Genomic DNA, 72089 nt, shown 5'->3' on the forward strand with positions numbered 1-72089 from the left:
CAAAAAAATAAAAATATAAATCACTGATGTAATTCCAACTAAAAGGTTCTTCAATAATGTAACTGGTTCCACTTGGAGCCTCGCCATCGTTATCTGATATCTCCAATAGCGCCTTTGAAGGGCATCTGCTTTGAAGGGCATTCTGCTTCGCTAGTGCCTCAAGGAGAACAGCATCCTTGCAGCAGCTTGTCTCTTCCTTCGCTCATGGCTGACAAGGCAGAACGTTCAGCCGTTAGTGTGATGCGGCACATAACATTAGCCGCAGCTTGGCACTCCCCAGCTGAGTGGGGGGTTAACGAAAACGCTGCGTAAATAATTTGCGAACAGCGTAGGTATTTCGGTGTGCGTTCGAGGGTATTGTGAGCATTTTGTAGGAACCACCAGTAATCAAGCTGCTCTTTCTCTCCGTCGCTAAAGATGTAGGCGACGGTAAGTCCTTTGAACCATGTAAGCGCATGATATTTTGCAGCCGGAAATTAAGTTTCATCGGGACAGAGTAGGGTCTGAGGGTCAATCATTTCAGGTGTGACCCGGAGGTAACAAGCCAATATCTTCTGTGTTAGTCGCCAAACTCCGGCCGATGATGCGCAAGTAAAACAGTGTTCATCGGTATCCAAATGGTGACAATCTGGGCAATAAGGGGAGTCTGCCAGTCCAATTGTGTGAAGTCGCTGTCGTGTGGCATATTTTTTGTTGGCGATCTGATACCACTTCGAACGCACCGTGGATGACAGAAAGTTGTGGTGTATCGTTTTCCACACTCTTGGCCAGTGAACCGTAGGGTACTTGTTTTCCACCACGTTATGGGGAACAGCCCGCATAAGGTTGGTATAAAAATCTTTCGCCTTTTGTGGACGTGTGGCGGAGAAGTTCGAGCTGACATAGCTGTAATCAAGAATGAAGGTCGACATATGGGAGAGCTGTGGTGCGACGTGCGCTACCGACACCGGCGGGACGTTAGAGACTGGCATCAGGACCTGTAGTAAACGACCCGTGAGAGAGGTATATTGACTTTTCCATCGTTTCCTCATGTTGCTCATGTAAAGGGCAGCTGCTCTCGCCCTGACGTTTACCAATCCCAGTCCTCCTTTGTGCACTGGGAGGGTAAGAGTGTCGTATCGTACTTTAAAGATATGACCTGCGGAAACGTAGTAACTGAAGGCCGCCTGAAGCCGACGACCTATCTGCAGCGGTAGTGGGAGGACCTGTGCCACGTGGTTGAGTTTTGATGCCACGTAGAGGTTCAGGTATTCAACACGTTGTAGCTGATTCAAGTCCCGGAGCAGGTTCTGTCGCACCATTGCGCGTATGATCTGTAATAACCGTCGGTAGTTTGCTGCAGCTGTTTTACGTACGTCTTTCTTGAACGTGATTCCCAAATATCTCAGATCAGAAACTGGTGGGAGGGGAGCGAGGGCTTCCGGTCCGAGACCACGCCCAATATCCAACGCCGCCGACTTGTTGATGTTCAGAAGACTGCCTGCGGCCTGTCCGTATCGCTCAATCCAGGTTAGTACGCTTCGAACTTCGTCATTGGAACGAACCAGCAGTAGCAGGTCGTCAGCGTATGTCCTATAGCGAAAGGTGACGTCCCGCAGCGTGATGCCAGATAGGCGGTGGTTAAGGCCCCCTAGGAGTGGCTCGAGTGCGATTGCATAAAGGTAGGTAGAAAGGGGACAACCCTGTCTTAGAGACCTCTTAATGGGTACTGGTCCTACCGTCCTTCCATTGACCTGGACGTGTGAGCTGGCTGCGGTCCAAAGACGCCGTAGGGTGTCGATGAGGCCCGGGGGGAATCCCATACAGCCCATCACTCGTAGGAGAAAGTTGTGGTGCACTCTATCAAAGGCGCGGTTGAAATCGACGGAGACGATCGCCGCTCTCAGACGGCACGCAGAAGCGATCGCTATTAAGTCCCTGCAGTCACCGGTGGCCATGTGTATGTTGGCTTCTCCCCCCTGCGACGTCTGTTCTGGAGCGAGGATCATCGGTAAAGTCGTCTTAATACGGCTCGCCATAATCCTGGTGAAAATCTTGTAATCGGCGTTCAGCATTGTAAGCGGCCGATAGTCGTTAATCGATAGCCCTCCACCTGGCTTGTGTACCGGTATGAGAAGACCTTCTACAAACGCTGGCGGCACAACACAGTCTGGAGACATAAGTTCGCGGAACATTATAACCCAGCGAGGCATCATGATGTCACGGAAAGTCCGGTAGAATTCGATGGGCAATCCATCAGGGCCAGGAGACTTATTGGCCGCACCTTTGTCCACAGCGTCTTCGACTTCTTCGAGTGAGATTTCCTCTGTTAGTGCATTCACGGTAGCCTCGTCGATAGTACGTGTTACCTGCTGTAACACTTCAGTAGTGGCCTCGTCATCGACGGTTCTTTCCTTGTAAAGATGACGAAAATGATCCCCCACCGCCTTTACTATGGTTGCCTGGGTCGTACATAAGCGACCGTCGTGTGTCCTGAGTTGTGTGATTAAATGTTGGCGTTGTCGGCGCTTATCCGCCACAACGTGATGCATAGTGGGTTCCTCTGCAACCGTTCGGTCGTGCCGTCGCGAGCGGACTACTGCACCTTCTAGTCGGCGCTTCGTCAATGATAGTATGTGAGCCTTGATTCTGCTTTGGTCATGTTGTCTCTCCGGGGAAGGGGGTAAGGCGTCGAGGTCCCTGAGTGCCGCGTAGTAAAAATCGAGGGTCTGTCGATGCCATGCAGTCACGTCCTTGCCATATTGCGTAAGTGTCCTACGGATTGCTGGTTTGGCACAGAGGAGCCACCACTCCAGGGTCGAGGTGTACCGTGGGTGGCGGCGTTCACAGTCAGTCCACGTTGCTGCAACTTGCCGACGGCAATCCAGGTCCTGGAGATGAGTTATGTTGAGCTTCCAAAAGCCATTGCTGCGCCAGACTTGTTGGGGGCGTAGGTGTATAGTGCAGATATAGGCACTGTGATCGGAATAGGCTTGAGGCCATAGTTCGGCGTCCACCACACCTTGTGTGAGATCTTGTGACACATATATGCGGTCAAGTCGGCTGGCCGAATGACTGGTAAGGTGAGTGTGGCCAGAGCGGTTACCGTGGACTTTTTCCCACGTGTCGCTCAAGTGAAGTTCTTGGATCATCGCACCCAGTTCCGGACAAGGCATGTAATGTGGGATTTGGTCCTTGGGGTGAAGTACGCAATTAAAATCGCCGGCGAAGACGCTGTGGTCGTATCGTCCAAGGAAAAGGGGAGCGACATCTGTGGAGTAGAATCTGGCGCGGTCGTGACGTCTTGTGGTACCCGACGGCGCGTAAACATTAATGAATCTGGTGTTGAGTGCCGTAAATGCTATTCCTCGCGCGGAGGGAAGAAAAGTGACGTCGGTAACTTCAATACCTTCACGCACTAATATTGCCACTCCGGTGTCTGCAGGGCTACCGGGCGTCACATGTGTGGCGTAACCGTAAAAGTGCGGGAGTGCAGTCGTTTTCACTTCTTGTAGGAAAGCAAAGTCTACTCCCATGGCTCGTATGGTTTCTTTCAAAAGTTGGATCTTGACAGGAGAACTGATCATATTGATATTCATAGTCGCCAGGCGGTAAGCCTGGCAACGCGTTGTTTGGGCGAGGTTATCCATGTTGAAGTTGGAGAGAAGCGAACATCGGAAGTGATGTCACCCCCCGTCAAACGCGGTCCTCCTTGTGCTGCTTATGCGGCATGATCCGGCGACGCTTCAGCTGGCCGCGGATCGGGATCTTGTGTCTCGACGTCCTCGGCCCACGAAGCGGGCGCGGATGTCTGTTCATGTTCCATAGCCTCGGAATGTTTGATAGTAAGGGACCGGGCGACTTCGCTGCCTGCACTGGTACCTTCCCGCTGCTCACTGTTTCTGTCAATGGGCTGATGGTCGAAAGCTACATGTTTTTCTGTCTGTTCTGCAAGGTTGGAGTCAGTGGAAACAGCCTCAGCTTCGCGGCTGGCTTCTTGAGTGGTCAGTTGTTCTTCCCCGGCCGAATGCGAACCACTGTGTTCCGACACGGTCCGACGACGGCGCTTTCGGCGTTTCGGTGATCGCTGTTTCCGTACATGGCCTTCATTGTCAGAAGATGGCACTGACTCACGCTCCGCCGGAACAAACGCTTCGGTCGGTACAATAAGGGAATCACTTGCCATCTTACTGCCGTCAATGTCTGTCGCGTTCGGTAGCTCCAGAGTCGTAGTACTATTTTCCACCACTGGCCAGGTCGGCGGATCATCTAGGTTTTTGTCCGTGGAAAGTGATTCCTGTACCGCTGAAACGGTCGGCTGTGTCTGTTGTGCGGAGAACGTCGTGAGCGCCGCCGCGTAAGTCACGGGTAGAATAGTCTTCGTCGCTGGTGGTGCAACGTCCTTCAGTGGGAGTTGTGTGATCCGACGCTGGAGGCACTCGGAACGAAGGTGACCTTCCTTGCCGCATCCGGAACACGTCTTCGGCTGGCCGTCATAAATAACTATGGCCCGGCATCCTCCTATCTGTAGATAGGATGGCACGTGTCGTTGGAGATCTATGCGCACTTGGCGTACTCCATTGAGTACTGGATACGTCTTAAACTGGGTCCATTTTTCAGCCACGTGTTCGTGTACCGTGTCGTATGTGCGGAGCGCCGCTACAACTTCTGCCGCCGGGAGTTCAAATGGAAGTTCGAATATGCGTACAGTCCGCAGTCCCATTGCGGCGTGGCCGACCTCGACGTTGCCAACATTGCCATCTGCGTGGCAGAAGCGTAGTTCTCGTTTCATCTCACGAAGCACCTTGTCGCATGTAGTTTCGTTTATGAGTTTTACATAGACCGTGCTACTGACGATCGAAAAGTGAATGCCGACAATGTCGGCAGCCGGGATCTTGGCTTCCTCTTTTAAAAAGCGTTCGACTTCGAGCGCCTTTGGTCGGGTAAAGTCGTTCCGAAATGTGAATTTCAAGGTTGATCTTCTGTATTGGTTTGCCATGGTCTTGTAGCGCTACGGCGTCACGTTAGTGTCGGCCGAAGAAAGTAAACAAGGCGCGCGGGCCCTCTCTGACAGCGGAGAGCACACACCGCACGTCTGCTTCGCTCGGCTGCGAGAGCCGCACTGTACGAAACTCCCCGGATTTAAGGTCAATCAATAGTCTGTGGGACCACTTCGATCGGGCTGTTCGAGCAGTGGAACCGCGGGACTGCTACGGTCGCAGGTTCGAATCCTGCCTCGGGCATAAATGTGTGTGATGTTCTTAGGTTAGTTAGGTTTAAGTAGTTCTAAGTTCTAGGGGACTTATGACCTAAGATGTTAACTCCCATAGTTCTCAGAGCCATTTAAACCATTTTTTGTTCGAGCAGTGGATCCTCAGCTGAGAAACTAAGTGCACCTGGCCAAGGCACTAGGGTCGACATGGTTCCACATCCGTGTCGGTACCTTTCTGAACCTCACTGACTCTCATCCTGAATGTATCGCAGCAGTCCACTCTGCAAAATGAGGTCACTCAGGCTTTTGGCAGGTAGTCAGGTAGTCACATTAAGTTGACTTCATAGTATAAATTACCGAGTTTATGAACAGTAATTGATATCAAACTTTGCGAAAGAATTCTGTAAAGGCTTACTCCTGATATGATAAACATAAATCATGAAACGAAGTAACGAAATTTTAATAAACTGTGCTTGGCAAAGTATAGGATATTCAGGTATGTGATTGTAAATTCAGCTTTATAGCATATTCAAACTGACTGATGAAGACCCGCGACTCGAAAGCACTGATTGCTTATCGCGCTCGAAATATAAGTGAAGTTACTGTGCACTTCTGGCCGGCCGGAGAGGCCGAGCGGTTCTAGGCGCTTCAGTCTGGAGCCGCGCGACCGCTACGGTCGCAGTTCGAATCCTGCCTCGGGCATGGATGTGTGTGATGTCCTTAGGTTAGTTATGTTTAAGTAGTTCTAAGTTCTAGAGGACTCATGACCTCAGATGTTAAGTCCCATAGTGCTCAGAGCCATTTGAACCATTTTTTGTGCACTTGTGCCTGCCCCCGCGGACAAATGTAATCTAATCGTGGAACTGTTGAGGGGTCACTAAGTTCATCAGGACCAATACTGCATCTGCTGCACGTCAATCTCATCATCACTGAAGTGTGAATGTGTTGGCAGCTGGTAGTCTTGCTACGTGTGCCTGTTTGGGGGCAGCTGCTGCATCCTCCTCGGGCGCGGTCTGAACCAGTAGTTCGCAAGGCGAAGCGTCCTGGCCTGGCCAGTTGTCTTGATGCAAAGCAGAATCCGAATGTTGAAAGAGTGCAGAATACCTCTGAACTGCTAAAGGTTTCCACTCCTCAAGTAGCAATTGCCACTCAGAAAGTTAGTGCCCCGCCAATGAAAAAATTAGGCTGACGCCATTGTACTTCCAACACTAAATGATAGAACCATTTTAAACCTCGTAGGCTGTCAGTTTTATTCCTTTAATGCACCATGCACATAAATTACATTACTTCCCAATTTTGGCATTAGGCCATTATCAGATGTCAGTAATATCAATAGATAAAACATATTAGATGATAGTTTCGCACATAATCAGCTTACAAGACTAACTTTCACAGCACATCCTGTAGCCAAAAACCTTGCTAACAGGTAGTTTACTAGCCCTTGCACATTCGTTTACCTGCATACCGTGTACTTTTCCGCACTCATACATACACATAACTGTAACAAATCGCGGGAAACATTCATCAAGCAATGAGCATGCAAAGACCTGTCATTCATCAGAGACGAAAGTGTCGCCAGAGGGAGCTGCTGTCATGTGATCACAGTCTTCCGTACATGTTCTTAATTCTTATTAATTTTCATACATGATGGACTTTGACATGTTTATAATCTTTACAGGCATTATCCGACTTCCGTTATTGCTGCAATAACGCTACGTTGTCTTATTACACAAAAAAGAAAAAAAATGGTTCAAATGGCTCTGAGCACTATGGGACTTAACTTCTCAGGTCATCAGTCACCTAGAACTTAGAACTACTTAAACCTAGCTAACCTAAGGACATCACACACATTCATGCCCGACGAAGGTTTCGAACCTGCGACCGTAACGGTCGCGCGGTTCCAGATTGAAGCGCCTAGAACCGCTCGGCCACTCCGGCCGGCTGTCTTATGACATTTTTCAAAAAAATGTGTCAGTTTTATATACCAGTGCGGAAAATAACCTATATGCTTGTTGTCATTAATGAGGTCATTTTTAAAAAGCTGTAATAAGACCACGTAGCATCATTGCATCAATAACGGAAGCTTAATTATGTCTATAATGATTATACATATGTCAAAGTCCATCACGTAAGAAGTTTAATAAGGATTAACAATCTGTACGCAAGGGTGCGGGAAAGTACTCGTTATGCTGCTAAATGACTGTGCAAGGGCTAGAAAGCTACCTGTTTGTAAGGTTTTTGTCTACATGACGTGTTGTGAGAGTAGTTCTTGTAAGCCGAGTGGTATGTGCAAGACCATATCTGCAACAATCGACGTCTGTATATGGGGTGGTCCATTGATCGTGACCGGGCCAAATATCTCACGAAATAAGCGTCAAACGAGAAAACTACAAAGAACGAAACTTGTCTAGCTTGAAGGGGAAAACCAGATGGCGCTGTGGTTGGCCCGCTAGATGGCGCTGCGATAGGTCAAATGGATATCAACTGCGTTTTTAAAATAGGAACGCCCATTTTTATTACATATCCGTATAGTGCGTAGAGAAATATGAATGTTTTAGTTGGACCACTTTTTTAGCTTTGTGACAGATGGCGCTGTAATAGTCACAAACATACGGCTCACAATTTTAGACGAACAGTTGGTAATAGGTAGCTTTTTTTAAATTAAAATACAGAACGTAGGTACGTTTGAACATTTTATTTCGGTTGTTCCAATGTGATACATGTACCTTTGTAAACTTATCATTTCTAAGAACGCGTGCTGTTACAGCGTGATTACTTGTAAATACCACATTAATGCAATAAATGCTCAAAATGATGTCCGTCAACCTCAAAGCATTTGGCAATACGTGCAACGACATTCCTATCAACAGCGAGTAGTTCGTCTTCCGTAATGTTCGCACATGCATTGACAATGCGCTGACGCATGTTAGGCGTTGTCGGTGGATCACGATAGCAAATATCCTTCAACATTCCCCACAGAAAGTAATCCGGTGACGTCAGATCTGGTGAACGTGCGGGCCATGATACGGTGCTTTGACGACCAATCGACCTGTCATGAAATATGCTATTCAATACCGCTTCAACCGCACGCGAGCTATGTGCCGGACATCCATCATGTTGGAAGTACATCGCCATTCTGTCATGCAGTGAAACATCTTGTAGTAACATCGGTAGAACATTACGTAGGAAATCAGCATACATTGCACCATTTAGAGTGCCATCGATAAAATGGGGGCCAATTATCCTTCCTCCCATAATGCCGCACCATACATTAACCCGCCAAGGTCGCAGATATTCCATTTGTCACAGCCATCGTGGATTTTCCGTTGCCAATAGTGCATATTATGCCGGTTTACGTTACCGCTGTTAGTGAATGACGCTTCGTCGCTAAATAGAGCGCGTGCAAAAAATCTGTCATCGTCTCGTAATTTCTCTTGTGCCCAGTGGCAGAACTGTGCACGACTTTGAAAGTCGTCGCCATGCAATTCCTGGTGCATAGAAATATGGTACGTGTGCTGTCGATGTTGATGTAGCATTCTCAACACCGACGTTTTTGAGATTCCCGATTCTCGCGCAATTTGTCTGCTACTGATGTGCGGATTAGCCCCGACAGCAGCTAAAACACCTACCTGGGCATCATCATTTGTTGCAGGTCGTGGTTGACGTTTCACATGTGGCTGAATACTTCCTGTTTCCTTAAATAACGTAACTGTCCGGCGAAGAGTCCGGACACTTGGATGGTGTCGACCAGGATACCAAGCAGCATACATAGCACACGCCCGTTGGGCATTTTGATCACAATAGCCATACATCTACACGATATCGACCTTTCCCGCAATTGGTAAACGGTCCATTTTAACACGGATACTGTATCACGAAGCAAATACCGTCCGCACTGGCGGAATGTTACGTGCTACCATGTACTTATACGTTTGTGACTATTACAGTGCCATCTATCACAGAGCGAAAAAAGTGGTCCAACTAAAGCATTCATATCTCTGTACATACTACACGAATATGTAATACAAAATGGGGGTTCCCATTTAAGAAAACGCAGTTGATATCTGTTTGACCAACGGCAGTGTCATCTAGCGGGCCAACCATAGCGCCATCTGGTCTCCCCCTTCAAGCTAGACAAGTTTCGTTCTTTGTAGTTTTTTCGTTTGACGCTTATTTCGTGAGATATTTGGCCCGGTCACTATCAATGAACCACCCTGTATAGGAACCTGTCTGTCTCCACAGAAAACGAAACGAACAATTTTAGCCGGCCGCGGTGGTCTCGCGGTTCTAGGCGCACAGTCCGGAACCGTGCGACTGCTACGGTCGCAGGTTCGAATCCTGCCTCGGGCATGGATGTGTGTGATGTCCTTAGGTTAGTTAGGTTTAAGTAGTTCTAAGTTCTAGGGGACGGATGACCACAGCAGTTGAGTCCCATAGTGCTCAGAGCCATTTGAACCATTTTCGAACAATTTTAAATGTGACAAATACGTAACCAATATCATGTTCAAAATGGCTCTGAGCACTATGGGACTTAACATCTGTGGTCATCAGTCCCCTAGAACTTAGAACTACTTAAACCTAACTAACCTAAGGACATCACACACATCCATGCCCGAGGCAGGATTCGAACCTGCGACCGTAGCAGTCCCGCGGTTCCGGACTGCAGCGCCTAGAACCGCACGGCCACCACGGCCGGCTACCAATATCATGTAGGTAATTTAAACAACTGTAATACCTAAGCGTAATGTTATCCACTAATATGTCTTACCTATATTCTGTACTTCTGGTATTATATTGCAGACGTCTGATAATGGCCTAAGGCCGAAACCTGTCAGTAATGTGATTTATAAACATGGTGCATTAAAGGAATAAAACTGACACCCTACGAGGGTTAATATAGTTCCATCATTTAGACGATACATTGAGGCTGTGGACCCATACATGAAGAAATCATTGTCCGCTAATTAGTTGCAAACGTAATTCTAAATTCCAGTTACTCTCACCTTGTGTTTTCATTCATAAGGCAAGGGTTGAGAGTTGTTTAATGTTTACTTTTGCGTAGGTTGCTGTGACCCCTAACGTTAGACGCTGTTTATGAAACATAATTACCTCCGTACTTACTTGCTGGTCGTGCGGTAGCGTTCTCGCTTCCCACGCCCGGGTTCCCGGGTTCGATTCCCTGCGGGGTCAGGGATTTTCTCTGCCTCGTCATGGCTGGGTGTTGTGTGATGTCCTTAGGTTAGTTAGGTTTAAGTAGTTCTAAGTTCTAGGGGACTGATGACGATAGATGTTGAGTCCGATAGTGCTCAGAGCCATTTGAACCATTTTGAACTTACTTGCTGCTTCAGTTTACATAACCTTTTGACTCTGCCCTAAGCCAGACATGGCACTAGTTTCACACGCTGCGACATATTTTCGAATAAAACGGTGATACAGAAAATGTAGAACAAATTTGTTTTATTTCCGTCTATGATAACGGAAGTCTTTAGACTACCGGTTTTGGTTAGCGATGACATCGTCATCTGCAGCAAAACATTGGATAACTAAATACAATTAGTGGATAGTCTATACCTTATAACAATAAAATATGCCATAAGAGAAGTTGTTATGTTTTGCTACATGTTGTGAAGACAAGCTGAGGGCACTCGGCCTGACAGTGAAAGATAGTGTTTATATGGCATCAAAAACACGCTTCATTTTCGATTTAGTCCTGTTTTAAGTCACTGCATCGCGTCCAACATTTTTCCTGTAAATAGGTTCATTCTGTTAAGTACAATACTGGAACGTATTCTATTGATTAATTAATAATTTTGAGATTAGTAATTAGGGATTGAAATTTGCTGGCACCGCACAAGAGGCGCAACAATACTGAGTTCGCTCGGAAGCGTGTGTCAGCTAGTTTACGCACAGTGACGCACACTCCAAACACTCAGGCTTACGGTTTTTCATATACACGTATGGATACGGATGTAAGAAAATATGTCAGATCAGATGAAATATGTGTTTCAGTTATTCGAGCTTAATATCCTTGTTCCCATTAATAAAGCACCTCCGTAGGTATGAGCTTTGTCTTCATGAAAGAGATGATATAACCTTTCTCATTGTACTCTTTATTTGTAGGTATTAAGTGTGCTTATTTTCTCCTGTATGCTTACTTCCACCATCTGCAGCTTTTGCCAAATGCAACTGCATGGGGAATTCTACTGATTATAACTTCCCTTAAGAGTCTATGAAGACCACACAAAGTATTCGAGGCATGCTGAAAGGAACATCAGATTATCAACTTCAAAATCATTTTCACATTCTAAATACCGTACACTGAACAAAAGATTTAGAATAGCTACGCAAAATTCAAATTATTATAAATTAAAAGTTTCAAAAAACTGTCAGGTTCTACAGTTGGATGGGGAGGGTCGATTCAGCAAAACAAGCAATATAAAATAAATGCACACAAGGATTATAGTATTATTAACTACTGACCAATAAATGTATGTTTTTCAGTAACAACGATTTGCAGTAGGCTACCAACAAAAGCCTAACAGTTCTACATTGATATTGCAAATTTTCCTAATAATTTATCTTTTGGATCTTCTCCAGTGTGTTCCTCCTATTATTAAACTCTATGAAAACGCACAAGCTGCATATACGCCTGCTTAATATTGCAGTTCTTTTTACTCAAGGTGCAAACAAATGGAAAAATATAAACAGCGTCCTAAAATCCTATCACAACACGTGTCTTATTTACCAGGACGCTCTTATTCTCATATAATTCTTTCGAACACTTAATCGCGCACTGAACCGTGCCTTTTCTATTGATCTTTGAATCTATCGCTCCCGTGAAAAGCACTGAAAGCACAGCTCGTCACAGCACAGAGTGCATCCTTAATCCGAAAAAATTTATGATCTTGGAGGTATTCTTTCGCGTCTGGAAACAAAAGCGGGATCAGATGTGTCGAATGTATCATCAGCTGATGAATTTGCCTCTGAGACAATATATTCACAGCCAGGGGCATTGTCTCAACGCGAGAAAAACACTGTTCAGCCTGTTGTTGTCACTTCACTATCATTTATTCTCTGTGGCTATGCACGTAGCATGCCAAATATTGGGCGCCTGTTCACTAAGTTATTTATGATTTCAGTATGTCATTCGAATTTCCTGCCCAGTAGCCAGCATACTTAACGCGATTTCAGCTTAATTATTGACGTTATACTAATTTTATCTGGGAGATACAGTGTGCTGAATGTTGAAACTTTTTCTAATCTCCCGGTTGCACTGAGAATACAGACGAAGATCGTTCCACTCTCTTCGGAAAGAGATTTTATTGATGCCGTGTTTTCGTACGTCCGTTGGGTGAATTCAAACAGAATTCATAAAGTATTGGGAACATTAATTTTAGGGACTGTTGGTTGCTGAGTTGCTTGTTTATTCAACCACATATCGTTTTTACTCTGATAGTAGCCCCTTAATACCGGAATAGATTCATACATGAAAGAAAACAATCAAAGATCATATTTTATAGCTAGTAATGAAGTGTCATAGAGCACAAAAGGGCAAACCTAAGATATGTTACACTTGTCATGTACAATTGACAATGTCGAAAATTTGCAACAACAGGCATTTGAGAAATGATAGGATTTACATGATTGAAAATGAAAAATACATAGTGACGTACACTTTCAAACAATTGCATATTATACAATACAGCCTTATACGTGAAATTCTCGGAAACAGTTTATTCTCTCTTCTAGACGCATAAAAACGGCAGAGTTACTACACATGAATATTGTCTGTCCTTTACAATTCGGTCATTTTCATATTAGCCTTTTGTCTGTAACCCACTAAATCAGTTCAGGAAGACTTGTGTGAAACTGGTTTTGTTGGACCCTAATGCCTCTTCTCTGTCAGTAGATCTGTCCTTATACGGCTGGAGGCCTGTCTTTCTTTCTGTTTCACATGTCTTTTCCCTGATCGCAGCGTGCCTCTGCTATTCTGCATTTGAATTCTAATAGATCATTTTGTTTATTACGGGAAATTTTTAAACTGTCGCAGTCCCTCTATGCAGGTTGTACACGAGCTTTGAAATCTCCATCTGCATTTCGCGGAGCATAAAAGGAGGAGGAGATTAGTGTTTAACGTCCCGTCGACAACGAGGTCATTAGAGACGGAGCGTAAGCTGGGGATAGGGAAGGAAATCGGCCGTGCCCTTTCAATGGATCCACCCCGGCATTTGCCTGAAGCGATTTAGGGAAATCACGGAAAACCTAAATCAGGATGGCCGGAGACGGGATTGAACCGTCGTCCTCCCGAATGCGAGTCCAGTGTGCTAACCACTGCGCCACCTCGCTCGGTGCGGAGCATAAAACATCGGGAAACTATCGCTAATAAAATAAGAGCTTCATAGTATTAGCACTTCATTAGAATTCCCACATCATAATAAAAGAAAAATGTAATCAGTCGAAACAGTGTTGAGGTCGAATGTTCATACTAATTACTGTAACTTTGTAATAAATAAAGGATATATATACGTAAATAATGAATACATCTGGTCACTGAAATATTCTGGTGCTAAAATACAACGGAAATATTTGCCTTCACTTGACTTGATTTCATCTTTTGCATGCGACCACAAAGTTACATTAACGACTAATGATGCATATTTTAGAATAACAGTATTTTCAAATTCATTTGGACGTGCAACAACGCAGTAGCTACACATCTAGCTTGAAGAAGATATATTTGCTGAGGACAATGCTCCTCTTGTTTCATTTTGGGAAAGAAGTTAGCTAATAATGCCGAAACTGATTATACAATGGTCATTAACGTTTCATAAGCAACCATTTCGACAACTAATTTCACACACCTAAGGTTCATATCAGAGAAATGACGGTTTTTCTACCCTTCTGTGATATGCTTGATACATTCGAATTTGCCTGTCTGAAAAACTGACCAAATACCCTTCCGTAATGTATAGATTATTGAGCTCAGAGAGGTGAAAGGAGATTAGTACAGTCCATCACAAATACTAGGCATGAGATTTCCCAATGGGAGCCTTTATATTGTGGAGGCATATTACGCAACAGGGTGTTTTCTTATTAATACGTTGACTCCACGAGGACCCCGACAGCCGCAGCAGAGTCCCACGCTTGACGGCGTGGCCTCACCTATCGGTGAAACATCCGTCACTATGCTTGCGGCAGTCAAGGTGCTAATTAGGTTTCATTTTTACCATTCCCCATTCCTTACTCATCTTGTCTAAATTATTCCACAACGTACACTCATGTTCAGAAAAAACAGAACAGCTTGAAAGAATAGAGATAGGACGTTCATATTCACATGACATATACATTAGTATGTTCTGCAAAAATGATTAGCATTTCAGTCACCAAGGTCAGCATGTGTCCTATTGAATAGTAGGCACAGGGTCCGTCATGGGCCCTAATAATGTTCCATGCGTGATGGCATCGACACGTATAAGGCGTCAACGGCGTCCTGACGTATAGTCATCCATGCTGCATTCATCTGGCACCAAAGTTCATCTGTGGTGGTTGGCAATGGGACACTGCGCCGCATCCGTCGTTTTACCATATCCCACACATTTTCGATTGGCGACGAGGCTGGTGATCTGGCGGGCCAGGAGAAAAGACTGACATCCTGTGACACCAAGAATGCACGTGTCCGTGCGGAAACATGTGGTTGTGCATTGTCTTGCTGAAAAATGGCGTCGAGGATGTTGTTGCAGCAGTATCAAAGGAAATTGACGGAGATCCGAAATGTGAAATAATTTGGGTGAAGGTCACGGTTAAAGCAGGCTCAGACATGGTAATCGGATGTCACCCTGGCTCAGCAGCTGTTGTGGCTGAGCACTTAAAGGATAATTTGGAAAATATTTCGAGTAGATTTCCCCACCATGTTATAGTTCTGGGTCGAGCTTTTAATATGCCGGATATAGACTGGGAGACTCAAACGTTCATAACGGTGGCAGGGACAAACAATGCAGTGAAATTTTTTTTAGTGCTTTATCTGAAAACTACCTTGAGCAGTTAAACAGAGAACCGACTCGTGGCGATAACATATTAGACCTTCCGGTGACAAACAGACCCGAACTATTTGAAACAGTTAACGCAGAACAGGGAATCAGCGATCATAAAGCGGTTACTGCATCGATGATTTCAGCCATAAATAGAAATATTAAAATAGGTAGGTAGATTTTTCTGTTTAGCAAAAGTGACAAAAAGCAGATTACAGAGTACCTGACGGCTCAACACAAAAGTTTTGTCTCAAGTACAGATAGTGTTGAGGATCAGTGGACAAATTTCAAAACCATCGTACAATATGCGTTAGATGAGTACGTGCCAAGCAAGATCGTAAGAGATCGAAAAGGGCCACTGTGGTACAACAACCGAGTTAGAAAACTTCTGCGGAAGCAAAGGGAACTTCACAGCAAACATAAACATGGCCAAAGCCTTGCAGACAAACAAAAATTACGCGAAGCGAAATGTAGTGTGAGGAGGGCTATGCGAGAGGCGTTCAATGAATTCGAAAGGAAAGTTCTATGTACTGACTTGGCAGAAAATCCTAAGAAATTTTGGTCTTATGTCAAAGCGGTAGGTGGATCAAAACAAAATGTCCAGACACTCTGTGACCAAAATGGTACTGAAACAGAGGATGACAGACTAAAGGCCGAAATACTAAATGTCTTTTTCCAAAGCTGTTTCACAGAGGAACATTGCACTGTAGTTGCTTCTCTAGATTGTCGCACAGATGACAAAATGGTAGATATCAAAATAGACGACAGAGGGATAGAGAAACAATTAAAATCGCTCAGAAGAGGAAAGGCCACTGGACCTGATGGGATACCAGTTCGATTTTACACAGAGTACACGAAGGAACTTGCCCCCCTTCTTGCAGCGGTGTACCGTAAGTCTCTGGAAGAGCGTAGCGTTCCAAAGGATTGGTAAAGGGCACAGGTCATCCCCGTTTTCAAGAATGGACGCCGAACAGATGTTCAGAACTATAGACCTATATCTCTAACGTCGATCAGTTGTAGAATTTTGGAACACGTATTGTGTTCGAGTATAATGACTTTTCTGGAGACTAGAAATCTACTCTGTAGGAATCAGCATGGGTTTCGAAAAAGACGGTCGTGTGAAACCCAGCTCGCGCTATTCGTCCACGAGACTCAGTGGGCCACAGACACGGGTTCACAGGTAGATGCCGTGTTTCTTGACTTCCGCAAGGCGTTCGACACAGTTCCCCACAGTCGTTTAATGAACAAAGTAAGAGCATATGGACTATCAGACCAATTGTGTGATTGGATTGAAAGGTTCCTAGATAACAGAACGCAGCATGTCATTCTCAATGGAGAGAAGTCTTCCGAAGTAAGAGTGATTTCAGGTGTGCCGCAGGGGAGTGTCGTAGGACCGTTGCTATTCACAATATACATAAATGACCTTGTGGATGACATCGGAAGTTCACTGAGGCTTTTTGCAGATGATGCTGTGGTGTATCGAGAGGTTGTAACAATGGAAAAGTGTACTGAAATGCAGGAGTATCTGCAGCGAATTGACGCATGGTGCAGGGAATGGCAATTGAATCTCAATGTAGACAAGTGTAATGTGCTGCGAATACATAGAAAGATAGATCCCTTATCATTTAGCTACAAAATAGCAGGTCAGCAACTGGAAGCAGTTAATTCCATAAATTATCTGGGAGTACGCATTAGGAGTGATTTAAAATGGAATGATCATATAAAGTTAATCGTCGGTAAAGCAGATGCCAGACTGAGATTCATTGGAAGAATCCTAAGGAAATGCAATCCGAAAACAAAGGAAGTAGGTTACAGTACGCTTGTTCGCCCACTGCTTGAATACTGCTCAGCAGTGTGGGATCCGCATCAGATAGGGTTGATAGAAGAGATAGAGAAGATCCAACGGAGAGCAGCGCGCTTCGTTACAGGATCATTTAGTAATCGCGAAAGCGTTACGGAGATAATAGATAAACTCCAGTGGAAGACTCTGCAGGAGAGACGCTTAGTAGCTCGGTACGTGCTTTTGTTAAAGTTTCGAGAACATACCTTCACCGAAGAGTCCAGCAGTATATTGCTCCCTCCTACGTATATCTCGCGAAGAGACCATGAGGATAAAATCAGAGAGATTAGAGCCCACACAGAAGCATACCGACAATTCTTCTTTCCACGAACTGTGCGAGACTGGAATAGAAGGGAGAACCGATAGAGGTATTCAAGGTACCCTCCGCCACACACCGTGAGGTGGCTTGCGGAGTATGGGTGTAGATGTAGATGTAGATGTAGATGCAGAAAGGGTGTGGCTACGGGTCGCAGGGTGTCATTCACGTAGGTCACACTGGTCGCAGAGCTCTGGACACGCACAGATTATGATTTTTGCTTGTACCCAGTAGCATCCCACGCTGTAAGCCCTTGAGCTGGCATGGTATGTCCTGTGCGAATGCCGTCACTGTGATGCCGCACACCCTGCCTTCAGTGAATTAAAATGCGGCCTTCATTTTCAACCAAACAGAACCTGGATTCTTTCGAAGACACTTTTTATTGCCATTCCTGTACCCAGTGACATCGTTCCATACTCCAGTGCCGTCTAGCACGTTTCTGCACATTCGTCGAAGGTGGGCGGAGAAATGGACGACGCGCACCTAACCCACGCCGTAAGAAACGGCGACGGACTATCACCCTTGACTGTGTGATGTGTTACTGTATTCGACTGTTGGGCCAGAGCCGAGGAGAACGCGCCGGCTGCTGTGGCCGAGCGGTTCTAGGCGCTTCAGTCGGGAAGCGCGCTGCTGCTACGGTTGCAGGTTCGAGTCCTGCCTCGGGCATCGATGTGTGTGATGTCCTTAAGTTAGTTATGTTTAAGTAGTTCTAAGTCTAGGGGACTGCTGACCTCAGACGTTAAGTCCCATAGTGCTTTGAGCCATTTGTACCATTTTTTTGAGGAGGACGCAGATCTGTCCTGCAATGCCATTCGGATGAGGCGTCGATCTTTTCGGTGAGTGGTCTGGGTGGTGCGACTTGAGCCATCTGGTCGTGTTCTACGGCCTTCCGCGAACCATTCTGCACGCACCCGTTGCACTGCCGAAACACTTAGTCCCACGTCAGCAGCAATTTCCAGGCTGGATGCATCACATTCTCTCGTTCCAATTATGCGCCCTATTTCAAACGCACTGATTTGACGGTACGGTTCGCACATACGTCTGCGAGACATCCTGCACGTCTTCTCAAGTCACACTGATCCATTACCTTCGGTTTATAGCGACAACGAGAGCCACAGGCACATTTTACCGGTAGGTGATGTTGCGCCGCTTTATCGATGACCCGTGGGCCGACATGGTTCACATGCTAATCAAATGGTTCAAATGGCTCTGAGCACTGTGGGGCTTAACATCTGAGGTCATCAGTCCCCTAGAACTTAGAACTACTTAAACCTAACTAACCTAAGGACATCACACACATCCATGACAGAGGCAGGATTCGAACCTGCGACCGTAGCGGTCGCGCGGTTCCAGACTGAAGCGCCTAGAACCCCTCGGCCACTCCTGCCGGCACATGCTAATCATTTCTGCAGAACATACTAATGTACATGTCCTGTGAATATGAGCGTCCTACCTCCACTCGTTCAAGGAGTTCTGTTTTATCTGAACATGAGTTTAAATTATGTATTATTAATTAAATGCACCTTAAATTTCACCTTAATCTGTTAGTATTAATTTCTTTGGTTTTTTAATCATACAATTTTATTAAAACTAAACTAAACTCCTCCCGAACAGGCCATTAAGGACCAACGGTACGTACCGGCCGCCGTGTCACCATCAGCCCACAGGCGTCACTGCATGTGGATATCGAGGGGCATGTGGTCAGCACACCGCTCTCCCGCCCGTATGTCATTTCACGAAATCCGAGTCGCTACTTCTCAATCAAGTAGCTCCTCAGTTTGCCTCACAAGTGCTTAGTGCACCCCGCTTGCCAACAGCGCTCGGCAGTCCGGATGGTCACCCATCCAAGTGCCAGCCCAGTCCGGTAGCGCTTAACTTAGTTGATCTGTCGGAAACCGATGTTACCACTGCGGCAAGACCGTCGTGCGACTTTATTCCTCATTAAAAAATGCTGCTTTGAGTTTTCGTTTATTTTGTTTTGGCGAATGTAAATCAAGTCTAAGTCTTGTTCTATTACAATGAAGAAATTGTCTGTGAAATAACTATTAATATTTTCTTAATTTACGAGGGCGTGCTGAAAAGTAATTTGTTCGAATTTTTATTCTGTTCTCACTGTCGGTTGAGGTATTACATGTCTTACATATTATTCAGTCTACTTTCCCGCTTTGCTGACACAAGTTGCAGCCCTCTGCCGCTGGAGGGCTCCGATTTGTAGCGTGTAACATGGCGGTGTCTAACGCAACTATGTTGGTCTGCTTTAATCAAGTTTCTAATTCGAAAGATTCGTCCACATATGTACCATACTCTCTTTCAGTATAATAATCCCAGAATACACACAACGGATGCGACATCTGCAACAATCCGACGACTTGAGTTCATTGTCATCGATCACCCCCATACAATCCCGAATTGGAGCTGTCCCATTTTTATCTGTTTCCAAAACTTAAAGAACACCTTCGAGGACTTTACTTTGATGTGATGAAACGGTGGGACCAAGGCGAGGTTGTAGTTCCACCAACAAAGTCAAACATTATACAGTGACGGTATCGACAAACCGGTCTTTCGTTGGGAGACGTGTTCTTCGCCAGGGCGACTATATTGAGAAATAAATATGGAGACATAAAGAATAAAGATGTAGAATATTAATAACGTTTGCGCTACTTAAAAAGCTTTAACAGTTGTATAGTCTGTATTGTGTGGCAATGACTGTCATATGTTGCCGACTGGTTTCTATAAAGGATGGCCCTTCTTTGATAACAATTGTCCATTTTCATTAAACTTCTACTGACAGTCAATATTCATGGATAAATATTTGTGTTCATCGCACACACAATGAAATTAAGATCTACGTTTTATTCGGCAGTATTATACTCCCCGTTTAAACTGAATATCATGTTACTTAGTTTCGTTATGTTCAATGTTAGTTTGAAGCATACTAACTGTAAACACTGACGATGTCATTTGTATCCTCAACCAAAGATTATGGTGTTCTTTCTGTGATTACAAAAATTTCATCAATAGCACAGATTTTTTTTCTTTGCCCCTGCCACTGTGTCTACAATCATTTGTGTATCAAGATTCTTTGTATGTTAATTTCAACGTGTAATGAGAACCAATGATGGCTACGTAATGATTAAACCTTCTGTAACAAATTTGCAGGGTTCACAGTGCAAAACATCTTGGGCAGTTCTAATTAGTTATCACTTAAAATGTCATGTACAACTGTTATAACCTCCAAAACTATTGAGGTTTTCGTGGCCACTTGTTGACAAACTCTACTGCGTATTATTCGTCAAGTCTGCTTCAATAACTGAACAGTTCTTAATTCAGTAGGTCACATATCATATGCAATGTATTTGCATGGTAGCAGCAGAGAGATGGACCTCAATATCGAAAAATTCTGCACTGCATTTCTGAAGTAGAGGCATAGCTCTTTTCACCTTAAAAAATGACTTATTTATCATTATACTTAAAAGTTCTTAATTGCTTTCACTACACAAATTGCATATTCATGTATATCTGCCAAAAGTGATTTTTTTCTTCAAAATTCATATTGCTGTCTTTGTGGCTTCATCCATTCCATGGTTAGTAATACTTTCGTTGTATGCTGGCTGCATAATTATTTGAAAGAAGCTATATTGTTGTTGGAACTTTTTTTCTGCAATGTAATAATATAAGCTCTGCTATTCTGGTCTCACATAGGCCAGTCGGGGGTGAGCGACCTCCATGTCTTCCTCAGCCAGTGGCGTTATTTGACCATGGGATGGAGGGGAGGAGGGTCAACACACCACTCTCCCGGCCTTTGCCGGTTTTGTAGACATTGGAGTCGCTCCTTCTCTTGCAAGAAAAATATCTGGTAGTACCAGGACTTGAGCTCAAATCCTCCACAAAACAGTCAGTCGTGCTCGCCACTCAGCTATGATGGCGAATATTTTTTATTTTATTTTATTTTGTTTTTATACATGGTGGGAAACGAAAAAGTGGCTCAGAAAATACTTCATGCATCGTAATATAGGTAACTCAAATGGCATGATAAACACCTGGAGAAGATGATGTAAGTTGGGTAGCCAAAATTAACCCCTAAATATAGTCGTGAAATGTATGAGGACTATTCGTTTTTTGATGTCCGAAACCACAGTGAAAATAAAAAATGTTTTATTTGCAACAGTTAACTACAGACGAATGGAAAAACTAGTAGAAGCCGACCTCGGGGAAGATCAGTTTGGATTCCGTAGAAATACTGGAACACGTGAGGCAATACTGACCTTACGACTTATCTTAGAAGAAAGATTAAGGAAAGGCAAACCTACGTTTCTAGCATTTGTAGACTTAGAGAAAGCTTTTGACAATGTTGACTGGAATACTCTCTTTCAAATTCTAAAGGTGGCAGGGGTAAAATACAGGGAGCGAAAGGCTATTTACAATTTGTACTGAAACTAGATGGCAGTTATAAGAGTCGAGGGACATGAAAAGGAAGCAGTGGTTGGGAAGGGAGTAAGACAGGGTTGTAGCCTCTCCCCGATGTTATTCAATCTGTATATTGAGCAAGCAGTAAAGGAAACAAAAGAAAAATTCGGAGTAGGTATTAAAATCCATGGAGAAGAAATAAAAACTTTGAGGTTCGCCGATGACATTGTAATTCTGTCAGAGACAGCAAAGGACTTGGAAGAGCAGTTGAACGGAATGGATGGTGTTTTGAAGGGAGGATATAAGATGAACATCAACAAAAGCAAAACGAGGATAATGGAATGTAGTCGAATTAAGTCGGGTAATGTTGAGGGTATTAGATTAGGAAATGAGACACTTAAAGTAGTAAAGGAGTTTTGCTATTTGGGGAGCAAAATAACTGACGATGGTCGAAGTAGAGAGGATATAAAATGTAGACTGGCAAAGGCAAGGAAAGCGTTTCTGAAGATGAGAAATTTGTTAACATCGAGTATAGATTTAAGTGTCGTTTCTGAAAGTATTTGTATGGAGTGTAGTCATGTATGGAAGTGAAACATGGACGATAAACAGTTTGGACAAGAAGAGAATAGAAGCTTTCGAAATGTGGTGCTACAGAAGAATGCTGAAGATTAGATGGGTAGATCACATAACTAATGAGGAGGTACTGAATAGGATTGGGGAGAAGAGGAGTTTGTGGCACAACTTGACCAGAAGAAGGGATCGGTTGGTAGGACATGTTCTGAGGCATCAAGGGATCACCAATTTAGTATTAGAAGGCAGCGTGGAGGGTAAAAATCGTAGGGGGAGACCAAGAGATGAATACACTTAGCAGATTCAGAAGGATGTAGGTTGCAGTAGGTACTGGGAGATGAAGAAGCTTGCACAGGATAGAGTAGCATGGAGAGCTGCATCAAACCAACCTCAGGACTGAAGACCACAACAACAACAACAACTACAGCTTCCAGCTACTTCTCTACATAGTCACCACAGCGACTGAGAAATTTGTCGTAACGTTGTACCAAATTTCCAATACCCTCGTCATAAAAGGCAGCGGCCTGTTCTTTCCACCAATTCTTTACGTTGGTCCGCATCTCATATGTGCCAAAATGTTGTCTTTATAGCTAGCGGTTCATGTGAGCAAACAGACGAAACTGAGAGGATTCCAAGTTCAGGCTGCATAGTGGGTATCAAACACTACCCATCGAAACCGCTGCAGGATGATGATGATGATGTTTGGTGTGTGGGGCGCTCAACTGCGCGGTTATCAGCGCCCATACGAATTTCCAACATTTGCTCAGTCCAAAGTCGCCACTTTCATGAATGATGATGAAATGATGAGTACAACACAAACACCCAGTCATCTCGAGGCAGGTGAAAATCCCTGACCCCGCCGGGAATCAAAACCGGGACCCCGTGCTCTGGAAGCGAGAATGCAACCGCGAGACCACGAGCTGCGGACAACGCTGCAGCAGCGTCTTCATTGCAGCTGCAGTGTGGGGCAGACAATCGTCATGAAAAAGGCACTGCATGACAGTTACGATATGTGGGCTGCATGAAATCAGGCGAAATCTCCCAGCAGGCACTCATACTTGGCGGGAGACACTATTTTCTAGGCATTTTTACGTGCTCCCTGTACGTTTAGAACTGAAAAAGAGCGACTTGATACGGTCGGCTGGTATACTAGATGCACTGCCAAACACATCTGTACAAAGCTACATCGGATTTTCACTGTGGTTTCCATTTCACTACCGATCGGACCTTAGTAAACAGGCCTCAAAAATGTGTGTGAAATCTTATGGGACTTAACTGCTAAGGTCATCAGTCCCTAAGCTTACACACTACTTAACCTAAATTATCCTAAGGACAAACACACACACCCGTGCCCGAGGGAGAACTCGAACCTCCCCCGGGAGCAGCCGCACAGTCCATGACTGAAGCGCCCCCAGACCGCTCGGCTAATCCCGCGCGAAGTAGCCCTCGTAGTATTGCATCTACAGTTGTGGGTCCACTAGATCCAGATATTCTCATATGATGATGATGATAAAATATACGAAACATTTGTTATTAATATTTGAACTTCAACATTAACGAACGTAGACTTTAGCAGAATAAAGGATAAGAACTCTGATTTTTTACTATAATTTGCACTGACATAAATCAGTCTCACCTAACGACATGCCATTGGAACAAATACGTAGATACAACTACATAAGCATCAGAAAACGAACTAAACCTTTTTCTTGTATTTTAAAATGTCCTTAAAAGCACCAGAACAAAAACTTACAACCTTCTTCTACAAAAACTTTTTACAATGTTCAAACCGAACCAAGTTATGTGCACGCATTTGTAACTATGATGTAGTACATATTGTATGTGTGAAAACCGGGTCCGATGTAAGAGAGGGCCTGATGACCTTAATCAGATCAGGTTAAATAAAGAAATAAATAAAAATAAAAAGTAATCACATGGGTAGAAGTCAGGACTGTAGGGTAGATACTCGAGTGTCACCCACTTTAGTTGGCATGACTTCTAAATTACGACATTTGCAGAAATGGGACACACGTTATCAGAAAGCAGCAACATGCCATGGTGCATCATTCCTCAACAGTTGTTTCCAAAGACATGCTGCCCCACACACTTTCTCCGATGGATGTGTACCGGTGTTTGTCATTCGGCAGCCAAGAAAAGAATAATAGCACGCTGGTCCTGTTTGAAGGCATTCGGTCCGCAGCTCGTGGTCGTGCGGTAGCGTTCACGCCCGGGTTCCCGGGTTCGATTCCCAGCGGGGTCAGGGATTTTCTCTGCCTCGTGATGACTGGGTGTTGTGTGCTGTCCTTAGGTTAGTTAGGTTTAAGTAGTTCTAAGTTCTAGGGGACTGATGACCATAGATGTTAAGTCCCATAGTGCTCAGAGCCATTTGAACCATTTGAAGGCATTCGGTGAAACCATCGTGCGAGAGTTCGGTCGATATGTGTGTTACTAATAAATTATACATCTGCCCTGTAGCAGTCATCGAACTGCCGACTATATGAAATCTTCGTAAATCTTGATACGACGCCAACGTCTACTAAACCAGTATTCCAACAACTTGGAGTTACAGTCGAGCTTTTTCTACAATGAATCAGACAAGAGATTAGCATTCGTCTTTATGTCAGACCTGGCGTGGCCGAGATTAGCACTCCCGGAGTGCGCTCGCGCTGCGCGAGCATAGCTGAGTCTGATCAGTACTCTGGATTCTCCCATCACTGCGCTATTCCGAGCAAGTGTGTGAGTGAGACGGCTATATCCTGAGGGCCGCACACACGGGGAACTTAGGAAGATTTGTTAGCAGTTACTTCTGAGAGGCGAATATTTCAGCATACGTTTATAAGCAGAAGTTTATCAAGTGTGTTTATTTCCAACTTTTTATTTTTCTGGCAAAGCAATAACTTGTATTACTTGATTAAATTTGTACATTACATAGTGGTACTCTTTGTTTTATACTGTCAGTCTTAACCACCATATTTGTTACCAGTGATTCTCTCCTTGCATTAAGACATTTAATGAATTCAAATAACTGGTGTCGACCATAAAAGATTTTGTCACCAGTTGTCTGACCCTAAACTCAATTTTTCCCCTAACTGTCACCTTCAGTTCAGCCAGCATTCAATGTCGTTGGTCAGAAAATAAGTGCAGCGTTTCGTCATTGTAGCTGGGATTGTAATGACATATCTGTAAGTGTTTTTACGATTCATAATAGTGCGACGCCATTGCATGACATTTAAACGATGGGAAAAGTAAGGTAATTCCCATTCGGCATTGAACGCTGTGCCTTCTCCACTTTTTCCTGTTTTGGAAACAGACATAGACGCCATAGTATTCCTAATGCAGAACGTACATCTAATTTTAAAAAAAAACGTGTTATTGCCACCAACTCCCTTGCGACTACTGTGCTCTAACAGCGCCTGGCTGCAGCCTTCTTTTCCCTGTTCCTCCTCGCTCGTAGCCGCCCTCTCCGCTCCGCGGGGAACACAAGGCAGGAGCACGCCGGAGCGCACACGCTCACGGATCGCTGTTTGGCGCGACCTGTGTTAGACTGGCATCCAGTTCATATTATGACACTTAATCAATTAAACATAATGCTATTACAAAAAGATTCAGTAAGTATTGGGATTGTTGCTGTATGTTATGTTCAAGTCGTTGATATTCCTTCGAGCGTGCACGGCGCAGCAGTCTCTTTGCTGTTGTGAAGAAGCACTACAGCTGTCGTCGCTGCACAGAATCTGTAAGGAATATCTCATGCAAACTACCACGACAGAACGCGCTCCATATTATACAAACATACACAAAAAGGTAGTCCTAACTCTCGAAATGGATTTTCTACTTAACTTTACCATCCTGCACAAGCATCTACGCTCGTTCATTTATATATCAAGCTGGTACAGGATTTTCCTCTTACTCAAATGCTTTCCTTTTTTGCAAGTCTTAGAAATAAAACGGCTGATAATCTTGTACCTTCTCACCTGCCGCCCTTGTCCAAAATAAATGAACAACGTCAAACTACTTAGCCAAATTTAATAAATAATGAATTAACTCATAAACAACATTATAAATGCTGGACTGTCGTTCATTATATATATATACTCCTGGAAATGGAAAAAAGAACACATTGACACCGGTGTGTCAGACCCACCATACTTGCTCCGGACACTGCGAGAGGGCTGTACAAGCAATGATCACACGCACGGCACAGCGGACACACCAGGACCCGCGGTGTTGGCCGTCGAATGGCGCTAGCTGCGCAGCATTTGTGCACCGCCGCCGTCAGTGTCAGCCAGTTTGCCGTGGCATACGGAGCTCCATCGCAGTCTTTAACACTGGTAGCATGCCGCGACAGCGTGGACGTGAACCGTATGTGCAGTTGACGGACTTTGAGCGAGGGCGTATAGTGGGCATGCGGGAGGCCGGGTGGACGTACCGCCGAATTGCTCAACACGTGGGGCGTGAGGTCTCCACAGTACATCGATGTTGTCGCCAGTGGTCGGCGGAAGGTGCACGTGCCCCTCGACCTGGGACCGGACCGCAGCGACGCACGGATGCACGCCAAGACCGTACGATCCTACGCAGTGCCGTAGGGGACCGCACCGCCACTTCCCAGCAAATTAGGGACACTGTTGCTCCTGGGGTATCGGCGAGGACCATTCGCAACCGTCTCCATGAAGCTGGGCTACGGTCCCGCACACCGTTAGGCCGTCTTCCGCTCACGCCCCAACATCGTGCAGCCCGCCTCCAGTGGTGTCGCGACAGGCGTGAATGGAGGGACGAATGGAGACGTGTCGTCTTCAGCGATGAGAGTCGCTTCTGCCTTGGTGCCAATGATGGTCGTATGCGTGTTTGGCGCCATGCAGGTGAGCGCCACAATCAGGACTGCATACGACCGAGGCACACAGGGCCAACACCCGGTATCATGGTGTGGGGAGCGATCTCCTACACTGGCCGTACACCACTGGTGATCGTCGAGGGGACACTGAATAGTGCACGGTACATCCAAACCGTCATCGAACCCATCGTTCTACCATTCCTAGACCGGCAAGGGAACTTGCTGTTCCAACAGGACAATGCACGTCCGCATGTATCCCGTGCCACCCAACGTGCTCTACAAGGTGTAAGTCAACTACCCTGGCCAGCAAGATCTCCGGATCTGTCCCCCATTGAGCATGTTTGGGACTGGATGAAGCGTCGTCTCACGCGGTCTGCACGTCCAGCACGAACGCTGGTCCAACTGAGGCGCCAGGTGGAAATGGCATGGCAAGCCGTTCCACAGGACTACATCCAGCATCTCTACGATCGTCTCCATGGGAGAATAGCAGCCTGTATTGCTGCGAAAGGTGGATATACACTGTACTAGTGCCGACATTGTGCATGCTCTGTTGCCTGTGTCTATGTGCCTGTGGTTCTGTCAGTGTGATCATGTGATGTATCTGACCCCAGGAATGTGTCAATAAAGTTTCCCCTTCCTGGGACAATGAATTCACGGTGTTCTTATTTCAATTTCCAGGAGTGTATATTGAAACGTCCCCTTAGAACAATTATACAAGACTGTGCTTAAACTGACACACAATATTTTACGCGCAACGCAATCTGACTTTCAATAATCCCTACAAAAGAATGGCCCTGACTAACATTAACCTATACCTTTCACAAATCACTTACCTCACCAAAAATCTTCGTTACTCGAACTACTGCAATACAGCGAGCGCCACTACTGCCAGCTAAATAAAAGATTCAAACTATTGAAGGCACTAACTACTAATAGGCATAGTTAGCAAATGAAAGATTTTAATAGAGAACAAACAATGTATTTACCTTAATAGTGTTGAAAAATCATAGTATACATAGCAGTTCATGACAACCAGTCTTACAAATTTCAAAACTCCGCCACCTCTTTCCCCACATCCACCACTGCTGGCGGCTCACCTCCAACTGCGCAACGCTACGCGCTGTTAACATCCAGCTGCCGCTGCCCAACACTACAATGGCAGACAACAATGCAAACTAGCCACAGACTGCACACAGCACAGCCAGTGATTTTCATACAGAGCGCTACGTAACGTTGCCAATAAGAAAACATAAACAGCCTACTTAGATTAAATAAATAAATAAATAAATAAATAAATATATATATATATATATATATATATATATATATTTTTTTTTTTTTTTGTGTCTAAGTCGTTTGACTACTACACCCAGTTACAAAAGGGACTAGATAAGTAATTAGAAAAACAAAAGAGATAGCTGGCTTGTCCCATGAAATATGGCAGTTCCATATAATATTTGATATTAAGCTGGTCTAATTCGTCTTTGGGACAGTTATCATGGTCGTTAAAGTGTTTCATGCCGATCTTAACATGTCTGCATTTCATACAAGTACAATAAACCAAAATGTAAGTTTCTAATGTTATTATGATACTCATACTCGATGAAGTTCCCAATTAAAAGTTACACTACTAGGGACAGAAGCATTCTAGGGCTGCACTGCTTTGGGCTAGTCTTGTTATTACAAGTTGCATGGATCAGATATAGGGAAGGGTTCATACGATTGAGCTATTGCACATGGAGAGAGGGAGGACAGAATCTGTACTGGTTCAAATGGCTCTGGTAGTAAGGGGTAGGGACCTCTTTTCGGGGATTGAGGTAGAGTCAAGCTGCTGATATTCTTTCTATAGAATAGATGAACACTGCTAGTCTCTGTCCTAGCAGCGAAGAACCCTATCTGGAGAATAGTCCGGAGTGAGGGGTTGGAAGGGTACCAGTCTTTATGGTCTGTCTTCCGTCTTTCATAGGCCCTTACGCTCCTACTTCTTCATTTCCCTTTCTTTATTCCCCTATTGGAGTGCAGATTCGGTGTGGCCGAACGGTTCTAGGCGCTTCGGTCCGGAACCACGCTGCTGCTACGACCGCAGGTTCGAATCCTACCTCTGGCATGGAAGTGTGTGATGTCCTTAGGTTAGTTAGTTTTATGTAGTTCTAAGTCTAGGGGACTGATGACCTCAGATGTTAAGTCCCATAGTGCTTAGAGCCATTTGAACCATGTTTGTAAATTCCTTAGGCAGGGACAACAGGTACAAAACCTACAACGCTTCGGACAGTCTCTACTGTCCTCGAATTGTTACTCCAGTCTACAGTTAAAACAAAACTTACTAAACACCAATTGGGTAAACACCCTTTTAGAAAAATTTAAAATCGGTTGGGTCACTGTCCAATCTAACATTGTATGGTAAGATGACTTATGAACCTCAACATGAATGTACACAATACAGCAAGTATATATGAAGCACCGCTCCTTTGACAGGGAGTCCACTAACAAAATACTTCCTTCCTACTGTACCATAGTCGCAGAAACTTTAGACTATACCTCCAGCATGTCTTTGTACCTTGGTACAGAATCATATTTAAATAATTATAATCTTTTCATTAGACAAACCGTAGTCCTTTCTCCAAAAAGCCAATAAGTTGTCAGAAGTTTTGTAACATAACTATTAGATTCCAAGTTTTGAAGAATGTAATTCCTATTAATTATCATCCCATCATTCAGTTACGAATGGTCTCAGAACTTGAGTTTTGTACATACCTTTATCTTTCCCCATCCCCGGGTCAGGTAATACACACTAAGACAAAAAAAGAAAGGAACCCGGTGCAACATGGAGCAGAAATTGGTATATGTACATGTGCAGACAAACAAATGATTGTAATTTCAGAAGAATTGTCAATAACGCATTGGTCTTCCTCAAGCTCTTATGCGAGCAGTTATTCATCTTGGCGTCGACTGATAGAATTTTTTGGTATCCTCCTGAGGGATATGATACCAAGTTCTGTCCAACTGGCGTGTTAGTTAAATCCCAAGCTGGTTGGTGGGCCTTGCCCATATATTTCCAACGTTCTCAATTAAGAAGAGATCATGTGACCTTGCAGGCCAACGTAGGGTTTGGCAAGCAAACTCTTGCCGTGTGCAGGTTAACATTATCTTGCTGAAATGTAAGCCCCAGTTGACATGTCATGAAGGTCAACAAAACGGAAAGTATCATATCGACGACCTGCCGCTGTGCTGTGAGGATGTCGCCGATGACAACCAAACAGACCCTTCTTTGAAAGGAATTGGCACCCCAGACTATCACTCCTGGTTGTCGAGCTGTATGGCGGGTGACGGGCAAGTTGGAATCCTACTATTGCCTGGGGAGTCTCCAGACACACCTCGCTGGTCATCGGGGTCACTTCAAGGTGGGACTCTTCACTGAAGACAATTCTGTCCCAGTCAATGCGATTCCAAGCCGAATACATATCTAGAGACGCCCGGGACAGTGATGAGATACCAAACTGACTGTGACCTGCTGTACAGCCCGACAGCGTCCTATAGCACAGCGATACGTCGACGATATTCTACGCTCTGTTTTGTTGCTCTTCATGGCAAGCCGTCCTGAGCTCACATCTCAGGAAGATAATGCCCGCCCACACACGCAGCGAAAGTTTCTATTGCTTATCTTCGTGCTTGAAAAACCCTACTTTGTCCAGCAAGGTCGACAGAATGTCTCCCCACTTGCGAACATTTGGAGCATTACAAGTAGGGTCCTCATACCATTTAGGAATTTTGACGATCTAACGCTCCAGTTGGATAGAATATGGCACGATATCTCTCAGGGGGACATCCAACACCTCTTTCAGTCAGTACAAAGCCGAACAATTATTTGCATAAGGGCCAGAGGCGGACCGACTAGTTACTAACTTACTCCGTCCGAACAGGCCTTGGAAGGCCCAACGGTACCCACCGGTCGCCGTGTCGTCCTCAGACCACAAGCTTCACTGGGTAGGGGCATGTGGTCAGCACTCCGTTCTCCCGGCCGTATGTCAGTTTACGAGACCGAAGCCGCTATTTCTCAACCAAGTAGCTCCTCAGTTTGCCTCACAAGGGCTGAGTGCACCCCGCTTCCGAACAGCGCTTGGGAAACCGGATGGTCACCCATCCAAGTGCTAGCCCAGCCCGACAGTGCTTACTTCGGTGATCTGACGGGAGCCGGTGTTACCACTGCGGCAAGGCCGTTGGTAGTTACTAACTTGCTCAAGTAATAAAAGTTTTCCTCTTGAATAAATCACCTATTTTTTTCTAAAATTGCTATCATTTGTTTGTCTATACATCTACTAATTTCCATCCCATTCGGGTAATTCCTTCGTGGTGCATTTTTTTTTCTTAGAGTGTACTACTGCTTTTTGCTGTGGCGTTTTGGTTACTAGAAATTGTCTCTATTACAGTGGATAGAAATTACTTATGGCACTATCACTTTTAAACCTTTTATTAAGGTTTTTGACTAAAACGAAGTCTCCTATCTGGTATTGTATTGGGGTACCTTCCTCCCACCTTTTCTTCCTTATCTTTACCTGCCGTGTTAACGATTCATTAATATTATTATATAATACTGGTTGGATATTACCACTCCTTTCTGGCCATTGAACCCACCTCAGAATTAGTTTGCCTTCTACTTGCTCTTCAATTATTTCCACTTTGGAGACTTTTGTGGCAGAGTGTGGCAACTCGTTCAGTCACGCATGACACTTGCAGAGGGGTTGCTTTGAGGATGGTACTTCGAAATTAAAATGTAAAATACGTTTTCCCACGCTAGAAATTCTTTGAACCATTTGTTGGACAATAGGTTCTTAGGTTTACCAACATTTTTAAAGTAATGATCTCCTAACTTAGTTATCACGTTATTGGTCGTTGCTCTTTTAAGTGGATATAGTTAAACCAACTCAGACCAGCATTATAAGACAGCAAAAATGTATCCCACTACTTACCAGCCTCAAGGCAATGGATCATAGATGTCCAACGCCGAAACTCCCTTAGCTTTCTTGGAATAATTGGATACGGAAAGCACTTTAACGTTTGGATGAATCTGTCTAAGAAAATGGTTCAAATGGCTCTGAGCACTCTGGGACTTAACATCTATGGTCATCAGACCCCTAGAACTTAGAACTACTTAAACCTAACTAACCTAAGGCCATCACACACATCCATGCCCGAGGCAGGATTCGAACCTGCGACCGTAGCAAATCTGTCTAGATCTTTATATTTTCCTTGCTTGGTGAGTGATATTTCTGATGAAATAGTACATATTTGTATGCATGATACATTTCTTAGAATCAGCATAGCCTACATGTATATACCAAGTTAGTAATTTTATGGTATCTTCTCGTATGCATAGTAACCACTTTGTGCATTGTTCTTCCTGTGAAATAAGATTCCCTTGTGTAGTTTTCACTGGTCACTTGTATTTGCATTGTTTTGTTGTCAGTTATCAATATGAATTCTCAAATGTGCATCTTATCTTTGCTCTTTTTCTAAATTGCAACAGAAAGTTCTTATGTGGTGGTGGTGGTTAGTGTTTAACGTCCCGTCGACAACGAGGTTATTAGAGACGGAGCGCAAGCTCGGGTTAAGGAAGGATTGGGAATGAAATCGGCCGTGCCCTTTCAAAGGAACCATCCCGGCATTTGCCTGAAACGATTTAGGGAAATCACGGAAAACCTAAATCAGGATGGCTGGAGACGGGATTGAACCATCGTCCTCCCGAATGCGAGTCCAGTGTGCTAACCACTGCGCCACCTCGCTCGGTAGTTCTTTTTTTCATATACAGGGTGAGTCACCTAACGTTACCGCTGGATATATTTCGTAAACCAATTCAAATACTGACGAACCGATTCCACAGACCGAACGTGAGGAGAGGGGCTAGTGTAATTGTTTAATACAAACCATACAAAAATGCACGGAAGTATGTTTTTTAACACAAACCTACGTTTTTTTTAAATGGAACCACGTTAGTTTTGTTAGCACATCTGAACATATAAACAAATACGTAATCAGTGCCGTTTGTTGCATTGTAAAATGTTAATTAAATCCGGAGATATTGTAACCTAAAGTTGACGCTTGAAACCTACGACGTTCAGTTGCGTGTTGGAACAAACACGGGCCACGGTCGGCGAGCAGTATCTGCAGGGACATGTTTACGATGACGACCGTGTTTACGAGTGTAGCTGTAGTGCACTGTTGTGGTTTGGTCTAGTTGTCGCAGTGTCTGCATGTAGCACTTGCTGCTATTGTTATTCTGCATTCGTCTCCGCACGCAGACCAACTGTAGTACACTGTGTTACCAGACGTCTGTGATAGTGTAGTGTTGTAGCAACTATGACCATGGTGTATTCGAACTCTGAAAAGGCGGAGATGATACTCATCTATGGCGAGTGTCGACGAAATGCAGCTGAAGCCTGCAGGGTGTATGCAGAACGTTTCAAATGGTTCAAATGGCTCTGAGCACTATGGGACTCAACTGCCGTGGTCATCAGTCCCCTAGAACTTAGAACTACTTAAACCTAACTAACCTAAGGACATCACACACATCCATGCCCGAGGCAGGATTCGAACCTGCGACCGTAGCAGTCGCACGGTTCCTGACTGCGCGCCGAGAACCGCGAGACCACCGCGGCCGGCTGCAGAACGGTACCCGGACAGAGAGCATCCAACGTGCCGCACATTGCAAAACATCTACCACCAACTGTATGCAACAGGTATGGTCGTAGCACGCAAACGGGTCCGTAACAGGCGCGTCACAGGAGAAGCGGGTGCAGATGGTGTGTTAGCTGCTGTTGCCATGAACCCACACATGAGTACACGGGACATTGCGAGAGCCGGTGGACTGAGTCAAAGTAGTGTCATGCGCATACTGCATCGTCACCGCTTTCACCCGTTTCATTTGTCTCTACGTCAGCAATAACATGGTGATGACTTTAATCATCGAGTGCAATTCTGTCAATGGGCATTAACAGAGAAGGCGTTGCAGTTCTACCTGTTTACCGATGAAGCGGGTTTCACAAACCACGGGGCAGTGAATCTACGGAACATGCATTACTGGTCCGTGGACAATCCTTGCTGGCTCAGACAGGTAGAGCGACAGCCACCGTGGACTGTGAATGTATGGCGCGGAATCATTGGCGACCACCTCATTGGTCCTCACTTCATTGCAGGGGCCCAAACAGCTACAACATACATCGCGCTTCTACAGAATGATCTGCCAAGGTTGCTCGAAAATGTCCCACTGGAAACGCGTCGACGTATATGGTATCAGCATGATGGTGCACCTGCACATTCCGCAATTAACACTAGTTTAGCGTATGGCATTTAGACACAATTGTTATTACAATCAATATGCAAAATTGTAATAATTTGGCATTAGATATTCTTACAGTTATTACAATAGTTATACAGAATTGTGGTGCACCCCGGGTAACGCTAAATGAGCTAGCACATAATGGCAGTCAGACAAACCGTGAAAGGTTCTCCTGACTGTGCAAGAAGACACAAAAAACGTCCTCCTAAGGATATGCCAACAAGGAAACTTGGACCTACGGTCCGAATTTGCCATCTCAACATAGAGAGCATAAGCTATTCTAAGTGCCAATACTTATTAACACTAGGCTGACCCTTGACAGGATGTTCGACGGGCGTTTCATAGGACGTGGAGGACGCATAAATTGGCCAGCCCGTTCTCCTGATCTTACACCTCTGGACTTCTTTCTGTGGAGTACGTTAAAGGAGAATGTGTACCGTGATGTGCCTACAACCCCAGAGGATATGAAACAACGTATTGTGGCAGCCTGCGGCAACATTGCACCAGATGTACTGCGGCGTGTACGACATTCATTACGCCAGAGATTGCAATTGTGTGCAGCAAATGATGACCACCACATTGAACATCTATTGGCCTGACTAGTCGGGACACACTCTATTCCACTCCGTAATTGAAAACGGAAACCACGTGTGTACGTGTACCTCACCCCTCATGGTAATGTACATGTGCGTCAGTGAAAAAGACCAATAAAAGGTGTTAGCATGTGGACGTAATGTGCTGTTCCAGTCTCTTCTGTACCTAAGGTCCATCACCGTTCCCTTGGGATCCCTACGTAATTCGGTGCTCTCCTATACATATATAGCCAACAAGAAGAAATAGTTACGATGTACTTAGAACAAATAACTACTCACAGATTGAGTTTAAATCTTATCACAGAAGCTGAATTACGACAAAATAGCAATCATCAATAATGCAATTAAGATTTATAGACAGACAAAAACCACAAATTAACAAAACAAATAAAGCAGGAAACGTTAACGCAAATTAAAAAGTGGATGTAATTACTTTATTATGCAAACAATTAAATGTCTTCCCAATGAGATGAGGAATTATTAAAGATTTAGTTTGTACTTTAAAGATTAACCCTCACCGTCTATTCTGCATAAGACCATATTTTATACTAGTATCTACAAAGCTATTGATATGAAAGGAAATTAGTAGAATGTTACAGTGGAATATAATTGAAATATCTGGTGGTTGTTACAATAATCCTTTAGTAGTCGTTAAAAAACCAGACAGAACTGTATGATTGGTATTCGGAACATGCACTGTCAACAAAATAACTGAACCAGGAAGAAACAGGGCACTCATAATAGATGAAACGTTAACAAAGTTTGCAGGGGCAAGGTACATAGTCATAATAAATGGCTCTGAGGACTATGGGACTTATCATAGGTCATCAGTCCCCTAGAACTTAGAACTACTTAAACCTAACTAACCTAAGGACATCCCACACATCCATACTCGAGGCAGGATTCGAACCTGCGACCGTAGCGGTCGCGCGGTTCCAGACTGAAGCGCCTAGAACCGCTCGGCCACAATTACTTCTCTCTGCCTTTCCATTCAGCAGTCGATCTGTCAGACTACGATCTAGGATGCCACATATTTCAGGAATATAATATGCACAACACAATATAAAACAGACCAATAACTTTTGATAGTAGATTGATTTATACAGCATGAATGGAACTACACCTTAACAGGAAAAGAATCTTTATGGGCGTTTAATAATGCACGCTAATTATAGTGCATTAAAATTTATACTGAAAAGAAAACTGGGACATAGGAGACTCACAGGACGGGATCTCTTTGTACAGGAGTTTAGATTTTCTGTTACATAAATAAGGGGACAAGATAACATAGTATCAGGTGCACTATGTAAACTACCAGTAAGCCTTCAGTCAAATCAAGATGTAAAAGAAAGACGAAACGTTGCAATTAATTTTTAAGGGTTGATATACAGGGTGAGTCACCTAACGTTACCGCTGGATATATTTCGGAAACCACATCAAATACAGACGAACCGATTCCACAGACCGAACGTGAGGAGAGGGGCTAGTGTAACTGGTTAATACAAACCACACAAAAATGCACGGAAGTATGTTTTTTAACACAAACCTACGTTTTTTAAATGGAACCCCGTTAGTTTTGTTACCACATCTGAACATATAAACAAATACGTAATCTGTGCCGTTTGTTGCATTGTAAAATATTAATTACATCCGGGGATATTGTAACCTAAAGTTGACGCTTGAGTACCACTCCTCCGCTGTTCGATCGTGTGTATCGGAGAGCACTGCAACATACATCGCGTTTCTACAGAATGATCTGTCAACGTTGCTCGAAAATGTCCCACTGGAAACGCGTCGACGTATGTGGTATCAGCATAATGCTGCACCTGCACATTCCGCAATTAACACTAGGCTGATCCTTGACAGGATGTTCGACGGGCGTTTCATAGGACGTGGAGGACGCATAAATTGGCCAGCCCGTTCTCCTGATCTTACACCTCTGAACTTCTTTCTGTGGGGTACGTTAAAGGAGAATGTGTACCGTGATGTTCCTGCAACCCCAGAGGATATGAAACAACGTATTGTGGCAGCCTGCGGCAACATTACACCAGATGTACTGCGGCGTGTACGACATTCATTACGCCAGAGGTTGCTATTGTGTGCAGCAAATGATGGCCACCACATTGAACATCTATTGGCCTGACTAGTCGGGACACACTCTATTCCACTCCGTAATTGAAAACGGAAACCACGTATGTACGTGTACCTCACCCCTCATGGTAATGTACATGTGCGTCAGTGAAAAAGACCAATAAAAAGGTGTTAGCATGTGGACGTAATGTGCTGTTCCAGTCTCTTCTGTACCTAAGGTCCATCACCGTTCCCTTTGGATCCCTACGTAATTCGGTGCTCTCCGATACACACGATCGAACAGCGAAGGAGTGGTACTCAAGCGTCAACTTTAGGTTACATTATCTCCGGATGTAATTAACATTTTACAATGCAACAAACGACACTGATTACGTATTTGTTTATATATTCAGATGTGCTAACAAAACTAACGGGGTTTCATTTAAAAAAACGTAGGTTTGTGTTAAAAAACATACTTCCGTGCATTTTTGTATGGTTTGTATTAAACAATTACACCAGTCCCTCTCCTCATGTTCGGTCTGTGAAATCGGTTCGTCAGTATTTGATGTTGTTTACGATATATTTCCAGCGGTAACGTTAGGTGACTCACCCTGTATAATAAAAAAAAGATTTGACATGGAACATCTTTATAATTAGTGTAGCAGTATTCGCTCTAATATTCACAAAATCAATATCTCTCTGTACTAGTGTAAAAGGCGTTTTAGTTGCATAAGTGAATATATGAACTTTTTCCAATCATGTAGCATCTATGTAATATTAGGATATATCATAGCATCTTTGACACTCATATGTTTGTAAACACTATGTATCTATCAAAACATGCGGTACATGTTAGAAGTAACTAAGCTGAAGTGCTCAGTGATACAAATTTACGTGTGTAACGATGGAAATGTGGTGAAAATGCATTCAGTGAGAAATCTGAAGCGCTCAATTATGCAATTCTATGTGTGCAATGATGTGAATGCGGTGAACACTACAAACGTTGTCTGCTGAAAAGAAGTACTCCAAACCGACATTTCATGTGAGTCACATCCCAATGCAAATCTGTAACTCAACAATGTTTGTGACGTGATTATAATTATGTATTATTTTAGGATAATTAATCAGTATAAAACGTAGCAAATGTTGTAATGAAAGTCGTCTGACGATGAATCGTAATGATTCGAAACCGGTAACGGTACCTTTTGAATAAAGGAACTTAAAATAAATTTTTGGCTGGTTGCTGTCTCAACACCATCAACATTTGATTTAAGTATTATCTAAAAGTGAGAAGGTGATCGGGGTGTGTAAATGCTGTAAATGTAAATAAAATGGGTGTTTATAAGGCGGCGTGGTGTGCTTTGTAATTCGTTTCCAAGTTTTCTGCAGGCACTGGGACGGGAGTGGCTCGGTCGTACCGCGCTCGAAGCACGGCTGACAGGCAGAACGTCGCGAGGGCAGTTGTGGGAGCAGGCCATTCACCCGGCCACAGCAAGGGGGGAGAAGACGTCACGCCTATGGGATGCGGCCGGCCGTGCCCAAACGACAGAAGTGGTGCCAGAAGAAGACGGGCGGCTCGCCCGAGGCAGTCGGTCAAACGCGCGGCAAGCACGCAACCTACACACGTGGACGATGCGATCCGCACAAGACGGACAGGCGGCGACGAGACGAGAGAACAGCCGGACAGCGCCGCCGTTGAAGTGAAACAGCTGGACAATCCACGGAAGCTGGTCTCCGTGGGAGGCGGCAAGTCCGAAAGGCTGCCCACAAGAAGCCTGCAGACTGTAACAATCGCCCGTGGTCGAGCCGCCCACGCATAGCAGAGGCGGACAGCAGTGAGCAGATGAGCATCTGAGATAAATAACCTCTTCACAGGACACGTCATGAGCACTAATGAACTCTGAAGGCCTGCCGTGGTGGCCGAGCGGTTTTAGACGCTTCAGTCCGGAACCACGCGACCGCTAAGGTCGCAGGTTCGAATCCTGCCTCGGGCATGGATGTGTGTGATGTCATTAGGTTAGTTAGGTTTAAGTAGTTCTAAGTCTAGGGGACTGATGACCTCAGATGTAAAGTCTCATGGTGCTCAGAGCAATTAGAACCATTTTTTAACTCTGAAGATGGTGTGAGGTGAAGTGGAAGCTTTGCAGACGGGCTTCCGCGAACTGACTCGAGTTGGTTGGCTCAAACGATTGTTAAGTGTCAGTGGACAACGTTCGACCTCTGCCAAACGACTGTGTTTTCACTGGCTCAGTGAAAAGATAAACTTACAGTATATGACACAGATATGGACAATAGTAGAACTGTGACTCTACTATGTAAGTGTTTCAAAACGAATATGCGTATTGCTGGTGTTGTCGAAAGCATCGATCGCTTCTCCACGGCTCGGTTATTGGGGGAACAAATACCTGTCTAGTTTATATTCCTTGCCACTAGATCTACATCTACATCCATACTCCGCAAGCCACCTCACGGTGTGTGGCGGAGGGTACCTTGAGTACCTCTATCGGTTCTCCCTTCTATTCCTGTCTCGCATTGTTCGTGGAAAGAAGGATTGTCGGTGTGCCTCTGTGTGGGCTCTAATCTCTCTGATTTTATCCTCATGGTCTCTTCGCGAGATATACGTAGGAGGGCGCAATATACTGCTTGACTCTTCGGTGAAGGTATGTTCTCGAAACTTTAACAAAAGCCCGTACCGAGCTACTAAGCGTCTCTCCTGCAGAGTCTTCCACTGGAGTTTATATATCATCTCCGTAACGTTTTCGCAATTACTAAATGGTCCTATAATGAAGCGTGTTGCCCTCCGTTGGATCTTCTCTATCTCTTCTATCAACCCTATTTGGTACGGATCGAGCCGGCCGCGGTGGTCTAGCGGTTCTGGCGCTGCAGTCCGGAGCCGCGGGACTGCTACGGTCGCGGGTTCGAATCCCGCCTCGGGCATGGGTGTGTGTGAAGTCCTTAGGTTAGTTAGGTTTAAGTAGTTCTAAGTTCTAGGGGACTTATGACCTAAGTTGTTGAGTCCCATAGTGCTCAGAGCCATTTTTTTTTGGTACGGATCCCACACTGCTGAGCAGTATTCAAGCAGTGGGCGAACAAGCGTACTGTAACGTACTTCCTTTGTTTTCGGATTACATTTCCTTAGGATTCTTCCAATGAATCTCAGTCTGGCATCTGCTTTGCCGACGATCAACTTTATATGATCATTCCATTTTAAATCAGTCCTAATGCGTACTCCCAGATAATTTATGGAATTAACTGCTTCCAGTTGCTGACCTGCAATATTGTAGCTAAATGATAAGGGATCTTTCTTTCTATGTGTTCGCAGCACATTACACTTGTCTACATTGAGATTCAATTGCCATTCCCTGCACCATGCGTCAATTCGCTACAGATCCTCCTGCATTGCAGTACAATTATAGATGTCGGTTGTCTTCTGTTTGCTTGGTTACCGTCACATGTTGCGAAATGGCTACTCCGCAGCAGAAATCATTTTGCGCTCTCGAGTTTGCGAAGTGTAATTTCATCATTACAATGCAAAGACGTTTGAGTTGGAGATACCAAACTGATCCTTCGAATGGAGGGAACCTTCGCAAATACACTCCTGGAAATTGAAATAAGAACACCGTGAATTCATTGTCCCAGGAAGGGGAAACTTTATTGACACATTCCTGGGGTCAGATACATCACATGATCACACTGACAGAACCACAGGCACATAGACACAGGCAACAGAGCATGCACAATGTCGGCACTAGTACAGTGTATATCCACCTTTCGCAGCAATGCAGGCTGCTATTCTCCCATGGAGACGATCGTAGAGATGCTGGATGTAGTCCTGTGGAACGGCTTGCCATGCCATTTCCACCTGGCGCCTCAGTTGGACCAGCGTTCGTGCTGGACGTGCAGACCGCGTGAGACGACGCTTCATCCAGTCCCAAACATCCTCAATGGGGGACAGATCCGGAGATCTTGCTGGCCAGGGTAGTTGACTTACACCTTGTAGAGCACGTTGGGTGGCACGGGATACATGCGGACGTGCATTGTCCTGTTGGAACAGCAAGTTCCCTTGCCGGTCTAGGAATGGTAGAACGATGGGTTCGATGACGGTTTGGATGTACCGTGCACTATTCAGTGTCCCCTCGACGATCACCAGTGGTGTACGGCCAGTGTAGGAGATCGCTCCCCACACCATGATGCTGGGTGTTGGCCCTGTGTGCCTCGGTCGTATGCAGTCCTGATTGTGGCGCTCACCTGCACGGCGCCAAACACGCATACGACCATCATTGGCACCAAGGCAGAAACGACTCTCATCGCTGAAGACGACACGTCTCCATTCGTCCCTCCATTCACGCCTGTCGCGACACCACTGGAGGCGGGCTGCACGATGTTGGGGCGTGAGCGGAAGACGGCCTAACGGTGTGCGGGACCGTAGCCCAGCTTCATGGAGACGGTTGCGAATGGTCCTCGCCGATACCCCAGGAGCAACAGTGTCCCTAATTTGCTGGGAAGTGGCGGTGCGGTCCCCTACGGCACTGCGTAGGATCCTACGGTCTTGGCGTGCATCCGTGCGTCGCTGCGGTCCGGTCCCAGGTCGACGGGCACGTGCACCTTCCGCCGACCACTGGCGACAACATCGATGTACTGTGGAGACCTCACGCCCCACGTGTTGAGCAATTCGGCGGTACGTCCACCCGGCCTCCCGCATGCCCACTATACGCCCTCGCTCAAAGTCCGTCAACTGCACATACGGTTCACGTCCACGCTGTCGCGGCATGCTACCAGTGTTAAAGACTGCGATGGAGCTCCGTATGCCACGGCAAACTGGCTGACACTGACGGCGGCGGTGCACAAATGCTGCGCAGCTAGCGCCATTCGACGGCCAACACCGCGGTTCCTGGTGTGTCCGCTGTGCCGTGCGTGTGATCATTGCTTGTACAGCCCTCTCGCAGTGTCCGGAGCAAGTATGGTGGGTCTGACACACCGGTGTCAATGTGTTCTTTTTTCCATTTCCAGGAGTGTAGTATCGACAGTTTGTAGAAGCAGGACGTGTGTGTAAAGCGAAGAGTTCTGAATGCCCACGTGTTTCCGACGAAAATGTCGCACGAATTCAAACAGCTTTCCATCGCAGTCCTACAAAATAAGCTTGTCGGGTCTGCCTACAACAAGAGGTTGTCGTGTTTTGAGACGTCGGCTAGTTATGAAGCCTACAATTTACAGCTGTTACAGACTCCACATCATTACGACAAACGCAAACATTGTGGCGTTTTCTGACGTGCTTCAGAATGCAACGGAAAATGACAACACATTCGCACAAAGCATTGTGTTCCGTGATGAAGCAATTTTCCACCTTATTGGGATAGTAAACAAACACAATGTTCGAATATGGGGGACTAGGAAACCATCATGCACACACTGAAGATGTACGAGATTCACGCAGTAACAGAGTGTTACGTTTTACCAAAACTATGGTTCATTAGTTCCGGTACACAACATAAACGACGTAGTAAATGGTAGAATTACGGGTAAAATTGTTAATATTGGTAGGGACAGAAACATAAATGAATGTGTAAGAGAGAAAATGGGATCCAACAAATTCTCTCTCTTTTCTTGTTCGTTTGGTAGTTTGTTTTGCACGTAATTAGCACCGCACATCATTTAGCGTTAGTCCATTGCGTATTTTACATCCTTACAGAATATGTTGTTGTTGTGGTCTTCAGTCCTGAGACTGGTTTGATGCAGCTCTCCATGCTACTCTATCCTGTGCAAGCTTCTTCATCTCCCAGTACCTACTGCAACCTACATCCTTCTGAATCTGCTTAGTGTATTCGTCTCTTGGTCTCCCCCTACGATTTTTACCCTCCACGCTGCCCTCCAATACTAAATTGGTGATCCCTTGATGCCTCAGAACATGTCCTACCAACCGATCCCTTCTTCTAGTCAAGTTGTACCACAAACTTCTCTTCTCCCCAATCCTATTCAGTACCTCCTCATTAGTTATGAGATCTACCCATCTAATCTTCAGCATTCTTCTGTAGCACCACATTTCGAAAGCTTCTATTCTCTTCTTGTCCAAACTATTTACCGTCCATGTTTCACTTCCATACATGGCTACACTCCATACAAATACTTTCAGAAATGACTTCCTGACACTTAAATCTATACTCGATGTTAACAAATTTCTCTTCTTCAGAAACGCTTTCCTTGCCATTGCCAGTCTACATTTTATATGCTCTCTACTTCGACCATCATCAGTTATTTTGCTCCCCAAATAGCAAAACTCCTTTACTACTTTAAGTGTCTCATTTCCTAATCTAATACCCTCAACATGACCTGACTTAATTCGACTACATTCCATTATCCTCGTTTTGCTTTTGTTGATGTTCATCTTATATCCTCCCTTCAAGACACCATCCATTCCGTTCAACTGCTCTTCCAAGCCCTTTGCTGTCTCTGACAGAATTACAATGTCATCGGCGAACCTCAAAGTTTTTATTTCTTCTCCATGGATTTTAATACCTACTCCGAATTTTTCTTTTGTTTCCTTTACTGCTTGCTCAATATACAGATTGAATAACATCGGGGAGAGGCTACAACCCTGTCTTACTCCCTTCCCAACCACTGCTTCCCTTTCATGTCCCTCGACTCTTATAACTGCCATCTGGTTTCTGTACAAATTGTAAATAGCCTTTCGCTCCCTGTATTTTACCCCTGCCACCTTTAGAATTTGAAAGAGAGTATTCCAGTCAACATTGTCAAAAGCTTTCTCTAAGTCTACAAATGCTAGAAATGTAGGTTTGCCTTTCCTTAATCTTTCTTCTAAGATAAGTCGTAAGGTCAGTATTGCCTCACGTGTTCCAGTATTTCTACGGCATCCAAACTGATCTTCCCCGAGGTCGGCTTCTACTAGTTTTTCCATTCGTCTGTAAAGAATTCGTGTTAGTATTTTGCAGCTGTGGCTTATTAAACTGATTGTTCGGTAATTCTCACATCTGTCAACACCTGCTTTCTTTGGGATTGGAATTATTATATTCTTCTTGAAGTCTGAGGGTATTTCGCCTGTTTCATACATCTTGCTCACCAGATGGTAGAGTTTTGTCAGGACTGGCTCTCCCAAGGCCGTCAGTAGTTCCGATGGAATGTTGTCTACCCCGGGGGCCTTGTTTCGACTCAGGTCTTTCAGTGCTCTGTCAAACTCTTCACGCAGTATCGTATCTCCCATTTCATCTTCATCTACATTCTTTTCCATTTCCATAATATTGTCCTCAAGTACATCGCCCTTGTATAGACCCTCTATATACTCCTTCCACCTTTCTGCTTTCCCTTCTTTGCTTAGAACTGAGCTCTTGATGTTCATACAAGTGGTTCTCTTATCTCCAAAAGTCCCTTTAATTTTCCTGTAGGCAGTATCTATCTTACCCCTAGTGAGATAAGCCTCTACATCCTTACATTTGTCCTCTAGCCATCCCTGCTTAGCCATTTTGCACTTCCTGTCGATCTCATTTTTGAGACGTTTGTATTCCTTTTTGCCTGCTTCATTTACTGCATTTTTATATTTTCTCCTTTCATCAATTAAATTCAATATTTCTTCTGTTACCCAAGGATTTCTACTAGCCCTCATGTTTTTACCTACTTGATCCTCTGCTGCCTTCACTACTTCATCCCTCAGAGCTACCCATTCTTCTTCTACTGTATTTCTTTCTCCCATTCCTGTCAATTGTTCCCTTATGCTCTCCCTGAAACTCTGTACAACCTCTGGTTCTTTCAGTTTATCCAGGTCCCATCTCCTTAAATTCCCACCTTTTTGCAGTTTCTTCAGTTTTAATTTACAGTTCGTAACCAATAGATGGTGGTCAGGGTCTGCATCTTCCCCTGGAAATGTCTTACAATTTAAAACCTGGTTCCTAAATCTCTGTCTTACCATTATATAATCTATCTGATACCTTTTAGTATCTCCAGGGTTCTTCCATGTATACAACCTTCTATCATGATTCTTAAACCAAGTGTTAGCTATGATTAAGTTGTGCTCTGTGCAAAATTCTACCAGGCGGCTTCCTCTTTCATTTCTTATCCCCAATCCATATTCACCTACTACGTTTCCTTCTCTCCCTTTTCCTACACTCGAATTCCAGTCACCCATGACTATTAAATTTTCGTCTCCCTTCACTATCTGAATAATTTCTTTTATTTCATCATACATTTCTTTAATTTCTTCGTCATCTGCAGAGCTAGTTGGCATATAAACTTGTACTACTGTAGTAGGTGTGGGTTTCGTAACTATCTTGGCCACAATAATGCGTTCACTATGCTGTTTGAAGTAGCATACCCGCATTCCTATTTTCCTATTCATTATTAAACCTACTCCTGCATTACCCCTATTTGACTTTGTGTTTATAACCCTGCAGTCACCTGACCAGAAGTCTTGTTCCTCCTGCCACCGAACTTCACTAATTCCCACTATATCAAACTTTAACCTATCCATTTCCCTTTTCAAATTTTCTAACCTACCTGCCCGATTAAGGGATCTGACATTCCACGCTCCGATCCGTAGAACGCCAGTTTTCTTTCTCCTGATAACGACATCCTCTTGAGTAGTCCGCGCCCGGAGATCCGAATGGGGGACTATTTTACCTCCGGAATATTTTACCCAAGAGGACGCGATCATCATTTAATCATACAGTAAAGCTGCATGCCCTCGGGAAAAATTACGGCCGTAGTTTCCCCTTGCTTTCAGCCGTTCGCAGTACCAGCACAGCAAGGCCGTTTTGGTTATTGTTGCAAGGCCAGATCAGTCAATCATCCAGACTGTTGCCCTTGCATCTACTGAAAAGGTTGCTGCCCCTCTTCAGGAACCACACGTTTGTCTGGCTTCTCAACAGATACCCCTCCGTTGTGGTTGTACCTACGGTACGGCTATCTGTATCGCTGAGGCACGCAAGCCTCCCCACAAACGGCAAGGTCCATGGTTCATGGGGGAGGCCTTACAGAATATAAATTGCATTTTATAAGTAATAAAAATTAGCTGATCGCGTGATTTCTACGCTATTATGTAACCAAAGCAATTACTTTTAATGCAAATGCAGTTAATGAGCACCAGCATCAAAAATATATATAATTGTTGCTGTTATTTTGTACTCAATGGAGCGGACTTTATCATGATTAAAGGCAAGAGTTTTTGTTATTATTGACAAATGCGAAAGTTGTTTATGGATAACAGAAACATTTTTAATGTAAGATCGACGAAGTATTGAAGCGATGTTTGATGTATTTTTGTTTTGTGCTTTTTTTTAATTGTACCTTTTTGCAGAAAAAAATTTGTTTTCTAGGTATATATGATGAACCTGCATTGTTTTCATTTTTTCTAAGACATCCCTCTTTTTACGTTATAAATCGACAATTTTAGAATAAAACCTGAAGTAAACATTGAAAATACCAGTTTTCATATAAATATGTTTATTTTGAAGTAGCAGACAGAAGGATAACTCTATAGAAGAAAAATTTTCAATAAGTTACCTGGCCCTTTACATATCCTCACACATTTTCTAGACGGTCCACCGCTTGCGGTTTTTAGGGGAATCTAGTAAGACACTGGTCGTATATGTAAAAAAAGCGATCGTTATGAGGTAAAGCTCGATAGGTGTGCAGTACACCTAACGTACAGGTGACGCGAGTGTGACTTTAACTGACCAAAGCTACTAGGAAAACTACTGTGGTCTACGTTTACTTATGGTAGTGTACAGTCGCCTGCAATAGTTTTACAACTCTAGCCATATCCCACTCATCTATTTACCTCCCTTTCTTCTTTGATGGAAACACGATTAATAGTTAGCAGTGATTTGTTATGTTACAAAAGTAGTTCTTTCCGAAGCTGAACGAGGACAATTTCGTTTCTTCAACAAGACGGGACATCCCCCGCCCCACACTTGAGTCGCCTATTGCGTGAGCATTTTAATGAAACTCTACCGAGCTGTTGGCTTGGCCGTCAAACACCCCGCGTCTTAGCACTTCTCAGCTGGCCTCCACAGTCATAGGATCTGATGCCCTGTGACTACTTTCTGTGGGGCTTCATTAAGAAAACTTTTATGCACCAATACCACCACACAACCTAGAAGAGTTGAAGAACTGGGTCAGTACTGCCATAACATCAGTGACGATGAACACGTTCCCCGAGTATGGGAGGAATTCGGGTATCGATGTGATATTGTTAGTGTCAATGGTAGAGGACATACTCATCATATGTAATCTAAATTTAAGAGGTTCGTAAATATGTGTTCCAAGTTTCATAGTTATATGTCGAGAGTGGTAAAACTCTTCCTGGCTACTGTACACTACCATAAGTAAACGTAGACTACGGTAGTTTTCCTAGTAGCTTTGGTCAGCTGAAGTCACACTTGCGTCACCTGTACTTAAGTGTGCTGAATACCTATCGAGTGTTACCTCATAACGATCGCTTTCTTTACATATACAATCAATGTCTTACTAGATTCCCCTAGAAACCGCAAGCAGTGGACCGTCTAGAGAATGAGGGCCAGGTAACTTACTGAAAATTTTTGTTCCACAGAAATATCCTTCTGTCTGCTACTTCAAAATAAACGTGTTTATAAGAAAACTGATATCGTAAATATTTACTCCAGGTTTTATTAGAATATTGTTGATTTATAACGTGAGAAAGAGCGATGTTGTAGCATAATTGAAAACAATACAGTTTAATAAATATGTGCATCCAAAATATGTACATTCCTGGAAATGGAAAAAAGAACACATTGACACCGGTGTGTCAGACCCACCATACTTGCTCCGGACACTGCGAGAGGGCTGTACAAGCAATGATCACACGCACGGCACAGCGGACACACCAGGAACCGCGGTGTTGGCCGTCGAATGGCGCTAGCTGCGCAGCATTTGTGCACCGCCGCCGTCAGTGTCAGCCAGTTTGCCGTAGCATACGGAGCTCCATCGCAGTCTTTAACACTGGTAGCATGCCGCGACAGCGTGGACGTGAACCGTATGTGCAGTTGACGGACTTTGAGCGAGGGCGTATAGTGGGCATGCGGGAGGCCGGGTGGACGTACCGCCGAATTGCTCAACACGTGGGGCGTGAGGTATCCACAGTACATCGATGTTGTCGCCAGTGGTCGGCGGAAGGTGCACGTGCCCGTCGACCTGGGACCGGACCGCAGCGACGCACGGATGCACGCCAAGACCGTAGGATCCTACGCAGTGCCGTAAGGGACCGCACCGCCACTTCCCAGCAAATTAGGGACACTGTTGCTCCTGGGGTATCGGCGAGGACCATTCGCAACCGTCTCCATGAAGCTGGGCTACGGTCCCGCACACCGTTAGGCCGTCTTCCGCTCACGCCCCAACATCGTGCAGCCCGCCTCCAGTGGTGTCGCGACAGGCGTGAATGGAGGGACGAATGGAGACGTGTCGTCTTCAGCGATGAGAGTCGCTTCTGCCTTGGTGCCAATGATGGTCGTATGCGTGTTTGGCGCCGTGCAGGTAAGCGCCACAATCAGGACTGCATACGACCGAGGCACACAGGGCCAACACCCGGCATCATGGTGTGGGGAGCGATCTCCTACACTGGCCGAGGGGACACTGAATAGTGCACGGTACATCCAAACCGTCATCGAACCCATCGTTCTACCATTCCTAGACCGGCAAGGGAACTTGCTGTTCCAACAGGACAATGCACGTCCGCATGTATCCCGTGCCACCCAACGTGCTCTACAAGGTGTAAGTCAACTACCCTGGTCAGCAAGATCTCCGGATCTGTCCCCCATTGAGGATGTTTGGGACTGGATGAAGCGTCGTCTCACGCGGTCTGCACGTCCAGCACGAACGCTGGTCCAACTGAGGCGCCAGGTGGAAATGGCATGGAAAGCCGTTCCACAGGACTACATCCAGCATCTCTACGATCGTCTCCATGGGAGAATAGCAGCCTGCATTGCTGCGAAAGGTGGATATACACTGTACTAGTGCCGACATTGTGCATGCTCTGTTGCCTGTGTCTATGTGCCTGTGGTTCTGTCAGTGTGATCATGTGATGTATCTGACCCCAGGAATGTGTCAATAAAGTTTCCCCTTCCTGGGACAATGAATTCACGGTGTTCTTATTTCAATTTCCAGGAGTGTATATTCTTTATGAAACACCCTGTACTTAAATCTGTTACAAACTATTTAACACAGGTGTCGCGAATCTGATGCAATATTGAAAAGTATCATGTAGTGTTTTACGTAAAGTTCTTTGTTTAACGAGTCTAGTTTTATTACAATGCGTTCATCATTGTTCAAATACAGGGTGGCGCACGAAATGTGTTACCAATTGTTTCTTTCACAATTTACGACGCACATTAGGTATCCCGCTGGGATCTCTACAGCAGTACCAGCAGAGCTTGGAAAAACAAATGAGTTACGAAATGGCGTCTAATTCACGATACTGCCGCTAGGAGACTAATAAGCAGCAATGGCTGACAATGGAAGACTGACGACACAGCAACGATCGGCAATTGTGTTACTTTTTCATGAAACGAGAAGCCTTGTTGTGACTCAGAGGCGTTTTCGACATCAGTTTAAAACTCGATAGGTACCTTGCAAGAAGATCATCCACAGATTGTACGATAAATTTGTACAGGAAGGAACAGTATTGGAAGCGAAGCGACCTCGACTTAAGCCTGTTTGTTCGCTGGAGAATATTGAAGCGGTACGAGTTGCTGTACAGAGAAGTCCCGGGAAATCGTGTAGAAAGGCAGCAGTGCAACTGGGAATATCCAGACGCTCCGTTCAACGAATTCTTAACAGTGACCTCCATATGTACCCATACAAGATGACCTGTGCACAGAAGCTCACTGAAGAACACAAGCAGCAGAGACTACTGTTTGCTCAGTGGGCGGAGGATAGGGAAGAAACTCTCAGAAACGTTTGGTTTTCAGACGAGGCGCCTTTTCATTTAGACGGTGTGGTTAACAAACAAAATGTACGCTTTTGGGCCACTGAAAACCCACAAGTGCCTCATGAGCGACAACATTACGCTCCGAGGATTACAGCGTGGGAAGTAATTTCCAGTCACGGACTTATTGGACTCTTTTTCTTTGAAGAAACTGTGAACAGCGAGCGTTATTTGAGCGTGCTTCGCAATAGCTTCATTCCACAGCTTCTTGCTACTGCCTTGCCCTTCAACACGCAGTGGTTCATGCAAGGTGGAGCAAGGCCACATACTGTAAACACTGTGTTGGAGTTTTTACACGAGCATTACGACATGCGGATCATTTTACTCAGGTTTCCAAGTCGCTTCAATGACGGACAAAATTGGCCCCCCAATAGTCCAGACCTCTGTCCATTTGACTTTTTTCTTTGCGCGGGACCTAAAGGAAATAATTTTCCCAAAACGTCCACGCGATTTAATGGAGCTCAGAAGACTTATTCTTCAAGCTTGCAGTGAAATTACGGAAGACATGTGCCGTAGGGTAATCAGTAACTTCAGTGTTCGTTTGAAGGAAGTTAGGAAACGAAATGGTGGACATATTTAGCATGTGCTGAGTTAGAACAAAATCTCCATGGACGGCTCTTCATCGTAGTATATGTTCCTTTCAGATTGTATTGACAATAAAGTTTATATTCAAAAACAACATGGTAACACATTTCGTGGGCCACCCTGTATATATATATGTTAATGTTTGAGCTCTCATGTGAAGTTCTTTGCTTATTGTGAACAATTTCAGTCTGATATACAAGTACACACATGTCAGCATTTTACATTGTGTGATCATTATGTGACCTACAGGTCACAGAAAGCAGAACAATTAGGATAAGATTATTTAGCAAGAACTCTATATTAGATCTTTTCTCACTGTGTGACGATAAGAAGCCTATGTCTCAGAACAGTGCTTCTTTTAATACATATACCTCGTCATTGCATTAGTCGAGTTCCTTTGAATTTTGGTTACAAATAAGTGTGGATTAGTAGTGATTACAACCGTGAACCGTTGACGAAGAATAAAGGACGTGTGTATCAGTAGTAATTGTACTGAACAGAGGTTGTCTAGCCACGAAGCAGAGTGAGAGGAAGAATATGGACTATTTAAGGTCTCCTCTGCAAAACAAATATTTGAAGGTAATGCTGCATAAACTGTTATTGTGAATGATGGTGTGGGGGAACGTGAAACTGATCAACTGTAACGTCTAAATAAAGAGACAACCTACCTGCTCCACCATTCACCCAAAGAAAATAGCTGTCGAATAAAACTAGCCTCGGGCAAGGATGTGTGTAATGTCCTTAGGTTAGTAGATTTAAGTAGTTTCTAAGTCTAGGGGACTCAGAGCCATTTGAACAATTTTTTGACACTTAAACAGCTTTGTCTATTTTTGAAGTGTTGAACGACAGGGCAGAGGATACTTGAGAGCCCTCTTCCGCACTGCTCTGACGTTATTACGACGTTCTCTTTCGGTTTACCGTCTTCTGTGAGCACAGAACCTGCGGCATGTTTATTTCCGTGCCAGTTAGGTATTTTCTGGGATGTAACTGCTTCTGACTATAGCAACTTCCTTATTGGTAAATCCAACAACTCATTTTACATACTTGCCCCGTTTGTAATGCTGTGGACGAAAATGTTCAGAACATATCCTTACATTTCTAATATCGATTTTGTTCTTCAGTTTACAAAGAGACAACCTTTCACGTTGGAATTACATTACCGGCCATTAAAATTGCTACATCAAGAAGAAATGCATATGATAAACGGGTATTCACTGGACAAATATATTATACTAGAACTGACATGTGATTACATTTTCACGCAATTTGGATGCATAGATCCTGAGAAATCAGTACCCAGAACAACCACCTCTGGCCGAAATAACGGCCTTGACACGCCTGGCCATTGAGTCAAACAGAGCTTGGATAGCGTGTACGGGTACAGCTGCCCCTGCAGCTTCAACGCGATACGACAGTTCATCAAGAGTAGTGACTGGCGTATTGTGACGAGCCAGTTGCTCGGCCACCATTGACCAGACGTTTTCAGTTGGTGAGAGACCTGGAGAATGTGCTGGCCAGGGCAGCAGTCGAACATTTTTCTGTATCCATAAAGGCCCGCACAGGACCTGCAACATGCGGTCGTGCGTTACCCTGCTGAAATGTAGGGTTTCGCAGGGATCGAATGAAGGGTAGAGCCACGGGTCGTAACACATCTGAAATGTAACGTCCACTGTTCAAAGTGCCGTCAATGCGAACAAGAGGTGACCGAGACGTGTAACCAATGGCATCCCATACCATCACGCCGGGTGATACGCTTCCAATGTGCGTTCACCGCTATGTCGCGAAACACGTATGTGACCATCCACATGCTGTAAACAGAACCTGGATTCATCCGAAAAAAATGACGTTTTGCCGTTCCTGCACCCAGGTTCGTCGTTGAGTACACCATCGCAGGCGCTCCTGTCTGTGATGCAGCGTCGAGGGTAACCGCAGCCATGCTCTCCGAGCTGATAGTGCACGCTGATGCAAACGTCGTCGAACTGTTGGTGTAGATAGTTGTTGTCTTGCAAACGTACCCATCTGTTGACTCAGGGTTCGAGACGTGGCTGCACGATCCGTTACAGTCATGCGGATAAGAAGCCTGTCATATCGACTGCTAGTGATACGAGGCCGTTGGGATCCAGCACGGCGTTCCGTATTACCCTCCTGATCCCACCGATTCCATATTCTGCTAACAGTCGCTGGATCTCGACCAATTCGAGCAGCAATGTCGCGATACGATAAACCACAATCGCGATAGGCTACAATCCGACCTTTATCAAAGTCGGAAATGTGATGGTACACATTTCTCCTCCTTACGCGGGGTATCACAACAAGGTTTGCAGGCCGGAGTGGCCGAGCGGTTCTAGGCGCTACGCTCTGGAACCGCGCGACCGCTACGGTCGCAGGTTCGAATCCTGCCTCGGGCATGGATGTGTGTGATGTCCTTAGGTTAGTTCGGTTTAAGTAGTTCTACGTTCTAGGGGACTGATGACCTCAGAAGTTCAGTCCCATAGTGCTCATGGCCATTTGAACCATCTGAACCACAACAAGGTTTCACCAGGCAACGCCGGTCAACTGCTGTTTGTGTATGAGAAATCTGTTGGAAACTTTCCTCATGTCAGCACATTGTAGGTGTCGCCACCTTGTGTGAATGCTCTGAAAAGCTAATCATTTGCATATCACAGCATCTTCTTCCTGTCGGTTAAATTTCGCGTCTGTAGCACCTCATCTTCGTGGTGTAGCAGTTTTAATGGCCAGTAGTGTATAAGTCTTTCGCAAAGTGATGATAAAGAATGCTCCCGGTTCTACGGCAGGGAATAAAACACAAGATTAGGAAAGATATCACTTCGTATCAGAATACGCCACAGGTCACACGAACTACATACACTCAAGTGAGCGAGATCAGAGTACTACCAAGAAAGGCGTGAGTTCAAAAAATGTTTCAAATGGCTCTGAGCACTATGAGACTTAACATCTGTGGTCATCAGTCCCCTAGAACTTAGAACTACTTAAACCTAACTAACCTGAGGACATCACACACATCCACGCCCGAGGCAGGATTCGAACCTGCGACCGTAGCGGTCACGCGGTTCCAGACTGAAGCGCCTAGAACCGCACGGCCACACCGGCCGGCAAAGGCGTGAGTTCCGTGGACACAGCGCAGTATCTGCCCAGTAACGCCACGCCTCGCCAGGCCTCGCGACCGGCAAACGAGCGGGAAATTGGAATACACCCCGCTTGGTTCACTGTGCACACCACCCTTCCCACTCACACATGTACCCTCCGGCAATCTGCGTGCCTGCCGTGCAGAACGGAGCGCGGACAGTCTTCTGGTAAACAGCCGAACGCAGGAGGTAGCAGTAGTGGCAACGTACTCCCGCTGCTGAAACAACAACAGGGTGCAGCCAGCGGACTATACGCGCCAGCTCTCCGCTGCTTCTGTTATCCTGGGCGGCAGCGCAGGAGACGTGCGGCTGTGCTTGCCTCACGCGCAAGAAGAGGAACGCGTGCGTGTAAGCCCGCCTCCTCAGCTTATGCGCACGATAATCCCATACACACACGCAGATTTCTTGCCTGCGTCAGCGTGCTACTCTGGTAGAACGAAGGCGCACACACATCGGCTACTCTACAATCTTTCTCGAACGATATTACGGAAACTACTGGATGAAAAATTTTGAGTTTTCTGTTATTCTCATTAGTCATATATTTCACCTTCAAGATGAACTGCCTATATTTTCATTAGTTGTCTTAGTTCTTGCGATATTTAGGGATTAAGTACCTCACTACCAGAAATTCGAATAGTTTTGCAATGAAAAATAGGGTTATCTTATGAGGTTGCTTTTGGTGCATATAATAAAGTCGTCGTATACTAGAGTGCTGCAACGCTCAATGTTTGACCGGTCGTGGCTCGCCTGTTGACGGGGGGACCGAGCAGCTCGTGTCCGGCTCCACACGACTCGGCTCGGTCACGTACTCGCCCCATGTCTGTTGTCCGGATTCCGGACACGCGGATAACCGAGCATGACCGGTCACTTCTGACGTCTCACCTCGCCTCGCCCCGGCTCGCTGCAACGTACTGTACAAATCTAACGCCTCTCTCTCTCTCTCACACACACACACACACAAACAATGTATTTATCTCTGTATCCTCTCTTTTAATACGAAAGTAACGTTTCCAAGAACGGGTACGTGACACAGCTAAATTTATAAAGCACTTCGAAAGTAAAATGATATTTCATGATATTTCAATACAATCGCGGATAGAAGACGAGTCTCATTTCCAAACAGAAGACATATTTTTCCTTTCATTAATAGGAAACATTAAATAAGTGCTGTCCCTGTCATCTAGAAGACAACCATCTTCATAAAGAAAGCATACTTGTTTGGAAGAGAAACAAAATTTTAGATATTGTTGAACGGCAGTAAATCACTAACGCGTTCCGGATTTAATTGGCTGCGGCGATTTGTTAGTAACATGTCGGCTTTACTAATGCATCTTCCACTAGGTGAAATTGTTGCTGGGATACATAAAATACGTCTTGCAACTGCAGCCGGGCCTGGCAGGTCTGTTTCATGTCTGCTCCACCACTTTAAGATGTCATCATCATCATCTACGGGGTGCATTAAAATGTAGAGCTCTACTTCATCTGCTGCGTTTGATCTGTTGTTCCTTCATTCCTTGAAACGATCTCTCTCTCTGGGTGGTGATGACTCAGTACTTGAAGGATCTATGATAATAAACAAAAGAGACAAGTAATACAGAACTGATGTGGAAATCATCGAAACGTTCCCGTAAAAGCGAGGTGTTTTACGTTAATGAAATATTATACGAATAATAACATTCTCGTTTCTCTATAATACAATATTCACTAACTATGCAAAAACGATTATGTTAATCCAACTGTGGCCTCTTTAAATGGTCTCAGAAATTCCGTAGTTTTTCCTGCAAGCTTATTATCATATCCTTGCAATCTGTAAGCAGAGTCGGCCGGCCGAAGTGGCCGTGCGGTTAAAGGCGCTGCAGTCTGGAACCGCAAGACCGCTACGGTCGCAGGTTCGAATCCTGCCTCGGGCATGGATGTTTGTGATGTCCTTAGGTTAGTTAGGTTTAACTAGTTCTAAGTTCTAGGGGACTAATGACCTCAGCAGTTGAGTCCCATAGTGCTCAGAGCCATTTGAACCATTTTTTTGTAAGCAGAGTCCTTTTCCGTCAGAAAGTAGCAACTTCGTTATATTGAGTGTGTGAGGATTCCAGCATAGTGTACAAGCTGTTCCAGCGTTTGAAGACCTCTTGTTTCAACGATGATTTCAAAGACGAGCAGACGCCACTCTTCTTAACGCACTTTAAAATCATTTTACAGTATTTATTGTTCATGCGATGTTCGTGGTATGATTTAACAAGAAGTTATCTTCATCGAAAGTATGGATAAGTGCTGTGTTTATGCAATGAGCAGCACAAGTAATCCTTTCGTGACTTTCCAAAGCGTTTACTACATTGGAACCCTGGTCGGAGACAAAAACAAAACTGTGCAACATGTCCTGCGAAATGTCCCAATCAGCCATCCGCTCTTCAATTTATTTCATAATATTTACTCCCGTCTTCTTAACGTCCGGAAATTTTGTTATAAATAAAATATTGTTCACTAGAGACCAATCTGTGTTAATGTAATGTGTTGTAAGCGTCCAATAGTGCACCTGATTATGCGAATCAGTCCACATATCAACTGTCGCAGCATATGTTTTATTAATAACTTCCGCAAAAACAGAAGGCATTATGCTGCTTCGTATTGCATCACCTTGTTCTTTGACATGTCTGCTTATAGTAGAGGGATGTGGCATGACATCTGCCACGTTAACTTCTCCATAATGCGCACCTAGATGTAATAATTCTTGGCCTAGTTCTCTGAAACCTTCACCTGAAACAGCATTAAAAGGTCTCATATCTTTAGCCCACATTGCAACACACCTTGCTGTAATACTATTTTTTATTACTGCCGGTATCTTTGTGAGGTTCCTTGCAAATGTGTTTCTTTAAATGAGTGGTTTCCGACTGGAAACACAATAATGTGGAGCAGTTTATACTTCGATGCGTACCCAGTAGACGCACTGATTTCGTCTACAACCAACAGAAATGTACTCCGTACTTGGCTTTTTGGACCTTCGCATTTCTTCAATGTGTAAACATTGGTTTCAATCTTACGTCTTACTGCACTGGTTTCTTCGCGCTGCATGATTACAGACGCACCGAAAACGAGAAGCCCGTAGTGGCTGTAGTCTCACACGGATAATAACACGTGTAATGTGATTGAAGTTGCGTGCTACGTGTTCGGTCACGGCTTCTATGCTCGGTCGCTAGAACTAGTGCGGGCAGCCTATCCAGTTAGGGTGTGCTCGCCCCATCTCCTATTTTGTGCTCGCTTACTCGGTCATGCAGGACTCTATCGTATACTGCTTGCTGTCTATCAAACGTAGCCAACAGGCTGAATTTTTCTTCAGAGTTATCTATATCTGTCTCCAGTCTTGAGAAAATGGATGTTATGTATCATACTCACTTCCACCCGCACACGCAACGATATGGCTATAGTGAATTATTCACAACATCCATCATATTTCGTAAACGGTTCGAGATACCGAAACGAGTGGTTAGTAAATGGTAGCACACAAAGAGAACAGTATTTTTCAATGTAGTTACTACGTGGAACTTTCATATACACTCCTGGAAATGGAAAAAAGAACACATTGACACCGGTGTGTCAGACCCACCATACTTGCTCCGGACACTGCGAGAGGGCTGTACAAGCGATGATCACACGCACGGCACAGCGGACACACCAGGAACCGCGGTGTTGGCCGTCGAATGGCGCTAGCTGCGCAGCATTTGTGCACCGCCGCCGTCAGTGTCAGCCAGTTTGCCGTGGCATACGGAGCTCCATCGCAGTCTTTAACACTGGTAGCATGCCGCGACAGCGTGGACGTGAACCGTATGTGCAGTTGACGGACTTTGAGCGAGGGCGTATAGTGGGCATGCGGGAGGCCGGGTGGACGTACCGCCGAATTGCTCAACACGTGGGGCGTGAGGTCTCCACAGTACATCGATGTTGTCGCCAGTGGTCGGCGGAAGGTGCACGTGCCCGTCGACCTGGGACCGGACCGCAGCGACGCACGGATGCACGCCAAGACCGTAGGATCCTACGCAGTGCCGTAGGGGACCGCACCGCCACTTCCCAGCAAATTAGGGACACTGTTGCTCCTGGGGTATCGGCGAGGACCATTCGCAACCGTCTCCATGAAGCTGGGCTACGGTCCCGCACACCGTTAGGCCGTCTTCCGCTCACGCCCCAACATCGTGCAGCCCGCCTCCAGTGGTGTCGCGACAGGCGTGAATGGAGGGACGAATGGAGACGTGTCGTCTTCAGCGATGAGAGTCGCTTCTGCCTTGGTGCCAATGATGGTCGTATGCGTGTTTGGCGCCGTGCAGGTGAGCGCCACAATCAGGACTGCATACGACCGAGGCACACAGGGCCAACACCCGGCATCATGGTGTGGGGAGCGATCTCCTACACTGGCCGTACACCACTGGTGATCGTCGAGGGGACACTGAATAGTGCACGGTACATCCAAACCGTCATCGAACCCATCGTTCTACCATTCCTAGACCGGCAAGGGAACTTGCTGTTCCAACAGGACAATGCACGTCCGCATGTACCCCGTGCCACCCAACGTGCTCTAGAAGGTGTAAGTCAACTACCCTGGCCAGCAAGATCTCCGGATCTGTCCCCCATTGAGCATGTTTGGGACTGGATGAAGCGTCGTCTCACGCGGTCTGCACGTCCAGCACGAACGCTGGTCCAACTGAGGCGCCAGGTGGAAATGGCATGGAAAGCCGTTCCACAGGACTACATCCAGCATCTCTACGATCGTCTCCATGGGAGAATAGCAGCCTGCATTGCTGCGAAAGGTGGATATACACTGTACTAGTGCCGACATTGTGCATGCTCTGTTGCCTGTGTCTATGTGCCTGTGGTTCTGTCAGTGTGATCATGTGATGTATCTGACCCCAGGAATGTGTCAATAAAGTTTCCCCTTCCTGGGACAATGAATTCACGGTGTTCTTATTTCAATTTCCAGGAGTGTATATCATCTGAGACGTAGCTACAGATTTTTTCAATTGGATATTTTTTTCATTCATTTCGAATACGTTCATCATTTTATAGAATACTATTCATAAAATATACGCTAATCGATATATATCTAATCATTATTTTAATGAAAATCGCACGCACATTTGGTTTCTAATTCCATTTCACATACAAAACTCCGGATACAATATTGTTAATACAGATTGTTTAAATTCCAGAAATATTTATTAATAATTGAGCCGTGGCGCGGCTAGCGCCAGTGTTCTCGCACTCAGAATGGCATCGCTGCCATCGATTATAGGGCCACCATCTTTGCCTTCCGCGATTCAGGACGGTGGTCGGGTGGTTAACCGGAGAGAAAAGAGAGCGGAGTGGATATACGCAGGGTCGGAGGTGGCTTGTTGACGTTTACCGTGAGGCCTGTGATACGACGCCTGTACGCGACGGGCAGGGTCAGCGAGAGATCCCGGCAGTGACTTCATGGGATCTCGGGTTTGGTATCGCGGTGGTGCACTGTTGCGTTTTGGGGCTTTTCTGCTGCGAGGGCATGTATAGGTTCTCGTTACTGGCCATTGAAATTGAGACGTGTCTATGGCGTGACGGAGGAAATGTGTGATGCTAGCCGCTGTTGCATGTGAAAACGCTTCGTCTGCCTTGTGTCTGTGCAGGAAACTACGCGAAGTAAATAGCTGATACCACGGCGACGTCTTGCTCTCACGCGTTGTTGAATATATTTCGGAGTTACTGAATGGTGAAGATATCCCACGTATAAAGCAAATGAAGCTATTTGCTCCATACTAAGGTACTGTTTTATTCTCGCCGCGCGGTATTAGCCGAGCGGTCGGGGGCGCTGCAGTCATAGACTGCGCGGCTGGTCCCGGCGGAGGTTAGAGTCCTCCCTCGGGCATGGGTGTGTGTGTTTGTCCTTAGGATAATTTAACCTTAGGGACTGATGACCTTAGCAGTTAAGTCCCATAAGATTTCACACACATTTGAACATTTTTTTTGTTTTATTCTGCTTAAATCTGTGTCAGTTGTATGTGCATTTATATGCCCTTCTTTAGTTGCAGAAGTTATAGAAGTGTGTAAACAGAGAGCTATGTGGAAAGGGATGTAAATTTGAAACCCATCCAATAAGTGAATACACTCGAACTCTGTATTACTGAAGGTGCCTTTCGATACCAGCACCTACCTTGGGTAATAAGTGTTATTCGGAGGTTGTCATGGTACTGTAAGTAATTATTATACACAAAATTGTTTATTCTGATTATACTAAATTGGAGATGTAAGGTCGGTTGTGTGCCGCTGTAAATTACTATTGTCTCCTCTGTGTGGCAGTCTAGAGTTGTCAGTGGATTCAATCATTATTCCTGTCATATTTCGAGTTTTGTATTCGCGGGTTTGCTTAAGCTGACACTGTCGAGTTGTAAGACCTATAAACAGGCAAGTCAGACTGAGTATTCTATGAGCTCAAGACGATATTCTATAACGTGGTACCTTAGTTTGTTATAGGTTAGAAGTATTTTACGTGTTATTAATATTCTGCTGTTTGCTTTGTCTAAAGAGGAGCTAGTTCTGTGAAGTAGTCGTTTATATTTTATTAGTGAGTTACGCGTTGTGCATTTGCATGTCAATTGTTTTTAAGAAGCTACAAATGTATGTTGCAGGTAGCTGAAACTGACGTGTTCACGGAGGTCGCGTCTTGACGGGGTTGATAGTGGCCCTTTTTGCTACGGCACATCCGTCTATCCTCCTTCAGTACATTTGTCTCACTTATATCGTTACTACGTTTGTCGAGTAGAATTAGGGCTTACTTTAATAACCTTATATGTTGAAGTTTAGTATCTCCCTTGCCAGGGTGCGAACCTTCGTGGATATAGTCGTATTCTCATCTGTAAAGATTGATAATGTTATCCATTTGTTCTCGTCACATCTATGATTATTTATCTTGTTATATTTAGTGTCAGTAAAATATAAGTGTTAGCGAGGTCCGAATTGGGACGTCGTATTCACCTCTTGTGGAAACAAATTTAAATGATTTCATTCCTTTTTTAAGTAGCTTTTAGATGCGTACATTTTTGCCTCCACGTTTGGTGTTTTTATGGCTTCCACGTTAATTAAAATTAGAATAAAGGTAAATTTGGCAGCGAAGGGATTCGTGTATTTATTAGTTGCTAAGTGGATCCTAATTTGAGTGCAGGAACCATACCAATAATATTTTATAAAATACTAATAATTTAAAATTGCCTTTGCAGTGAACTTCGGAATTTTGTATGCAGTATGTAATTACAAACAAAAGACGTCCATCTTTCATAAAATGAATGATTGGATATATGTTAATTATCATGTATTTGATTAAATTTATATTTAAATGATGGAGGCATTCGAACTGAACGGAAAAAAATAAAAAAAAGACCGAGACCATATTCGAACCCTCAGTCCATTGATTCCCTATTTACCATTCCCCAGCGCTTACGAGTAAGCCATGCTACCTGTTGTACGAATCCTCTTGGGTGTTTACATGTTATACATATGTCAGGAACTGTAGACAAGCATTCCTCTTAATTTTGTCTTTATAATCGGCAGAACTGTCGAACCACTAACACGGAAAGGAACGATAATCCTCCACAAATTCTATTTGTATTTCATTAGCCGCATCAGCCACGGTGCTAACGTAAACGCGTACAAGAAATGAATCTTTCAATTATCAGTAACAATCAAAGAAACCAATAAACGGAGAGAACCGCGGACATGCCTCCCCCACTCCTGCGCTTGAGTGTGCAACGGCCGTATGCGCCTTGTGCGCGCGGGAAGTCGCACAGCTGCAAACGCACCTTAATATGTCACTAACAGCGGTCCGGAGGGGCGCCAACGTGAGTGGTATCAGACTGTTTCCATTGTGAGGAGTCTACTTGTACGTGGTGCCCGATTTTGTAATATATTTCATGAAAAATGACATGAAATGGTTATCACATGTAGAAGAGATCGTATCTTTGACACCACTGAACCAAAGATGCTGCCTGAGTGACAGAATCGATTGCAAGTTGGGGCGCGCGAAGCGCAGAGGCAGTTGCCGTTGCACTCTGTTAAACGCGGGGTGTAAGACTTTAAGCTAGTTGCTAGCTGTGATAATTTACCTGTTGGCCTATGGACACAGCATCATACAGTTCTGCAAGGTAATGACATTTTGTATATTTAGTTTTAAGTAAGCAGCAACGCAATGTGGATTTTGCTAATTCTAACAGTACCGTATCTTCCATCAGATTTAATGAACAGGTTGATTAGGTATACCCGATTTGTAAAGTTTTGTGTGTTTTGTAATCCTGGTACAGACAAGTTAAATTTTGGAATCTATTTTGTCAAACGATGTCAGACCTTTCGTCATGTAACAATCCAAGTATTGTTAACTACGTCAGTAAGTGAGAATTGTAGAACAGTTGAGAAGTTCACTGATTTTCAAGTTAATGTAAAATGTTTTATATTAGATTTTTGTGAAGGAGAAACTTTATTTTGAATACAATTTTCGAATTGTGAATTCGGTCTTAGCATATCCTGTTATCAGTACCTCATCCTCTATCGTGTCGTGTGACATTCTTTGTATGAAGCTATTTTACGGCCGCATTGCACTTTGCTGAGCAAAGACTGAATATTTTGTATGCCTACTGTGAAGAGAACAGAATACCAAGATTACAACCGTTACGACTCTAGAGCTAAGGAAAATTTATTCATTGTTTATTTGCATAGGGAATTTTATCAATTGCACAGGGCCATAGAGCTCTGTGCTCACAAGATTGAGAAGATTTAAGAGGAATCGATTTCATTATAGGCATTAAATACTGATTTACAGATTAATTTGTTTAATTTTTCCTTGGATTACAGTAAAACAGGTTAAGAACATTATTTGCACAACACATTACACAGTAAATTTCCGTAAGACAAACATTACGTATTGTATATCCAATAACAAACACGAATAAATCATTGTAAAAAAACGTTTACACCATTGGTGGCTAAAGATAGGCTTAACTGTGAAACCGAAGTACCAGTACATGAATGTTAATAGCGCTCCTTCATGCTCGTGAATTACTATAGCTGCTACTTTTCAAAGGCTGTAAAATGTAAACAGGTTTTGTGTGCATGAGTACGGTTTGTACATACGTAGCCGGTATCGTAATTTTCTACGGCTTCCAGTGGTTTTTAATCAATTGACATCATCACACCTTTTCAGTAAAACGAAATACAAACATTCGCTAAAATTTGGCAATGATCCTTTCTTTTTCATATACCCTGAAAGCAAGGAACTTTTATGCTCAACTTTGTAGCCCAACGACAAATGGCTCTGAGCACTATGGGACTTAACTACTGAGGTCATCAGTCCCCTAGAACTTAGAACTACTTAAACCTAACTAACCTAAGGACATCACACACATCCATGCCCGAGGCAGGATTCGAACCTGCGACCGTAGCGGTCACGCGGTTCCAAACTGACGCGCTTAGAACCGCACGGCCACACCGGCCGGCCGCCCAACGACACATCACATTAGCTGGTTACGAGTTAATTGCATCTGGAATCACTTAATCCACAGCAACGGGCTATATTAATTAATTTTGAATGATGAAAAAAAGAAATAGCCTATTCAGTAAATAATTAAATGAATATGTACAATGTGGTTGTAGTAGTTATTGGGAGATGAAGGGGTTTACACAGGACAGCATGAAACCATTAGTCAGACCGAAAACCACAACAACAATATGTATATTGTTTATTTTAACTTTGGCGTACCTCCTGATATCTCTTTATGTACCTATGTGGGTAGGGCTACCCTCCAGGGTACGTGTACCCCGGTTGTATACCGTTGCCTTATCTCAACCAACGAAAGTACTACCGATCTCACTCAGAAGAATGAATGGATAGCTCAATCAACTGCAATACAGTAAAGAGTGATTTAAGTTGAAAGGTACTCAACAAGCACTAAAGGAAACTTCCGTTATAGAGGAACTTTGTCGACTGCGGACACAGAACTGACATATTCGCTTCCTTCTGTTTGAGCTGAAAGCATTCTGGTGTAAGCAAACCAAAATTCTAAGGAATAGGGGCCTTCTTCACTACTGTCTAAAATCACACCTGTTCTTGCCCATTATACCTAATAATGTACTTCTCCCTGGCATCTATAATTGTTTTATTCATTTGAATCAACATTCTGCTTCCGGCAGATGTTTTCGGCATGTTATCTCTCTGCAATTCTTGGCCCTTGTACCTAACATTGCAGATCGTATTCCTGTGATGTCACTCGCTCACTGAGACACCTTGAACAACCCTGTTCAGTTTTTCATTTTATAAATTCAGACGATGATGCAGAAAATGGCCACAACAATCAACCAGTTCAGAGCTATTAACCTACAGTTTACCGTGAAGCTGTTACAAAACTTTATCATATTGTGATTAATTCGTTCTATTTGTCTGTCCGCAGCTCGTGGTCGTGTGGTAGCGTTCTCGCTTCCCGCTCCCGGGTTCCCGGGTTCGATTCCCGGCGGGGTCAGGGATTTTCTCTGCCTCGTGATGACTGGGTGTTGTGTGATGTCCTTAGGTCTGTTAGGTTTAAGTAGTTCTAAGTTCTAGGGGACTGATGACCATAGATGTTAAGTCCCATAGTGCTCAGAGCCATTTGAACCATTTCTATTTGTCTAAGGTTTGTGTCACTACACGGACACAACTAATGTTGTCCGCCGCTTTCTTCAGTTGCGTGTAAATATTCTGAATGACTCAGTGTAAAAGACTATACTGGCATCAAAGAAAGGCTTAGTTCGAAACTACGCCTTGAAAAGGAACTACAAGTTTGTATTTCTGTGGGGATACATTAAAGATCTGGTGTATGTAGCGCCTCTACCGTGTGATGTAGCAGAGCTCCGGGAGAGAATACAGGAAGTGACTGCCACAGTCAATGATGCCACGCTGGGACGGGTATGGCAAGAATTCGATTACCCTATTGACGTCTGCCGGGTCACTCATGGTTCGCATATGGAATGTTTGTTACAAAAAAAAAAAAAAAAAAACAAAAAAAAACACTTTAAGAGTTTCTCTTCAAAATGCAACATGTATGACATCTGTACAATGTTTAGTTCTTGTGCAATAAATAATTGAAAGTTTTCCCAGACTTTATGTACACCCGCACAGCAAAGCAGACAATGGTTTGTATGCTGCAGATTTATCTTGTCCATCCTTCGCCAGTCACTGGCAGATACTGTCATGGTTTCTCCTCATCAGGTACTGATTATAGAATTTTATTTATATCCTCTAGTTTCTTCTGTCTACTGAAATAGGTACACTGTACGCTTGTTTATCTCCGCATGGCCCCTTCTCTAACTCAGTACCCATCTAACGAGCACTTCTGTAGACAGGATACGACCCCTTGTTATACCAAACGATGCATACTGATATATATCTGTTATCTCCGATAAACGTAATTTTTTAAAAAAAGTGGACTTGACCCCTTTTCCAACTCACCAATTCAGTTGTGTTCAGAAAAGGTAATTTGGTTTGTGAAATGTGAACAAGATTGTGTGAAACTGAGAAAGAATTACATTTTGAATATTAAGAATGATTAGTAACATTGCATGGTATTTATATAGGTGTGTGTAATATTACACCAGAAGATTTTACATTTCGCTATTTTGTATCAGAAAAATTGCATGGTAAAAAATAGCTCGCATTCCTTGAGACCCCAGACTTCATTATTTCAGTAACGTAGAGTCTTAGCATTTTTCTCAGTAGTTCCATTAAAGCCTCACATCAAAAACATTGAAATTAATATCAATGTGCTACCTCTATGCTGGGACAAAGACATTATTTGAAGACACCAGGTTGGTGAACACTTTAGAATTTCAATGTTCTGCTTTGACGCACCAAGACGCAACTACGCCCTTAACGACCTGATACTCCAGCACAAATGGGGACAGTCACGTGCCATCTGTGGTAACACCGAAAAGAGACTCTTAATCGCACTCGCGCTGATGACTGATTTTATTTTATTTTCAGTTGCGATAGATATTTTAGTGAAACTTCCTGGCAGATTAAAACTGTGTGCCGGACCGAGACTCGAACTCGAGACCTTTGCCTTTCGCGGGTAAGAGCTCTACCATCTGAGCTACCCAAGAACGACTCACGCCTCGTCTTCACAGCTTTACTTCTGCCAGTATCTCGTGTCCTACCTCCAAACTTTACAGAAGCCCTCGTGCGAAAGGCAAAGGTCCCGAGTTCGAGTCTCGGTCCGGCACACAGTTTTAATCTGCCAGGAAGTTTCATATCAGCGCACACCCCGCTGCAGAGTGAAAATCTCATTCTAGATATTTTAGTATTCGCGAGAAGCGCCGAGCTTGACAGTGATTTTAACGCGAACAATATCTTAACTTCTGCGGCACTTGGCTCAGTACAGTTGGCATCCATTTTTATTAACCGCTTTTCGAATCCCCTCACAGTAGACTGAGTGCTATGGTTCCCTCAGGATCAGCTGCGATGCTCCTCTTACTGACAAAGGCCACCTCACGTCTGCTGCATGACGCAGCTCTGGCTCTTGAGAGTATGCCCTGCCGCTGACCTATCGCCGCGTTCTGCTTACCTCGCAGTTCCAACTGGGGCCCCAGCGATAAGCATGCAGAGCGCACACATACGAGCTTCTAAACTTTAAACTCTTCCCTCTGCTGAATGTCCGGATGCTGAGCACCTAGCGCTGTACACTATATACATCGATTGAAGAAGTGTCTTCTTCACAGCGAAATCAAATCTAATTTATGCCCAATAAATAAGAAATACCTAGTGGTATCTATTTTTTGGAAGCGCAGTTTTCCCATTGAAGTACATCTCAGATGAAGTAAAAGATCACTCAACTACGAGGCACCGAATGTTCAAGTATCGCATTATTGCTTCCAAGTTCCACTAGTGGATTTTTTGCAAAAAGCGTGACTGTTGACTCGCGTCTGTGCAAGACAGAATTTCGTATTATGCAAAGTGTGAGTAGGAGGAAGTAACCCAATTCTGCATTTTACTTTCAACGACCGGTCTCCGAATTTTAAGAATACGTTTTTACAACACTCATTACGACTTGCCTGCAGCGCCTTCCTCTGGAAAGTTTTGAGCATTTCTATGACGCTCTCGTACTGACTATATTATACAACGTCAAATCTCGCAGCCCTTCCACCCATATTTTCTAACCTTCGGTTGCCAGGAATTCGTAGCGTTTCCGGAATAACGAACACTATAGTTCAGACGAGAATTTAGCAAGTGATCTCCTCATTAATCGGCTAGCGGTTCCTTACTGTTTTTCCAAGCAATCTCATTTTTGCCTTTGCCTTCATCAATTTGATTACATCTTAAATCGCTCCCGATAGATACCTCTAGGTATTTTACAATTTTAGCTAATTCTAGTAATTGGTCGGCGATAGTGTTGACAACGAAAATGGGACATTTTGAGCTACTAGTATAGCTCTCATTATAGATGGCTATTTTGAGGGTCAGTTAAGACTTCTCATTTCTGTATACAAGTGCCATACCTGTTACGATACTGCACACATGCGAGAGCGCACACACGCGCGGGCGCACACACACACACACACACAAACACACACACATACCCACACACACACACACACATACCCACACATACACACACACACACACACACACACACACACACACACACACACACGCCGCAGTCTATCGATATTAGAGATAAGTAATACAACTTTTATACAACCGGACTCTTTCGAAGAATTCCACATGTCATTACGTTGTACCGCGGTCGGTCAGTTGCTTCAACCCGCAGCTGAAATTGCATGAAATACATCCTATTTAAAACAAGTAGATTTTTCCAAGTTCCACAAGGGGAAGTCATGTATGTCAAAGACGTAATTCTGTTTATGCTCTATGCTCTATGGGAGCAAACCATGGTTGGTTCATCAATTCTTGAGATTTACTGAGAAACAGATGCTTCCACGGAGTTAAGTTGAAATGCTAAATGAATACTAAAAAATGTATACACACATTAAAGAACGAAAAGTGTTACTTACGTATTTATTTTACATTTAATAATTGATCACACATGATTTACGGCCTTCAGTTTAGCACGTGGGTACTTTAAATGTTCAAAACGTTCACCGTTGGTGGCTATACAAATAACAGAAAGACGAGCGGTCGCCGCAACTACGTCAGTCAGTGTTACAATGGAGATCGCTGCTCATGTCGCTGTAATCTCCTGGCGAAGTTCCTCCAGCCTACGTTGCTTACGTTGATAGACGTTATGTTTCACAGTTCCCCACAAGTAAAAGTCTATAGGTGTTAGATCTGGTGACCGTGGAGGGAACTCAATGGGCCCTCTTCGTCCAATGCAATGCCCCAGAAAAGTTTATCCAGTATGGCTGGTACGGCTAGGTGGTAGTTCGGTGGAAGACCTCTTCATCAGGTCCATAAACCGCACGTATACCTCACAAAATTGATGTGCGTAACATTTCCAGGTACAGTTCTCCAGTGAGAGTAGCATCAAAGAAAAAGGGTCCTACTAAGCCCACCCCACATTACACGGGAACTCCCGGTAGATTAACCGCTTTATCAACGTAAACATGAGGATTTTCCAGTGCCCAGTACACACTGTTATGCTGATTCACGGTTCCATTAAGTTTAAATTTTGCCTCGTAACACGACACTACCTTCGTCAAAAATTGTTCGTCAACAGTTACCATTTGCTGATACCATTCGCAAAATTACATTCGGCGATCAGTATCGTCATCATTAACCGCGTGCAGCAATCGTGGAATGTAAACAATGTAAACTTTCCACTCTGCAGCTCTCAGGATTCTTCGTAGAGTTGTACTGCTAACCCCCACTTCAGGTGCACATTGAATAGCAGACTTCTGTGGAGAATTAACAAACGTTTCCAACACGAGAGCCGACGAAGCAGGACTTGTAGCTGTACGCTGTCTCCCTAATCTTCCTTTGTGAATATCACAAATCGTTACACGCAATTCAAACTTGTCAATGATGCGTTTAATTGTTAGGCGGGTTGGCGGTTATGTTTCAAGCTCCAGGCTCCAGTGACGTTACTCTTCAACGGCGTTATCAAACTTGAAAAACCACTTCATAACACATTTTCGTTGCTCGAATGTCAAGCGTGCTCCAGCCATCTCGTTTTCTCAATACCGAGATGAAGTTACTAACATCTCTTAAGCCAAATGCCACACTACAACACACTCGTAATTCAAATCGAACGACAATATCGACATCTCGATAGAGCTTGACAAAGAGTGTGTACATTTTTCTGGCGGACTCTGTATATTTTATAATTAATTATTTTGGTTTATGGTAAACAGGGAAAGGAAATATGCATCATCACTATCATAATATCTACCGTATTTCACCATCACAACGTTGTGGCTAGTGTGAAGCAGCCAACGCATGGTAAATTTGTACTCACTGCGCTACTTTCATCCTAAAACTGCAATACTGAATAACAATACCTATTTCCCCATGAGGCATGTGACGTAAACTTACGACTAGGAATTTTGTAAGGCAAACGAAAAATAATGAAACATTTGCCACTTTCCTATAAAAATGCTCGACCATAGACTAATATCACTCTCAAATCTTATTTCTTCATAATGGAGAAACAGTTAAGAGTAACAGAACAAAGATAAACACTTTTCAGTCAAAAGCTATAATGACTAGGAAATTTGTCCTTGAACCACAAAACATCTAAATCATGAGTAGTTTCCAATCACTTAAACACATTCCAGCCACAAAAACAGTTGGAAAAAAAGAGTAATGGTACTTCCTGGCAGATTAAAACTGTGTGGCACACCGAGGCTCGAACTCGGGACCTTTGCCTTAGGAGGGTAAGTGCTCTACCAACTGAGCTATCTAAGCACAGCTCAGGCACTGTCCTCACAGCTTTAATTCCGCGAGTATATTGTCTCCTACCTTCCAAACTTCGCAGAAGCTCCCCTGCGAGACTTGCGGAACTAGCACTCCTGGAAAAAAGGAAGGTGGCGGAATTAAAGCTGTGAGGAGGGGAGGTGAGTCGTGCTTGGGTAGCTCGGTTGGTAGAGCACTTGCCCGAGTGAAAATTTCATTCTGGAAGAGTAATGGTGTTACGAATTTCTTAATGTAGGTTATATTGCCTTACCATCCTCCGAGCTTTGATCTGACTTATAGAGACAGTTTCGCAATGATGAAGGTAAAATATTACAAAAAGTGGCGCCTAAAATTCAGTAATAGCTCTATACAAATGAACTATATATGCTACGAGATTGTTGGTCCAGAAGGTCATATCTGTAGGAGTTACCAAGTCTGTACGTTACGGACTGTACTCTTGACATCCTACTGATGGGTGAAATGTTAGACTTTTAGTACATATAAGAGCAAAAACGTATTCTAGACGGCTAGGAGCTCTTACTACTGGTCCAAATAATATACTAGTGTTAGATTGTGTATTGAATAATACTCCTAACACGGAGATCGAAACTCGGAGGCGACGTTTCACATGCAAATTCCTTTCGCTTGTCTCGCTATCTGTTCGCTTGCATATTAACTTCTTCAGGCCCTTTGTTTCTTTCCTTTACTTTTGAGTCTCTGACTTCTGCCAAAATCTTATCTGAATTTCAAAACTGCCAATATCTTGTTAGGGTTTCCAAATTGTATCTTTCTTCATTAACACAGAACTAACTGTGAAACACTGTTTTTAATACTTTGTTTATGTGACACAGAAATATTTACACACAGAGTTTTATGACATTCTACACACTAATAGAACTAAGCATTATGATTCACAGTAGTGTGTAGTCCTTTAGAATTGACGCTACTTCCGTTGTTTGAGTGTCTGTCACTGCTTATTTATCTGTGCAGTTCCTCTTCCGAGTTCAGGAGATAGCTTCAATTTTATTTATTTATTTATGTATGCAGTTACAACTGAATCAACTCTCTTTTGATCCTGAGGCGGGTTGTGATATCCTATACATTCTATATTTTCCTCCAGTGCACATTTGATATATAATACGAATGGGAGTCAATAAATTAGTCGCAAACTGCGATGTAGACACCAGAGCCGCATATACCATCCTGAAATTTATTTTCGTTTTCAATAAACTCCCATTGTAAACTTAAATACTTATCAGATCGTTCAATAAGGCGTTAAAAATCTGCAGCATAGAATTCTTGTGGCAGCGTTCGCGCCTAACGAGTGACCTCTCTGCATGCATACAAGTTTATTTGGTTCCTTACCCACAAGACCGATGTGTCCTGGGGTAGCGACATATCCATAGACGGGGAAACAATGTGCCATCACTTGATTACCAGGGCGGCCAGGACGCTCCTTGTTTGTGAGTTTTTCTTGTCCTTTCTTGTCCTCTATCTAGTTCATCACATTTCCAAGAAACATAGTTCTTACCACGTACGGGACGAACTTCGCTATGGACGTGCTCTGCGGGCAGTCCCTCGGCTCACAAAAATTGTGTTGTTCTAGTCGGGTACACACTCATAACACACCTGCCATGTTGGTCTGACTGCAGATCATTAACCACTGGCCGCGGAATACTGTGTATCGGCTACCTTCGATGCGACATACGTCTAGACGTGAAATTTAAAACGACATGCAGTACTCTGGCGTTTGTGACTTATTTATTGAGCCACCCTAGTATTAAACTAAATTCTACAGATTTATTAAAAGAAAAATGTGAAATTGAAAAAAGGAAGAAGATTGAAGTAGAAGTGAAAGAAAAATTCACCCTCAGAGGACGCTCTGCCCCTGTTCTATTCCAATTCCATTGCAATATTAATCAGCAATCTTGGAATTGACTAAGATTGCTGTTCATGCAGTTCTTTACAGTTTGCTGTACTAAACTACTGCCAAATGATCCCAAATGGCTCAGTAGCACTCGAAAGTTCGCTTTGCCATGTGGATTCCTATGTGTAAAAGTTTTTTGAAGTGTTATTTAAACCAGGCCTACTCAGGAGAAGGCTAGGCGACCACGAGCGACTTGGTAGTGAGCAGTAGCGGAAAAATGTGCCTGCCAGACGTCAACATGTGGCGCAGTTGAAGTGCAAACTCTTCGCTGTCTTCACAATGACCACATGTTGAGTCGATCGTAGCCTTAAACGCATGTACAGACAAGTTGAAAATTATTTAAACCGACAGGCTCTGGGAGGTTGCACGGGACACCAAATCAAATATTATTCTCTAATGTCATAATTTCCAGTGGTCATTATTTAATCCGGTAGA

This window comes from Schistocerca nitens, chromosome 3 (genome assembly GCF_023898315.1).
Source record: "Schistocerca nitens isolate TAMUIC-IGC-003100 chromosome 3, iqSchNite1.1, whole genome shotgun sequence".
NCBI lineage: Eukaryota > Metazoa > Arthropoda > Insecta > Orthoptera > Acrididae > Schistocerca > Schistocerca nitens.